This window comes from Mizuhopecten yessoensis, unplaced genomic scaffold, assembly GCF_002113885.1.
Source record: "Mizuhopecten yessoensis strain PY_sf001 unplaced genomic scaffold, ASM211388v2 scaffold11173, whole genome shotgun sequence".
Taxonomy (NCBI): Eukaryota; Metazoa; Mollusca; class Bivalvia; order Pectinida; family Pectinidae; genus Mizuhopecten; species Mizuhopecten yessoensis.
The window spans coordinates 912957-968742 of NW_018408916.1; the positions used below are offsets into that span (position 1 = coordinate 912957).

The window sequence follows — 55786 nt, forward strand, 5'->3', positions numbered from 1 at the left end:
CGAACATCATATATGTACACACAAAACGAACATCATACATGTACAACATACCATTCGAACATCATATATGTACACACAAAACGAACATCATACATGTACAACATACCATTCGAACATCATATATGTACACACAAACCGAACATCATACATGGACATATATTCGGAACATCATACATGCACATACAGTCCGAACATCATACATGTACATATGTTCGGAACATCATACATGCACATACAGTCCGAACATCATACATGCACAACATACAGTCCCAACATCATACATGTACAATATACAATCCGAACATCATACATGTACAATATACAATCCGAACATCATATATGTACACACAAACCGAACATCATACATGTACATATATTCGGAACATCATACATGCACATACAGTCCGAACATCATACATGTACATTTATTCGAAACATCATACATGCACATACAGTCCGAACATCATACATGCACAACATACAGCCCCAACATCATACATGTACAACATACAATCCGAACATCATACATGTACAATATGCAATCCGAATATCATACATATACACACAATCCGAACATCATACATGTACAATATACAATCCGAACATCATACATGTACAACATACAATCCGAACATCATACATGTACATTCACTCCGAACATCATACATATACACGCAATCCGAAAATCATACATGTACAATATACAATTCGAACATCATACATGTACAACATACAATCCGAACATCATACATGTACAACATACAATCCGAACATCATACATGTACATACACTCGGAACATCATACATATACACACAATCCAAAAATCATACATGTACAATATACAATCCGAACATCATACATGTACAACATACAATCCGAACATCATATATGTACACACAAAACGAACATCATACATGTACAACATACCATTCGAACATCATATATGTACACACAAAACGAACATCATACATGTACAACATACCATTCGAACATCATATATGTACACACAAACCGAACATCATACATGGACATATATTCGGAACATCATACATGCACATACAGTCCGAACATCATACATGTACATATGTTCGGAACATCATACATGCACATACAGTCCGAACATCATACATGCACAACATACAGTCCCAACATCATACATGTACAATATACAATCCGAACATCATACATGTACAATATACAATCCGAACATCATATATGTACACACAAACCGAACATCATACATGTACATATATTCGGAACATCATACATGCACATACAGTCCGAACATCATACATGTACATATATTCGAAACATCATACATGCACATACAGTCCGAACATCATACATGCACAACATACAGCCCCAACATCATACATGTACAACATACAATCCGAACATCATACATGTACAATATACAATCCGAACATCATACATGTACACACAAACCGAACATCATACATGTACATATATTCGGAACATCATACATGCACATACAGTCCGAACATCATACATGTACATATATTCGAAACATCATACATGCACATACAGTCCGAACATCATACATGCACAACATACAGCCCCAACATCATACATGTACAACATACAATCCGAACATCATACATGTACAATATACAATCCGAACATCATACATATACACACAATCCGAACATCATACATGTACAATATACAATCCGAACATCATACATGTACAACATACAATCCGAACATCATACATGTACATACACTCCGAACATCATACATGTACATATATTCGGAACATTATACATGCACATACAGTCCGAACATCATACATGCACAACATACAGCCCCAACATCATACATGTACAACATACAATCCGAACATCATACATGTACAATATACAATCCGAACATCATACATATACACACAATCCGAACATCATACATGTACAATATACAATCCGAACATCATACATGTACAACATACAATCCGAACATCATACATGTACATACACTCCGAACATCATACATGTACATATATTCGGAACATTATACATGCACATACAGTCCGAACATCATACATGCACAACATACAGCCCCAACATCATACATGTACAACATACAATCCGAACATCATACATGTACAATATACAATCCGAACATCATACATATACACACAATCCGAACATCATACATGTACAATATACAATCCGAACATCATACATGTACAACATACAATCCGAACATCATACATGTACATACACTCCGAACATCATACATGTACATATATTCGGAACATTATACATGCACATACAGTCCGAACATCATACATGCACAACATACAGCCCCAACATCATACATGTACAACATACAATCCGAACATCATACATGTACAATATACAATCCGAACATCATACATATACACACAATCCGAACATCATACATGTACAATATACAATCCGAACATCATACATGTACAACATACAATCCGAACATCATACATGTACATACACTCCGAACATCATACATGTACATATATTCGGAACATTATACATGCACATACAGTCCGAACATCATACATGCACAACATACAGCCCCAACATCATACATGTACAACATACAATCCGAACATCATACATGTACAATATACAATCCGAACATCATACATATACACACAATCCGAACATCATACATGTACAATATACAATCCGAACATCATACATGTACAACATACAATCCGAACATCATACATGTACATACACTCCGAACATCATACATGTACATATATTCGGAACATTATACATGCACATACAGTCCGAACATCATACATGCACAACATACAGCCCCAACATCATACATGTACAACATACAATCCGAACATCATACATGTACAATATACAATCCGAACATCATACATATACACACAATCCGAACATCATACATGTACAATATACAATCCGAACATCATACATGTACAACATACAATCCGAACATCATACATGTACATACACTCCGAACATCATACATGTACATATATTCGGAACATTATACATGCACATACAGTCCGAACATCATACATGCACAACATACAGCCCCAACATCATACATGTACAACATACAATCCGAACATCATACATGTACAATATACAATCCGAACATCATACATATACACACAATCCGAACATCATACATGTACAATATACAATCCGAACATCATACATGTACAACATACAATCCGAACATCATACATGTACATACACTCCGAACATCATACATGTACATATATTCGGAACATTATACATGCACATACAGTCCGAACATCATACATGCACAACATACAGCCCCAACATCATACATGTACAACATACAATCCGAACATCATACATGTACAATATGCAATCCGAACATCATACATATACACACAATCCGAACATCATACATGTACAATATACAATCCGAACATCATACATGTACAACATACAATCCGAACATCATACATGTACAACATACAATCCGAACATCATACATGTACACACAAAACGAACATCATACATGTACAACATACCATTCGAACATCATATATGTACATACAAAACGAACATCATACATGTACAACATACAATCCGAACATCATACATGTACACACAAAACGAACATCATACATGTACAACATACCATTCGAACATCATATATGTACACACAAAACGAACATCATACATGTACAACATACAATCCGAACATCATACATGTACACACAAAACGAACATCATACATGTACAACATACCATTCGAACATCATATATGTACACTCAATCCGAACATTATACATGTACCTATAATCTGAACGTCATATATGTACACCATACATGTACAACATGCAATCCGAACATCATACATGTACAACATGCAATCCGAACATCATACATGTACAACATGCAATCCGAACATCATACATGTACAACATGCAATCCGAACATCATACATGTACAACATGCAATCCGAACATCATACATGTACAACATGCAATCCGAACATCATACATGTACAACATGCAATCCGAACATCATACATGTACAACATGCAATCCGAACATCATACATGTACAACATGCAATCCGAACATCATACATGTACAACATTCAGTCCGAACATCATACATGTACTTAAAGTCCGAACATCATACATGTACATACAGTCCAAACATCATACATGTACATGTACCTAGAATCCGAACATCATACTACATAAAATCCGTACATCATACATGTACCCACACTCCGAACATCATAGATGTACAACATACAATCCGAACATCATACATGTACAACATACAGTCCAAACATCATACATGTACACGTACAGTCCAAACATTATACATGTACTTAAAGTCCGAACATCATACATGTACATACAGTCCGAACATGTACATGTACCTAGAATCCGAACATCATACTACATACAATCCGAACTTCATACATGTACCCACACTCCGAACATCATAGATGTACAACATACAATCCGAACATCATATATGTACACTCAATCCGAACATTATACATGTACCTAGAATCTGAACGTCATATATGTACACCATACATGTACAACATACAATCTGAACATCATACATGTACAACATACAGTCCAAACATCATACATGTACAACATACAGTCCGAACATCACACATGTATTTTGCATCACACCTTGTATTACATCTCTGATAACGACTATTCCCTGCCACTAGATAAATAACGACGTGACACATGTTTACGATAGGTATAGATATCCCACTCCATATTTGATATAGTTTGATTCCGTCCGTAATACACGCTTAAGTTTGTAAACTTATCATAGATACTGTACACTTAATAGAATTAACTCCAGTTCATTTTTTAATACTCGTTCATGTTCACATGTTTCAAGCAATATCATGGTAGGCGATATTTCAGACATACAAAAAAGCTCTGCCATTTATCCATATAAAAATACATTTCTTGATCGTCTTCATTTTCTTTTTGCCGCTCTATCTTAAAAAAATAATAATCAAATATCAGCTTTTCAAACGTTGATATTTTATAAGAACTTATTGATTTGAGACGTTGGAATTTTCCGTCCGATTTTAGTCTGGTTTCGTATCACATTGATATACCAAAAGAAATTATGTTATCGATTTATATCATACATGTAGTGATTTCCGTTAGATCTAAGTACCTGTACTTACTGAAAAACTGTAAAGCATAGAGTAAATGAACAGTTTTGTATTACCTAAGTCTGAAGTTAAACGAGTATCAATTTCGTGAAATTCAATGATGATGTGTAAGTTATAAAAGCTCTAGCAAATTTCGTTGTACTGAAGGGTGCGTGTCTTAAACCGTAAATTGTCAATAAAATACAACTGTAAGAATGATGTGTTAATTTGTTCTCAATCAGATATCTTTAACTTATGAGCAGTAAACAACCCGTAAGTTATCCGGATATATCGTACCCGGCATTACAATGTACGGACGTGTTATTAGTGTATTGAGTCACATTCTAAAGGGCGCCATAACGACTGAGAGGTGTCCCACATCTACACCTCGTCAATCGTCATTAAAACCATATCTATTCATTGATGCAGCAGTAAGTACAGTCGTACATATTCCGTACTTATATTTGAATAATAGTAACATCATTTACACCAAATGAACATGCAAATAGAGTGTGTTTACTCAGAATACGGTCATTGTTATCGTAGAATATGCTGTAGCGGCTGTAGTAATGTTAGACGGACGGAAACCGAAAGAGGAAGTACATGACGTCATCAGTTTACTATGTATGCATAATAGAGTAGGAATCGCATCGTGTGTACAGTAATACCACTGTCGGATACCATAACGTGATGGCTTTAAGTATCCGATGGCGCCATTTTCTTATTACATGCAGAGCGGAAGTAAAACGGAAAGGTACATACATACAGCCCGAACATATATGTATGGTTTACATATATGACGTTCAGATTATAGGTACATGTATAATGTTCGGATTGTGAATACATATATGATGTTCGAATGGTATGTTGTTCACGTGTCTGCGTTGATACATGCGTGAGTATGGAGGGTCGTTAGGGCTTGTCTTATCCCATTCAAAACGCACTGTCACATGGCATCAATAAAATTGTTGCTGATCGGAACTAAATTGTTCGAACACAATCATGTTTATTTTAAATCAACATTGATAACAAGCAAATATAATATATATTATATATTTGCCGTCATCAGTAGCTTTCACGATGAAATTTAGTCTTTTTCACATATTCCTAATAAATGATTTGTCGGGCGGTAAATATATTGAATTCAACAAGGAAAAGGACAATTTAAAAAAATAGTTTTAAAGGGAAATTGTTAACAAAGGGAAGGGTACATTGTTACGAGTTACCTCCCGTTGTGCGATAGAGGAACCTAATTATTCAGCTATCCATAAGGGAAACATATATTTTAATAAATATCAAAGAACATGAAAACCAAGACAACTTTTTCCTAAATCAGACTTAAGGAGGACAGTAGCCTGAAAATTATGATATGAATAATATTCTAAGAATTCCTGAATGTATACATGGATGGCAAGAAAACATATCCATAAATTTCCATGACTTTCTTCGCTCGGCTTTTTATAACAACACACACATATATACATTGTACGTAAGTTTTCTCAGCAAAGTACCTTTCATGATAATCTGACTACGTTATCAACTCATTCTAATGGTGTATATGAAAGTTTGCAATGGAATATCGCATACATATTTGATATAGTTGTTATTCTTGAGACAGCTACGGATCGGACACTCGCTCTGAGAAATACAATGTATAACATATTTTGATGTAGTTTGAAATGTACGTACCAAAAGTACGATCATAATTATTTCATATCTAAAGCCAAGTTTGTTTTTGTAGAAATTGTTTTGTGAACCAATTCAAACAGAGCCAAGCATTCAGTCTGCACTGTATACGTCAAATAGCATGATTAATCACATAACGCAATAGATATAAACTACGACTGAATACCAGGCGAAGGTACTCGATAAGCATTTTAGTGACCATTTGACATGTAATCAAACGTAATCGGTCTGTGACTTTGAAGTGTTGTTCCCACTTTGATTCAGAAATTATACTTGTAACGGTTATGGTGTTTTATATGGATCAATAACACCTTCTGCCCCTGAAACACACTATACCAGGCAGATGTAATTAATAAACATTAAGTTTGTGATAATATTCAAGATACTTAATTGCAACCTCTAAGTCTTTCGCATCACTGTGAAAGTCGGGTTAATGTAAATTGTGTTTCAAACCTATTGTGATGCTCTGTTAAATTGTTAACGGGCCGTTCCATTTGTTGTCATCAGATGAATGGATTACCTGCCTAGCATTATAACTCTCCGCTATGATACAGTATATAAACTTTATTAATCAAAATATCAGGATTGGTAAACGTAACATATCTTGCATCTCCACAGGTGTCTACAACCAAATCTTAGATGTAGTAACATGAAAAGTGTCTTATTTTCCTCTTATTTATGAGAGAAACAAACTTTACGTTCCATAAAAGTCATACCGATAATGTTTCGTTATTCTCATACTTGCAGATACAATGGCGGAAGGTGGTCCCCATGCAGACCCTCCAGATACAATGGCGGAAGGTGGTCCCCATGCAGACCCTCAATCTGAAGACAACACACTACGCAACCTGTCGGATTCCCACCTTCTCAAATGTCCGATCTGTCTGGAGCAGTTACGACAGCCGAAGTCTCTGCCGTGTCGTCATTCTCTGTGTGAGGAATGTTTGAGTAGCTACATCGTCAGTGAGATGTCAGGGACGAGTGATACGGCGACTTCCTTTATCTGTCCGGTATGTAGGACCCTAACTCACCCCGTGGACAAATCAGAGGCAAAGGAGAAATGGGCCCAGCAGTTCCCGACCGACAACGTTGCCATAGAGATAATACAACTGAGAAACAGGACGACAGAGCCACGTTACTGCGCGCCCTGTCAGAGAAAGGGAAGCATGACCTCCGCACGATTCTGGTGTAAAATTACTCAGTCATTGTTCTGTGAGTCTTGTAAAGTGGATTTCCATGATGTGGTCCATGTGAGCTGTGATATTGTAGATATGAGAGGTTCCGGAAATTTCTTGCTGAAACATGATACATCTGACAAAAGATGCGACAAACACAAGGATGAGATTGCTTATTATTGTGAGGATCACAAGTCCCTGGGTTGCAGTAAATGTATAACTGTTGGTCACAGGAAATGTGACAATGTGTCCACAACAGAGGATTACTGTGAGAAACTGAATAGTAGCTCCCAACTAGAGGAAAGAAAGACATTTCTACAGCAAGGAGCAGACGACATGGAATCTATGATAAAGGACTTTTATCGACGACAACAGAACATTGCAGACGACAAAGATGCGGTACTGAAAAGAATCGACGACCTGCAGGAACGTATGGATAAACGTATCAGAGAGATGAAGAGGGAAATCACAGATGACGTAATCACGGCGTACAAACAAGAAAGAGAAAATCTGAAGGTGTCGACTCAGAAGTGTGAACGACTGATGGTCGCTATACAGAATACATTAGAATCGTCCACTACAGCTCTACAGAGGAACGACCATATGGACACGATCCGGCTTTACCAGAAAGGTCAGACGGAGCTCGAGGCTTGTAAGGATCTAGTGAAAGAAATGCAGATGTCGATTTCAACTGTCAGTATTGAACATGAAATTGATTCGGACGTGACAAGTCTGAACTTTGGTAAAATCTTTGTTCGAAAGCAACAAAAACATTTACCAGGTGTCCAAACTCTCGTCAAACCTTTATCCCAATGTAAAGTAAAGGAAATAAGAAAGATGAACATACAATGTCCGTCTGATCAATTTGAATGTGTTGCCCGTGGTGTTGTTTACTTTCCTGACGGCAGAATTGTGGTGGGAGATGAAAGCAATGAGAAGATCAAGTTAATAAACGACGCTGGGGATGTTGTGGACGAGTTGAAATTGGATGGAAATCCTTGGGATCTGTGTATGGTGGATAACACCACTGTGGCGGCCGCTATAGAGAGGCCTGGAGGTATACGTGTAGTGACTGTCACACCCTCCAAACTTATACTGTCGTCTGTAATAAACACAAATACACGATATTACGGCATAACGTACAGAGATGATGAGTTTATCGTGACTACAGGATCCGAAGTCTGTAGTGTTAAGAAAGACGGGACGACCAAGACGTTATATCGATATACTGACAGAGTATACGCGTTGTCACATGATTCCAAGGACGGACAGCTCTTTATCGCCCATAATACCTACAGAACTGGTAGTACAGCGATTGGTAGGTTGTCTACTGACAACAAGTACACGGACGTGTTGAAGTTTGGTGTAGTTAAGTGTCCGTATGGAGTGGACGTCGACGTGAAAGGTAACGTCTATGTCTGTGGTTGTACCTCCAACAACGTGGTACAGATGTCCGGGGACGGTACTAACGTCCGGGAACTGATAACGGCAGCGGACGGTATCACACTTCCACTAGCAATATCTGTTTGTGGTGATAAACTGGTGGTGACAAACAACTTGCATGGTCAGAGTAATTTCATCCAAGTGTTTCAACTTGTATGATTGTAGACTCAGTTGTACACCAGATAGACAATTGTCATGACTTAATAGTCTATTCCTGATTTATTATTAACAAAACTTATTTAACGAACAGAAAATATCCTTTCTATCATAAATGAGAATGATGGGTAAATGTTTTTTGGAATAAGGAGAATATCTAACGATTATATTACAAATAACAGGTAAGGAAAAATATGTTCTAGTTAACGTTCTAAATGAATTGTCAATTTCACATTTTAGTTTATGTTAACATTGTCGGACTAACAAGCGAAGCGGATTTTTTATCTTTTATACATACATGTATGTACTGTAATATATATATATATAATTATGTGATAAAGTCGCTAGCATTGATCTTGTTAGCACACCAAATGTCAACTTCTTTGTGAATTTAGGATCGTAGAGATGATTGCTAATTTACAACGTACAACTGAAGTGGAGACTTTTACTTTATCAAAGCAATGAGTCCCTTATGGGGAAATGAAGGAAAGGAAACCTTTGTTGAGATTGTTTCGAAAAAAATGGTTTTCTAAGTGGCAATCGTTTTGGAATCGAAATCGAATCGGAAAAAAAAAAAATACGTTTTAGCTCACCTGTCCAAGAGGCAAGTGAGCTTATGCCATGGCACAGCGTCCGTCGTCCGTCCGTACGTCAACTTCCCCCCCCCCCCTCCCCCGACTCCGCGGAGGTGCGTGGCCCAATAAGGGATATAGAAGAATGGCTTCAATATTCTTTTTTTAATTTTTAAATAAATGGTGGTTTTGAGCCCCCAGGGGCCGAGGGGTGGGGCTTAATAAGGAAAATAGAAAAATTAACTTTAAAATTCTTCTTCTTCTGTAGGAATGACAAGATTATGTCCATATTTGGTCTAAAGCATCCTTGGATGAAGGGGATCTTATTTTGTATCAACGGTGGGTCTAACCCTCCTGGGGCAGAGGGGCGGGACCCAATAGAGGAAACATAGTAAATTCTTGAAATCCTCCTTTTCTTGTAGGTTGACAGGGTTTTGTCCAATTGCATATAAATATAATCCCTGACTAACCATGTAATGCATACAGTAACATCTGGCTATTCTTACTTCAATTTTGATAACATTTCCAGGTGAGCGATACAGGCCCTCTGAACCTCTTGTTAAAGTCCACATGGTAGATTTTAGTTTTAACATCAAATTGTGACTTCTTTATGCCCGACGGATGTTGACGGAAGAAGACGTATCGACATAGGCAATAAAATATTAAGATTAGCCACCAAGAACCTTGAATATTGTTTACCTAGCTGTAGCTGTTTTTGGTGATGAACTATTTATTCAGATATTAGAGTAATGCGACTACGAGAAAGTGGTGTTTTACTGTATAACATCAAAGCATATTAACTTTTTTATACTGGGCAGAATTCGCCAAGTCAAACTTTCGCCCTTCGCCGTGAATAATTAATGTGCATCCTATCTTGTTTACTAATGTTCGATGTAATGATAAATTCGCCCTCGTTATGGAAAGCGATAATTTAACTGCAGCGAAATTTTGTTGGTAAACAGTTTTATATCCGATTGGATTCCGAAATATAATATAGATACAGATATAGAACGCAGCCTAAGAGATGAGCGGAAGTCAATCTTGGTGTCCAGTGTAAACTGCCTCGATTTTTAAATATATAATTTGAGCTGGAAACACTCGATTCTCAGACATGATAGACAACTCAAATCGACTTTTACATCTGCTTTCTTGAAAAGAAAATTATAAGACTTTTTCATGCCCAGCGGTGTAGAATAGGGAAATTCCACCATAAGGGTTTTCAAATTTGATGAAAAGCCGAGGGTTTTGCCAGATTTAAAAATCCCGAGGGTACAATTTCCCTATCCTACACCCCTGGGCATGGAAGAGTATTTTACTGACATTCAAACTATCAGAATAAGCTCAGAAATCATGAAAATGCGTTTGGACTGCCCACCATTTTGAAAATATCAATCCTCCAACCCCCATTAGCTTTGTAAAGCGGTAAAAGTGTGGATACACTTGTTCAGGGTAAAAGAAAGCTCTATTTTACACACACAGAAATGATAGAAATGTATTAACATAGAACATGCTATTTTCAAACTAAACATGCGTCCCGTTTCACTGCCTAAACTGAAAGTGAAATATGTGGTGATGTCACGTTCCTTGACCCCAACTGGAAGCGAAAGACACTTATGGTTTTCAAAACCGTGGCTCAAACCGGAAGTGGGTTCAAAGGTGATGTTCCTATATATGTTGTTCTTAAATTGGACTCCGACTGAAATGGAATAAAAGGGTATGTTCATGACACGGTTCAAGTCGTAATTTAAATTAATGGTGATGTCCTTACCTTCATTCCAGCCAGATCTGAATTTAATACTGCTTATGATGACATTAAGTCAGGCAGAAAATAATTTGAAGTAGTTTATCTAACACTATTTTAGTTTGGTTAGAGTGGACGATGTGCTTCTTGATTTGTTTCTAAAATTCATTCGCCGGCCACATTACCGGCTGTCAAACCAATCGAGCGCACTTGCTGATGTCAAATATAACTGCCACTTGGGGTACATTATCTTTGAATGCATCAATTAAAGCTACTTTTACAACTAATCAGTCTCATATCAACAGTTTTATCTCACACTGGGGGAATCTTATCATTCATCCGCCATGTTTGCTGCTGTCTGCGCCAGTTACAGCAAGGCGGGCGATCCAGGGTCCACCGGGTGGCCCGCCCGAACAATATCTAAACCAATCGAGATAAATACCCGATAAGCCGGTACTGTCGGCTTACTCGCCGGTGGACGAATCGAGCAGCACCCCTGGCAGTGGTCTAAGTTGGATGTGAATTAAATCTTCCGGATGTTTCAGCTAAAGGCTTATTGAATTGTCTCTTACCTGTCATCCAACTGAAAGAGAATTAAAAGTGGTTTGCGAACATCCCTTAAGTATACTTTCTACAGCCAGTAGCAAAGTAAATGGACGCATGTCTGAACTTTGTTACGTCCAAGAGCGAAACGAAAATTAGTGTTCATGACCTCGGTGCCAGCCGGAAGTGAGTTGGAACGTGGTATCTTTGACCGTGAACCTAAAATGAAATGAACTGAAGGTTAACATCTCTGACCATACTTTCATCCGGAAATGAACTCAAAAACAGTAACACTGACTTTGATGCTAGTGGGAAGTAGACAGAATGGTGGTATTCCAGATCTTGCCACATGTATCAGCTGAACATTAACTGACGAGTGATATATTTTACCTTGTTGTTTATCGGCATTTAATGAACTGTGATGTATATGACTTTGTTGACAATCAGAATTGACCTGCAGACTTGTATCTGTTTCACAAAGGGGATGTATAAACAATATGACAAAAATTTGGGTGATTTTGAAATAACTTCTTATCGATACACTGCTGCTCCAATATCAACACAATTTGGAACTAACCTTAATTTCTTTCTGAGATAAAATAAGTTGTATCAACTCTTTTATCTCATAGAAGGTTCCCCTGTTTGCAATTGTGTATGTTATGTTTAATTTTGCCTTGTACAGAACGTACCTATTTACATGTACATAGCTAACCTCCGAGACACATCCTGTTAAAGTGACAATACAGTTCCAGATGTTGTTATTCACTGACTTTACGATATACTTCCTTTTCATATTACTTATATATGCCCACCGGAAATTACATCATGTTGATATTAAATACCTGTTATCCTGGATACATTCTGTAGATATTAATTTAATCAATTGACCTTTTTTTATTTATATCCACACATATTTAAAGCTCTGGGTTTATCTTTTGCAAAGCCGTTTCTTTGTTCATATCTCAATTCAAGTATATAATATTCAATATATTCACGTTAAATAATTTCGCTTTTAAGCCGGTCATTTTCCATTAAATATATGTTTTCAATGTTAGTTTAATACATGTGTAACGTTATTATTTGCAATTACAATACTGAAGTAAACGGATGAAGGTTTAGGGCCCGTATTCATTTAACCGTTCCCAAACACAGAATTTGTGCTTACGCCCATTTTCTTGTTCCAGTGATGAATTAATAATAATGTCACAATTTGTCAATAATAGAGGATGATTTTGGCAAGACAAAACGCAAGTACCGTTTTCAACATTTACATGTTACATGATTAAAACGTATTACAAGAAATTTGGCTTGAGCACATATCTCATCCCTGAGTATGAGAACGATTTCATGAATACGGGCCTAGGTCTTTCTGCATGGTATTTTGATTTACATTTGTACAAAAGTAAGTCGTCAATCGAACTCATCGATTTCTATTATATAGATAGCATAAATAGTTTATTGTAAAGCTTTTTTTATTTGTTCCAAGCTTGATTGATATCAATCTTACAACATTCAGCGTTATTAAACATCAGTGATATGCGCAAAACACTTGAGTCCGGGCTGATGTAGTTTAAGCACAGCCTGGGTCTGTTTTTTTGTTTTGTTTTTGTTTTTTTGTTTTAAATTTAAATAACATTAATTTTAATTATACAATGAAGTACCTAGAAATAACCTATTCATGGTATTTCACATCTCAAACAATGCATAGCATGTGTACTTATATAAAACTCGAGTTATCCGGATACATCATACCCGGTATTACGTCCTTGTTGTTAGTGGACCGGTCAACAACTTGGGAACATATTCCTACGACACTACATGTTTTACCTGTAAATACTTGTCCACATTATATATTAACTGTTGTTTTAAGTTTATTTGAAATGTTTACTTTGTCATTAATATTTCCATTGCATTGAAACCTGTTTATGATTAAAAAAAAATGTGGAACTACTTTGCACTGCGCCGAACGACAATACTACGATCGGAGTACTTTGGTTTTGACCTATATATAATCGATTTTCGTCGCATTCGAATACGCGTTCTTGTGAGATAAAAAAAAAATAGTGCCGGAGGTAAAAGCTAGGTTCGGTTGGGGTACCTGAAACAAATCTTTTTCGTTTTGTGTCCTATATAGAAGTCGTACAACCACCATATCAGCGATAAACAGTTCTTCATAATGACTGTCAACGTGTCGTTATCACTTAAACATTTAGTAGTCATACTATATCATTTATCTACTAAACACCCGATCACAGGCATTTATATCATCAAATAAACAAACCTAAACAGAACCTAAATCACAATGGTTATAATGTAGCGTGTATCTGTAAGAGTAGGCCGATCAAAAAACACCAACGCGGATTCGAGCTCGGAACCTTATGCGCTACGTAGGCCTACATCCAAACTCGCGATTTGCGTTACATTGTTATATATATATGATGATAGTTAAATGTTCAGATAAACCTTCGTCCGTGGTCCGTTGCCCGCCAGTCAATACGTGTGTCACTTCGTCCGTCGTCCGGCTGTCCGTCCTTAAATAATTCTTGTAAGCGCTATTTCTCAGACCGTATTGTATGGATCCTTCTCAAATGTCACCTAAAGGTTCCCCGTTGCTCTTAGTTACGTCGATCGCATTTCTGGCGGCCATCTAGAATTATGAAAGTTACAGATTGTTAGCGCTATTGGTGGGAATGTACAAGGCTCTTTCTCGAATTTCACTTGAATGTTCCCCATGGTCTGTCCCGATTTTGGCATATCGAATTTTGGGAATAATCGGAAAACCAAGATAGCTGGCAAGTGGCCATCTTGAACTATGAAAGAAGAATTTTGTAAGCACTATTTCCCAGAGAGTGATATATTTTTTACAAATTTCATATGTAGGTTCCTCATTGTCTCTAAAGAAATTACATTGTTAACAGATGTAATATCTAACGTAGCATATTTCTGCTATCGCGTTCTTTTAAATCAGATTACGTGGACACGTTTCGATATTTATTGCGAAAAATTATTGTTAGTTTATTTGATTTACGAGGAATTTTTTTTAATATATAGCGATACGTGCCTTTAATGTACTGCTCGTTTTAAATAATAAATAATACAATTTTCCTACAATCGTATCTAACAAAATAAGTTAGTATCGGTAATATGAAGAAATTGCTCGACTTAGGCTGTCAGCTCACAAATTAAACATTAAATCTGGGCGTTATGTTGGCACTGTTAGAATTAATAGAGTATGTACAAAGTGTAATCTTAATGACATAGAAGACGAGTTTCATTTTGTTTTAGTTTGCACAAGATATACCGATTTAAGACGGAAGTATTAAACATGTTACTATAGAAATAACCCTAGTGTATATAAGCTTGTTCAATTACTTGATACACAGAATATTAAAGAAATATGTAATCTTGGAAAGTATCTGATAATGTAAAATAAGCGCCCTTCAGATATATGACAGTTTAATTTTGTTTATGTGTGTTGTTCAGTCCTGTTTATTATATGTTTACACTGCTAAGTCGTAACATATCAAGTTAATAACGAACATGAACGTAAACTTGAATCGTTTATAAATATGTGTCGGTGCCGGTGTGTCCAGTCGCCGCTGCCGCTACTTTTATCAGTTGCCAGTTCGATAAGATAGACCAGTGTGATTAGCGGGTATAAATATAGGGACGTTAGATGTACCACACCCCTACGTTTACCTCACAGGGGAGAGTGGTAATAAGCATACCCTCCCCTCCCTCCCGGCAGTGTCAAGCTAAGGTTCTAAGTCACCCGTGCTGCAGCCGAGTCCACCAAAAGACTGCTACTGTCCAAATGTTTTTGTTTCAGCGTATACACATCAAATACACGTACTTCGGTCACATGAAGTATGCTTCAAACACAAGACAGACAACTCCTACGAAAAAACAATGCTTTCATCAATTTTCTGCAAGCTTGGTAATTTTCTTTAAATTTCGCAGAAAAAGTTTACCAAACAAATATAAAATTAAATTAGGTTGTTTGTTTCGGAAATTAAAATGTTTATATTAATTTCTTAAACACGTCGATAAAGAATGTCAATTTGATCATTAACCAGAAAAATCACTACTGAAGTTTAAAATAATATATATGATCCATACGCCGTGTGACATTGAGTAGCCCTTTTCATTAAGACCCGAATGATATCATATTGGTCAGAACTGATTCGAGGTAAAGAAAGTAAAATAAGTAATATTTTGTATAGATTATCAATTATTATCAACGAAGAAAAAAAAAGGTTCCTTCGCATGGATAGAAAGCATAAAGAGTACTCTGAGCAATTGCGGACTCTCTAATATCTGATTATACCAAAACCCAATTAATCCAAAGTGGCTTGTTACAAAAATAAAACTTAACTTGTCTGATCAGTTCAAACAAAACTGGGGAGAAATATGCAGAGACTCTCCAAAATCCTCCATATTTAGAGTTTTTAAGGAAGAATTTATGTTCGAAAACTACTTAAATATTCTCTCTAAAAAGATGCTAATACTCTTTGTAGGTTTAGAACCAGAAATAGTAACTTACCTGTAGAAGCCGGAATTAGGAGTAATAAACCAAGACATGAACGTATTGGTCAATTGTGTAATGTAAGAGATATCGGTGATGAATTGCATTATATATTTGAATGTCCGGCATTAGATAATGAAAGAAAAATCATTCTATCCTCTACGTTAATTAGACGTCATAGTGTATTATCGCTTAAGGGTTATAATGTCATCGAAAAGAAAAGCACTCCAAAAAAAATTATGTTCTTTTATCAAAAAAAGTATTATCATATGTAACTGCAGTACATCTCCGTTTCTATTATACTATATCCCTCTATATAACCACGCATTCTAATTACTGTACATGAAATCTTTGTATTTACATATCTCTGTATACCATTGTAATTCAAAGGTGTTGAGATAAATAAAAAGATTTAAAAGTTTGAACATCAAAACAATAAGTTGATGACTAAACCTCGCTGATATAATTACGCTATGTCTATACAACATTGTTTTTATGAAATATTTGACAACATTAAAATAATCATACCATTACTGAACATACTCAAGTACCATTAAGATAAAACTATTTTTTTATACAATTACTTAACTACATGACAACATTAATTTATTTTGTACTGGACATCATTTATATATTAACGTAACATCTGAACAACATTGATATCATTATTTAGTTACTGGACATCATTGAAATAGTTACGTTATAACTTACCAACATCGATTTAATTACGTTATATCTTTTAAAAGTGTCAAAAATACTTAGTTACTTAACAAAATTGATAAACTAATCCCAACCAAATTAATTATTTAATCGTAGAATGTGTGTTGTAGTGATGTTTTCTGTGGTAAGGGAGGTAAGCGATTCTTGATTTACATAATTTAGATCGCTGGTATATCTCAAAGGTAAAGGAACAATGTAACAGGAAAGAGTTAAAAAGCGCTTTGTCAATATTCGAATACTGCTCTTCATGTTGACACGTGATCGCTTGTCTCGGAATTCTCAACAACGATCCAGCCCTCATCCAAGCTGGTTTATTTTGTAGTGTTCTCAAACATTGTTGCATTTGTGTATTAATGTTATATTCGGGAGTTGATATCAGTTTCTTTAGAAACTTTTTGATCGGATCAGACGTTCTCCATATTTCGTCTGACCAGACTGACTACTTTTGGATTAATTCACAAAACAGTTTTTTCAAAATCTAAACTGGGTTTTAGCTTAGATACAAAAAATAAGTATGATCGTACAATTAGGTACGTACATCGCAAAATAACAGCTGACTGCATGTCATCATTCATGTACATACAGTCCGAACACCATACATGTACATACAATCCGAACTTCATACATGTACATACAATCCGAACATCATACATGTACATACGATCCGAACATCATATATGTACATACTGCCCGAACATCATACATGTACCTAAACAGTCCGAACATCATACATGTACATACAGTGCGAACACCATACATGTACATACAGTCCGAACATCATACATGTACATACAGTCCGATCATCATACATGTACATACAATACGAACATCATACATGTACATAAAGTCCGATCATTATATATATATAAACAATCCAATCATACATGTACATACAGTGCGAGCACCATACATGTACATACAGTCCGATCATCATACATGTACATACAATACGAACATCATACATGTACATAGAATGCGAATATGATACATGTACATACAGTCCGAACATCATACATGTACAATATACAATCCGAACATCATACATGTACAAACCGTCCGAACATCATACATGTACATACAATTCGAACATCATACATGTACATACAGTCTGAACATCATACACGTATATACAGTCCAAACATCATACATGTACATACAGTCCGAACATCATACATGTACATACAATCCGAACATCATACATGTATCTCACATCACACCTGATGTATTACATCTCTGATAACGACTATTAGCTGCCACTAAAAAAATTATAACGTGACAATTTTTTACGATATTTATACGATATCACACTCCATATTTGATATAGTTAGATTCCGTAAAACACGCTTAAGTTTGAAAAATATTTACATTTAAAAGAATTGACTCCAGTTGAAAGATAACATGATTTTTACACTGTGAACCATATAATTTGCGTTATCTTTTTTTTTGTCACAAATATTTATTTTTTGATTGCTCGTTAATGTTCACATGTTTTGAGCAATATCATAGATACAGTAGGTGATAAACAAGAAAACTCTGCCATTTATCTCTATAAAAATGTTTTTTCTTTTTTTCTTTTCTTTTCTTTTAATCGCTCTATCGTTAAAAGATATTTCGAATGTCAGCTTTTCAAACGTGAATATTTTATATGAATTTTTCGATTTGAGAGGTTGGAATTTTCCGTCTGATTTTCTCTGATTTCGTATCACAATATTATACCAATCTAAGTATCGATTTCTATTATAATGATTTACGTTAGATCCCAGTTCCTGTGTATACTGATAAACTGTAAAGTTGAAGTTCAATGTTGTGTCAGTGATAAAAGCTCTAGACGATTTCGTTGTATTATCTTCAATAACGTAAATTGTCAATAAAACACACCTGTTTGGATGATGTCTTTAACGAAGCAAGCCATGTGTCGTAAACAATCCGTAAGTTATCCGGATATACCGTACCCGGCATTACAATGTACGGACGTGTTATTAGTGTATTGAGTCGCATTCCAAAGGGCGCCGAGATAACAACGGGGACGTGTCCCACATCTACACCTCGTCACTTCAAAGACTACAACCATATTCATACATTGATGGAGCGGTAAGTACATGTAAGTATCTCCCGTACTGAGGTTTTATAACAGTACCACCTTTTACATCAAATGAACATGTAAATACAGTGTTTTTACTAAGAACGCGTTCATTTTAATCGTTGAATATGTTGTAGCGGCTGTAGTAATGTTAGACGTACGGAAACCGAAAGAGGAAGTACATGGCGTCACCAATTTACTATCTATGAACAATAGAGTAGGAATCGCATTGTTTGTACAGTAATGCCACCGTCGGTTACCATAATTTGAAGACTTGACGTATCCAACGGCGTCATTTTCTAATTACATACAGAGCGGAAGTAAGAGGAAAATTGGGCAAATCCTCGTTCTATAAATAAATTGTTTTGGTATGGTTGACCGAAAAACGTGTGTATATGCATGTGCCTGCGTGGATACGTGCATGAGTATGAAGGGTTGTCAGGGCTTGTCTTCCATTTAAAACGCATTGTCACAGGGTATCACTTAAATATAAACTTTATTTATTTAACAACAATTATGAAACACGTTATTTCAACTTATATCAATCACTCTTGCTTTGTTGCCCGGATGGGTTGCGTGGGGGTCTTGGTGTGGGAGGAAACCGGAGTACCCGGAGAAAACCTACGTGGTCGGGCAGGTGACCGCAATCTTTTTTACGTCCGATCGGGGAGTCGAAAAGCAACTGCGCTATCCACTGCACCACCCGACCACCCATATCACTTATAATGGCAAAAAGGAACTCAATTGTCCGACTACAATCATCATTGATTATATACTATATCTCTGGCAGTATAAGTAGCTTTAACGTTGACATTTACTCTTTTTCTCATGTTCGTTATATACGATTTGTCAGGCAGTAAATTTATATAATTAAAGAGGCAAACTAGACATACAAAAAAGGTGAAACATACATTTTAAGACATTTGAAGCAACATAAAAAAAAACCAACACAACTTTGTCCTAAATAAGACTGAAGGAGGACAGGAGTCCTAGTAAAACAATGACTAGTATTCTTAGGATTACTTAACATGTTTACTTTGATGAAAAGAAGTCTGAACAATTAGGCACCTATATCGTACAACGGGAGGTAACTCGTTACACATTACCCTTCCATATTGGAAATGTAACATACGTGTGCACATGTGTACACAATTATTGAGTCGCCTATACATATTTTATATTGCTGTTATTATTGGGACAGCTACCGATCGGACACTCGCTCTGAGAAATACAATGCATATAACATTTTGATGTAGTTTTAGACGTTCCAAAAGTACGATCGTAATTCTTTCATATCTAAATTCAAGTTTGTTTTTGTAGAAACTGTTTTGTGAACCAATCTAAACAGAGCCAAGTATTTGGTCCACACTGTATAAGTCAAATGACGAAATGAATCACAAAACGCAATAGATGTAAACTACGAATGCGTGTACTTTATAAGGCGAATGTACTGCATGTATTTATTACATGTATTTAAAAAGTTTGTGCCATTTTGATTCAGAAAGATGGTGTATAGATCAATAACATTTTGGCGGAAATTCACTATACCAGGCAAATGTAACTGATAAACATCGAGTTTATAAAAATATTCAAGATACTTGTAACCAATATACATTTTGCATCACTTAACATTTGTTTCAAACCTATATTAATGCTATGTTAAACTGTTCACGGAGCATTATTTATTTTTATTTATCTGCCAGGCAACAGTATATACACGTTAACTAATCAAATTGTCAGGATTGGTTCACATGACATGTCGTACTTGTGTCTACAAACACATTTTCGGATGTAGTAACATGCACAATATCTTGTTTCTATCTTACTTATGGGGAAAAAATGAGTTGCAAGTACGCAAACTTTTCTTTATGTACCAGCAAAGTCATGCCGATAATATTTCGTTATTCTCATACTTGCAGATACGGAACTAGCGTTTGAGTACGTATAAAATGGCGGACGGTGGTCCCCATGCAGACCCTCATTCTGAAGACAGCACACTACGAAACCTCTCGGACGCCAACATTCTCGAATGTCCGATCTGTCTTGAGCAGTTACGACAGCCGAAGTCTCTGCCGTGTCGTCATTCTCTTTGTGAGGAATGTTTGAGTAGCTACATCGTCAGTGAGGTGTTAGGGACGAGTGATACGGCGACTTCCTTTATCTGTCCGGTATGTAGGACCCTAACTCACCCCGTGGACAAATCAGAGGACAAAGAGAAATGGGCCCAGCAGTTTCCGACCGACAACGTTGCCATAGAGATGATACAACTGAGAAACAGGACGACAGAGCCACGTTACTGCGCGCCCTGTCAGAGAAAGGGAAGCATGACCTCTGCACAATTCTAGTGTAAAACTACTCAGTCATTGTTCTGTGAGTCTTGTAAAGTGGATTTCCATGATGTGGTCCATGTGAGCTGTGATATCGTAGATATGAGAGGTTCCGGGAATTTCCTACTGAAACAGGATACATCTGACAAACGATGCGACAAACACAAGAAGAAGATTTCTTATTATTGCGAGGATCACAAGTCCCTGGGTTGCAGTAAATGTATAACTGTTGGTCACAGGAAATGTGACAACGTGTCCACCACAGAGGATTACTGTGAGAAACTGAATAATAGCTCCCGGCTGGAAGAAAGAAGGAAATTTCTACAGCAAGGAGCAGACGCCATGGAATCCATGATAAAAGACTTTTATCTACAACAACAGAACATAGCAGACGACAAAGATGCGATATTGAAAAACATCGACGATCTGCAGGAACGTATGGATAAACGTATCAGAGAGATGAAGAAGGAAATCACAGATGACGTAATCACGGCGTACAAACAGGAAAGAGAAAATCTGAAGGTGTCCACACAGAAGTGTGAACGACTGAAGGTCGCTATAAAGAATACATTAGAATCGTCCTCTACAGCTCTACAGAGGAACGGCCATATGGACACGATCCAGCTTTACCAGAAAGGTCAGACGGAGCTCGAGGCTTGTAATGATCTAGTGAAAGAAATGCAGATGTCGATTTCATCTGTCAGTATTGAACATGAAATCGATTCGGACGTGACAAGTCTGAACTTTGGTAAAGTCGTTGTTCGAAAGCAGCGAAGAGATTTCCCAGGTGTCCCAACTCTCGTCAAACCCTCATCCAAATGTGAAGTAAAGGAAATAAGAAAGGTGAACATAGAATGTCCGTCTGATCAATTATATTGTTTTGCCCGTGGTGTTGTATACTTTCCTGATGGCAGAATTGTGGTGGGAGATGGAAACAATAATAAGATCAAGTTAATCAACGACGCGGGGGATGTTGTGGACGAGTTGAAAATGGATGGAAATCCGTGGGATCTGTGTATGGTGAATAACACCACTGTGGCGGCCGCTATGGAGAGCCCTGGAGGTATACGTGTAGTGACTGTCACACCCTCCAAACTTACATTGTCGTCTGTAATAAACAAAAACAAACAATGTTACGGTATAACGTACAGAGATGATGAGTTTATCGTGAGTACAGGATCCGAAGTCTGCAGTGTTAGGAACGACGGGACGACCAAGACGTTATATCGATATACTGGCAGAGTATTGGCGTTGTCACATGATCCCAAGGACGGACAGCTCTTTGTCTCACATCACACCGTTACTACTGGCAGTACGGCGATTGGTAGGTTGTCTACTGACAACAAGTACACGGACGTGTTGAAGGTTGGTGTAGTTCAGTATGCGTGTGGAGTGGACGTCGACGTGGAAGGTAACGTCTATGTATGTGGTTTTATCTCCAACAACGTGGTACAGATGTCCGGGGACGGGACTAACGTCCGGGAACTGTTAACGGCAGCGGACGGTATCACAACACCGAGAGCAATATCTGTTTGTGGTGATAAACTGGTGGTGACAAACCAGTCAGGTCAGAGCATCCAAGTGTTTCAACTTGTATGACTTGCAGAGCCAATCGTACACAAGATCGACATTTGACATAATAGTGTATTTTTGATATATATATATATCATTAACAGAACTGTTCTTGTTTATTTAACAAAGTACATATTATCAACATATAAATCGGTAATTTGCTGCTTTTTGTTATAGTTTTTTCTTTTCTTTTATTATTACCCATTATAATAATTGCATTACATGAAATAAATATTTTAAGTTATATCCTTATAAAACGGTAAAATATGTAGATAACTATGTGTAGATCACTGATATTTGTGCTGTTGCTTGTTTAATTATATAGCATGTTCAATCGCACGAAACATATTTTTATTTAAGTTACATGTACTGCATGTCAGTTGGCTGTTATGACAATAACATAGCTGTACAAATGTATAGGCAGTATTGATTTTACCACGCTTTTGTCCTGTTTGATAAAACTTTTGATGATTCTGTACCTAATGTTTTGGTTCATTCCAAAAAAACACACAAAAAAACACTGTACGTCGCAAAAGTGACACTGGATATCAGCTATGTATTGTTTTCGGCTACGAATCGGGAGAGAAACAGGTCGTGACTGATTTAAATGTTAACATTTCCCCAACAGTTTGGCAATTATTAAGGTTGAGGTTTTTCTCCTATAAATATTATGTGTTTTATATTTTTCGACCGGAACAAACAATGCATATGCATAGCCGTTATAAAAGGCATTACACATTACCTGGTCGTTTTATGAATATGTTATGAGTTCTGTTGTACGATTCAGGACTCGTATACTCGTACTGTATTATATTTATATGCTTTATCAATGTCGTCTAATAACAAACACCGGTCGCTAGTTTACATGTTATCGACGGTAGAGCGCAGTTGTGCATTGTATATGCAGGTCTTACCTGTAATCGAGTAATGTATGCAGTGAGGCATTGTATAGTGCGTTAATTCACTGACAGTTAGGTGCCACGGGCGGTTTCATAATACACAGACCCAATACATTCCTGGCTAGTAGACACGTATAACAATAGACAATGATACGTAATTAGTCCTACCTGGAGCAATTTGAAATACAAACATGACAAAAACTAGCGTAGGAACATTTTGTATTTGAATTTATTTGTTTTCATCTGTTCAGTATAACAGGGTGCTCACAAAATTAAGCCGGGCGGTGAGCCCGTCTGTAATGACCTACGGCGAACAATGGCTTTTACGCTTATGCCATTTTCTGTGTTTATTACCGTGAATAATTTAATAATGTTAATTGTTCAAGTCGTTTAAGCACAGGTGTGTTTTTTTTTGTTTTTTTTTTGTTGTTTTTTTTTAAATTTAAATGACATTTATTTTAATTATACAATTAAGTACCTAGAAATAACCTATTCATGGTATTTCACATCTTAAACAATGCATAGCATGTGTACTAAATAAACCTCGAGTTATCCGGATACATTATACCCGGTATTACGTCCTTGTTGTTAGTGGACCGGTCAAAATCATTGGAACATATTCCTACGACACTACAGGTTTTTCTTTTAAATATTTGTCCACATGATATATTTACTGTTGTTTTAAACTTATTTGAAATGTTAACTTTGTCATTAATATTTTCATTGCATTGAAACATGTTTATTATTAAAGAAAAAGGGTGGAACTACTTTGCACTGTGCCGATCGACAATACTAGTCTGGTTTTGACCTATATAGAGCTCGAGTCAGCTCACATGTTTTGTTTTTTTTTGGGTTTTTTTACAATTTATGAATGTTATGTGATCAATAGAATAATATATTCTTGTCCATTTCATATTGAATTTCAAAATCGATTTTCGTCTCATTCGATTGAGCGTTCGAGTGAGATAAAATTGTTAGTGTCGGAGGTAAAAACTAAGGTCGGTAGGGGTACCTGAAACAAATCTTTACCGTTTTGTGGCCTATATAGAATTCGTACAACGACCATATCAGTGATGAACAGTTCTACATATTGACTGTCCGCCTGTCGTTATCATATAAACATTTAGTAGTCATACTTTATCATTTATCTACTAAACACCCGATCACAGGCATTTATATCATAAAATAAACAAATCTAAACAGAACCTAAAAGATAATAGTTCTAATGTAGCGTGTACATCTGTAAGAGTAGGCGGATCAAAATACATACAATCGCGGATTCGAGCTCGGAACCTTATGCGCTATGTAGGCCTACATCCAAACTCGCGATTTGCGTTACACTGTTATATATATATCTGATGATGGTTTGCTGTTCAGATAAACCTTCGTCCGTGGTCCGTTGTCCGCCTGTCAATACATGTGTCACTTCGTCCGTCGTCTGGATGTCTGTCCTTAAATAATTCTTGTTAGCGCTATTTCTCAGACCGTATTTTATGGATCCTTCTAAAATATCACCTTAAGGTTCCCCGTTGCTCTTAGTAACGCCGTTCGCATTTCTGGCGGCCATCTAGAATTATGAGAGTTAAAGATTGTTAGCGCTATTGCTCGGAACGTACAAGAAGGCTCTTTCTCGAATTTCACTTGAAGGTTCCCCATGGTCTGTCCCGATTTTGGCATATCGAATATTGGGACAAATCGGAAAACCAAGATAGCTGGCAAATGGCCATCTAAAACTATGAAAGTAGAATTTTGTAAGCACTGTTTCTCAGAAAGTAATATTTTTTTTCAAATTTTATTTGAAGGTTCCCCATTGTCTCTAGTTATGCAAATTGATTGGAAATTAAGGACTTCCACTGGACAGCCATCTTGAATTTCGACAGTTCAATTTTGTTATCACTATTACTAAAGAAGTGCTTGACAGATCTTTATCAAATTTCATATGTTGATTCCCATACAGTACGATGATGGGCGCCAACATCCCTATGAGATCTGTTGTTATACATTTTTAGGAAAAGTATCTCTCATGAATTACATTGTTAACAGATGTAATATCTAACGTAACATATTTCTGCTATCGGGTTCTTTTAAATCAGATTACGTGGACACGTTTTGATATTTATTGCGAAAAGTATTGTTAGTTGATTTGATTTACGAGACATTTTATTAAATATATAGCGATACGTGCCTTAATGTACTGCTCATTTTCGTTTATATGTGTCGGTGCCGGTGTGTTCAGTCGCCGCTGTTTCTACTGTTATCAGCTGCCAGTTCGATTAGATAGACCAGTGTGATTAGCGGGACGTTAGATGAGCCTGATTCACAGGTGATTGTATGTACCACGGCCCTACGCTTACCTCACAGGGGAGACGTTTACCTCACAGGGCAGACGTTTACCTCACAGGGGAGACGTTTACCTCAAAGGGCAGACGTTTACCTCACAGGGGAGACGTTTACCTCACAGGAAAGACGTTTACCTCACAGGGTAGACGTTTACCTCACAGGGGAGACGTTTACCTCACAGGGGAGACGTTTACCTCACAGGCAGGGGAGACGTTTACCTCACAGGGGAGACGTTTACCTCACATGGGAGAGTGGTACGAGCATACCCTTCACTCCCGGCAGTGTCAAGCTAAGGTTCTAAGTCACTCGTGCTGCAGCCGAGTCCACCTACAAACTGCCACTGTCCAAATGATTTCGTTTCAGCGTAAACACATTACATGTAGATACATGAACTTCGGTCACGTTATCATTATCATATTGTAGTTTTAATTAAATGATACCTGAAGTATGCTACATATAAAATGGAGACAACTCCTACGAAAAAACAATGCTTTCATCAATTTTCTTCAAGCTTGGTTATTTTAATTTCTTAAACACGTCGAAAAAGAATGTTAATGTGTTCATTAACCAGAAAAATCACTTCTAAAGTTTAAAAAAAAAAATATGATCCATACGCCGTGAGACATTGATTAGTCCTTTTCATTAAGACCCGAATGATAGCATATTGGTCAGAACTGATTCGAGGTAAAGAAAGTAAAATAAACAATATTTTGTATAGATTATCAATTATTATCAACGAAGAAAAACAAATGGTTCCTTCGCATGGATAGAAAGTTTAAAGAGTACTCTGAACAATTGCGAACTATCTAATATCTGATTATACCAAAACCCAATTAATTCAAAGTTGCTTGTTTCAAACATAAAAGAGTTTTGTCATCTACAGCACACATACACACAAGCACACACACAAGCACACATATACATTACACACGTAGAGGCACGTCCGTGTATGATCTGCAGTCAATAGGATGTTACACAGTAAACAAAATTAAGACCAACCAAACCAGTTGTATAATCGTAGAATGTGTGTTGTAGTGATGATGTCTGCGGTAAGGGAGGTAAGCGATTCTTGATTATCGGACATCGTTTTTCAATGTTATTACATGATTTAGATCGCTGGTAAATCTCATAGGTAAAGGAACAATGTAACAGGGAAGAGTTAAAACACGCTTTGTCAATATTCGAATACTGCTCTTCATGTTGTCACGTGATCTCTTGTCTCGGAATTCTCAACTACGATCCAGCCCTCAACTCATACTGGTTTATTGTGTACTGTTTTAAACAATGTTGCATCTGTGTATTAATGTTATATTCGGGCGCTGATATCAGTTTTTTAAGAAACTTTTTGATCGGATCAGACGTTCTACATATTTCGTCTGACCTGACTGACTGCTTATCTATTTCTGGATTATTTCACAAAACTGTTTCTTCAAAATCGAAACTGGGTTTTAGCTTAGATACAAAAATTAAGTATGATCGTACAATTAGGTACGTACATCGCAAAATAGCAGCTGGCTGCATGTCATCATACATATACATACAGTCCTAACAGCATACATGTACAACATACAGTCCGAACATCATACATGTACATACAATCCGAATATCATCCATGTACAAACAGTCTAAACATCATACATGTACATACAGTCCGAACATCAAACATATACATACAATCCGAACATCATATACATGTATCTCGCATAACGACTATTAGCTGCCACTAGAAAAATAACGACGTGATTTACGATATGAATACGATATCCCACTCCATATTTGATATTGTTTAATTCCGTAATACACGCTAAAGTTTGAAAAACTTTACTCCAGTTGAAAGATTACATAATTTTTACACATATTTTATATGAATTTATTGATTGGAGAGGTTGAAATTTTCCGTCTGATTTTACTTTGATTTTGTATCACAATAGTGTACCAAAGTAAGTTATCTCACTATTGATTGCATTATAATGATTTCCGTTAGATCTCAGAACCTATACTAACTGATGAACTGTAAAACATAAAGTAAAAAAACGGTTTCTGATTTCCTAGTGTAAAGTTAGACGGATATTTATTTCATAAAATTCAATGCGATGTTGTGTCAGTGATAAAAGCTCTAAAAATGTCATTGTACCGGGGTGTTTACATGTATGTCTTCAGTAACGTAAATTGTCAATAATAGTCACCTGTAAGGATGCTGTGTTAATTTGTTCTCTAGTAAATATCTTAAATGAAACAAGGTATGTGTAGTAAACAATCGGTAAATTATCCGGATATATCGTACCCGACATTACAATGTACGGACGTGCTATTAGTGTATTGAGTCGCATTCCAAAGTGCGCCGAGCTACCAACGGGGACGTGTCCCACATCTACACCTCCTCATTTCAAAGACTACAACCATATTCATACATTGATGGAGCGGTAAGTACAAATAAGTATCTCCCGTACTGAGGTTTTATAACAGTACCACCTTTTACATCAAATGAACATGTAAATAGCGTGTTTTTACTAAGAACACGTTCATTTTAATCGTTGAATATGTTGAAGCGGCTGTAGTAATGTTAGACGTACGGAAACCGAAAGAGGAAGTACAGGACGTCACCGATTTATTATCTATGCACAATAGAGTAGGAATCGCATTGGTTGTACAGTCAAAACACCGTCGGATACCATAATTTGAAGAATTTACGTATCCAACGGCGTCATTTTCTAATTACATACAGAGCGGAAGTAATAGTAAAATTGGGCAAACCCTCGTTCTATAAATAAATTGTTTTGGTATGGTTGACCGAGAAACGTGTTCATATACATGTGTATGCGTGGATACATGCGTGAGTATGAAGGGTCGTCAGGGCTTGCTTTTCCAATTCAAAATGCATTGTCAAAGGATTAAAAGTATTTAAATGATATGACCTGATCGGAACTCAATTGTTCGAACACACTCATGTTTATACGGCGTTTACACAGGTAAAAAGCAAATGTAATGAATATTATATCTCTGCCAGTATTAATAGCTTTCACTTTGAAATTGACTCGTTTTCACATGTTCGTATTAAACGATTTGTCGGGCGGTAAATTCATATAATTTAAGAGGCAAATTAGACATACAAAAAGTTTGAAACATACATTTTAAGACATTTGAGGAACATAAAAACCAACACAACTTTGTCCTAAATAAGACTGAGGACAGGAGTCCTGGTAAAACTATGTGTAGTAATCTTAGGGTTACTTAACATGTTTACTTTGTTGAAAAGAAAAAAAAATCCATGAATTTCCGTGGCTTTCTTAGCTCGTCTTTTTATAATAACACACCTACATATATACATTGAATATAAATTTTCTAGCAAATTTGTCGCTAATCTAAATAAGCTATCCACTCCCTCTATTGGGGAATATGTAAGTTTGCACAGATTCGTTTGAACGCATTACGATTGAAAGAAGATTACTTCGGAAATATGTCCAAGTACTGATGACAAATATTAGGAGTAACAAGAAACACAGTTTTCATGTATACGTGTCTAAGTTGCACCTATATCGTACAACGGGAGGTAACTCATTACACATTATCCTTTCCTATTCGAAATGTAACATTCGTGTACATGTGTACACACTTATTACGTCGCCTATACAAATATCGAGTAAAAATATCGGATACAAATTTGATATTGTTGTTATTATTGAGCTACCGATCAGACACTCGCTCTGGGAAATACAATGCATACAATATTTTGATGTAGTTTGAGGCGTACCAAAAGTACGATCATAATTCTTTCATATCTAAAGGCAAGTTTGTTTGTTGCAGACACTGTTTTGTGAACCAATCTAAACAGAGCCAAGCATTTAGTCTACACTGTATAGGTCATATGCCGCAATGAATCACAAAACGCAATAGATGTAAACTACGAATGCGTGTACTATATGAGGCGAATGTACTGCATGTATTTATTATACGTATTTGAAGAGTTTGTGCAATTTTGATTTAGAAAGATGGTGTATAGATCAGTAACATTTCGGTTGAAATTCACTATACCAGGCCAATGTAACTGATAAACTCGATGTTTATCATAATATTCAAGATGCTTGTAACCAATAAGCATTTTGCATCACTTAAAATTTGTTTCAAACCTATATTAATGCTATGTTAAACTGTTCACGGAGCATTACGTCTTTCGGCATCAGGAAAATGGATTGCATGCCTAAGTTTTATTTCTCTACCAGGAAACAGTATATAAACGTTCACTAATCAAATTGTCTGGATTGGTTCACATGACATGTCGTAATTGTGTCTACAAAAAATTTCCTATGTAGTAACATGTACAATACCTTATTTCTATCTTACTTATGAAAAAAAATGAGTTGCAAGTACGCAAACTTTTCTTTATATACCAGCAAAGTCATGCCGATAATATTTCGTTATTCTCATACTTGCAGATACGGAACTAGCGTTTGAGTACGTATACCATGGCAGAAGGTGGTCCCCATGCAGACCCTCACTCTGAAGACGGCACACTACGAAACATCTCGGACTCCCAACTTCTCGAATGTCCAATCTGTCTTGAGCAGTTACGACAGCCGAAGTCTCTGCCGTGTCGTCATTCTCTTTGTGAGGAATGTTTGAGTAGCTACATCGTCAGTGAGGTGTTAGGGACGAGTGATACGGCGACTTCCTTTATCTGTCCGGTATGTAGAACGTTAACTCACCCCGTGGACAAAACAGAGGACAAAGAGAAATGGGCCCGGCAGTTTCCGACCGACACCGTTGCCATAGAGATGATACAACTGAGAAACAGGGCGACAGAGCCACGTTACTGCGCGCCCTGTCAGAGAAAGGGAAAGATGACCTCTGCACAATTCTGGTGTAAAATGAATCAGTCATTGTTCTGTGAGTCTTGTAAAGTGAATCACCATGATGTGGTCCATGTGAGCTGTGATATCGTAGATATAAGAGGTTCCGGGAATTTCCTGTTGAGACGGGAAACATCTGATAAAAGATGCGACAAACACAAGGATGAGATTGCTTATTATTGTGAGGATCACAAGTCATTGGGTTGCAGTAAATGTATCATTATTGGTCACAGGGAATGTGACAACGTTTCAACAACAGAGGGTTACTGTGAGAAACTTAATAGTAGCTCCCAACTAGAGGAAAGAAAGACATTTCTACAGAAAGGAGCAGACGACATGGAATCCATGATAAAGGACTTTTATCTACGACAACAGAATATTGCAGACGACAAAGATGCGGTACTGAAAAGCATCGACGACCTGCAGGAACGTATGGAGAAGCGTATCAGAGAGATGAAGAAGGAAATCACAGATGACGTAATCACGGCGTACAAACAGGAAAGAGAAAATCTGAAGGTGTCCACACAGAAGTGTGAACGACTGAAGGTCGCTATACAGAATACATTAGAATCGTCCGCTACAGCTCTACAGAGGAACGACCATATGGACACGATCCGGCTTTACCAGAAAGGTCAGACGGAGCTCGAGGCTTGTAAAGATCTAGTGAAAGAAATGCAGATGTCGATTTCAACTGTCAGTATTAAACATGAAATCGATTTGGACGTGGCAGGTCTGAACTTTGGTAAAGTCGTTGTCAGGAAGCAACGAAGAGATTTACCAGGTGTCCCAACTGTCGTCAAACCCTTATTCAAATGTGAAGTAAAGGAAATAAGAAAGGTGAACATAAAATGTCCGTCTGATCAATCTGCTTGTAATTCTCGTGGTGTTGTTTACTTTCCTGACGGCGGAATTGTAGTGGGAGATAACAACAATCAGAAGATCAAGTTAATAAACGATGAGGGGGATGTTGTGGACGAGTTAAACTTGGATGGACGTCCTTGGGATCTGTGTATGGTGGATAACACCACTGTGGCGGCCGCTATAGAGAGCCCTGGAGGTATACATGTAGTGACTGTCACACCCTCCAAACTTACACTGTCGTCTGTTATAAACAAAAATAAACAGTATTACGGGATAACGTACAGAGATGGTGAGTTTATCGTGAGTACGGGATCCGAAGTCTGTAGCGTAAAGAAAGACGGGACGACCAAGGCGTTATATCGATATACTGGCGAAGTACTCATGTTGTCACATGATTCCAAGGACGGACAGCTCTTTGTCTCACATTTCAACTCCAGGACTGATAGTACGGTGATTGGTAAGTTGTCTACTGACAACAAGTACACGGACGTGTTGAAGGTTGGTGTAGTTAAGAGTACGTATGGAGTGGACGTCGACATGGAAGGTAACGTCTATGTCTGTGGTTTTTTCTCCAACAACGTGGTACAGATGTCCGGGGATGGGACTAACGTCCGGGAACTGTTAACGGCAGAGGACGGTATCATACGCCCACTAGCAATATCTGTTTGTGGTGATAAACTGGTGGTGACAAATTGCGCATCAGGACTGAGGAATTCCATCAAAGTCTTTCAACTCTTTTGACTTATCATTAACAACTTATTTTTTTATTGACTTAACGAACACATAAAACCTTTCTGTCATAAATAATAATGATGGGTAAAATCAGCAGTGCGTTCATGAGTAAAGATAATATCTTTAAAATCTTACGATCACATTATCAACAGCAGTAATGAAAAACAAACTTTGTTCTGAATGAAGCGTCAATTACGCATTTAATGTTTGTTTGCATTGTCCTCACTACCGACCTTAGCCTTGTTTTTTTTTAATCTGATACACATATTTACGGTACATTAATGTTGTAAAGCCGCTATAACTGATCGTGTTGAAATACAAAATGTCGATTTCTTCGTGAATTAAGGGTTGTAGATAATTGCTGTTTTAAAGTGTATATCAACTCAAGACAGTTTCTTTAAATATTTTAGCAATGCTTTCGTTATGAGAAATGAAATCAAGGAAAATAATTTTGAAGATGTTTCGTGAAACCAAAACATGGGTCTGATTCAACGAACGTGAGAGAGCTGAAGTTTAGAATAATCTGAAAGAGTTTGCATAAGCAATGCTACTACCTAGGAAGAAAACATGTGACGGTAAACTGTTTTTTATGGGGTATTTGGAACTGAAACTTCGTATCTTGGGGAACCAACCTGTACGTTTTAATTTGGTTCCGTTGTTTATCGAATTACTTCATCTGTACACCAATCGAAGTTTCTGGTTGTGTTTTTATTAGTCCAAATAAAGAGGTTTCTATGATACGGTATTATAGCGTATCGATTTTTCTTCGATTCCTGATCGATCCGCAATCAAAATCATTGTGATCATCCAATGATAACAAATACTACCGATGAACATGTGTGATAACATAGACCTTGTCCTTCCACTGTTATTGTGCCCATGTAACGGTTCTGAACGGGCAGTAAGGGATTACTTTTTTTGTGTCTGTCATTTCTTCCGTAAATTCGTAAGACATTTGTGTATTACTTGTGTTGTATGTGTTCTAGAGAAGCTAATGGGTTTGCATGCCGTGCCGTTTATATGTTATTGTTGACACATGCGTTAGGGTATCGCTCATACTACGAAGTTTGCTTAACGTGGAATTGCAGAAACGAAAGTAGTGACAACTATGACCTTATATGGCACGTCATTCATAACTTTTCATTCATATGCAAATATTTGCAGTGACACCTATCGGTAGATGATACAGTTGTGTGACCGCACAACGCACCAAAAATAGCGTGTACACACCGTGTATACATCGTGCACACACGCGCCGCACATCAACACATGGTGCGCACATTTGTGCGATAAAACGATCATTCGGGGCGTTGTGCGCTTCTCTCCGCACAAATGTGCGATTTGGTACAATTGGTTGATCATTATTACGGAATGAAAAAATATCCGGAACCGAACCTTGTGTGGAATAAGGAACACTGTATATATCAATTTCTCATCATATTAATTAGGATTATTTTAATTTTACAATGCGTGTTACACAGCATTACAGTGACAGTTAGCTATAAATATAAGCTGTCAAGATAAGGTTTGGCTCCCAGGTAACAGAACAGGTAAATAACACTTTGATGATTGACCGGAGTTTTACCTGGCCTGTCACTGATAAAGAAAGCTAATATGTGATACCGTATGACCGTTATGAAAACAAAACTGGACGTTAAGTATTTATTGTTTTAGATATATAACTCCCCTTCACCTGGATGTTCACACCTTGACGAGTAAAGTTAGTGCCCCGGTAGGGGAAAATCACGGTTCAGGTACATGCACAAAGTAGCTATGTTTACCTGTATAGGAGAACGTGTCCATATACGTTGTATGCTATTTTCTATGTGTCGATTGTGGTCGTTTAAAAACACTGAAAACGCTATTTACAACGTTAGCATTACCCTTATCGTTATGTGTCATATGCATATCTCCATCGTAAATGGATTTTTGTATTGTCTTTTTGTCAAGATCGACGATTTGAAAAAGACGATCATCAATATTTGAAATGATTCTGTACTTTTCTTCTTCTTATAATTAAACCTATAAACATGCATCTGTATGCATACACTGTGAGTATCGTAAGGTGAAAGTAATTAAGGCCCTGATTATATAAATTCTTTCTACTTCACGTTTCGTATAGAGATTGTGTGTTTACCAGGTGTTTTTTAATTCAAACGCAGATTCACTCAACACTGAAGGTCATGTGATAAAGTGCATTTCATATTACAAACATCAGTGCGTAGCATGCGAGTCGGACATTTTGTTCATGATCACAAATAACAACCGAAGTAAGATTAAATTTAACAAACAATATTGTAATGTAAAGTAATTGAGTTTTGAGCAGTGAAATGTATTTAGAAAGTATCTATAAATGGTATACACGTATCGTCAAATATTCGTATTGTAATGAAATGTAGAATACAGAATACAGTTATTTGTATGCTAAGTGTTATTGATACAGCAGTAGATATTTAAGTCGGTAGCTATAAGCCGTTATCTGAGACGGTGATTTAAGAACAACTATAAAGTTAAAGGACGATTATTCCGCATGCAATGATAATTTGGAATATACTGATCGCTTGACAGTCGGAACTTCTCTTGAAATTCAGAAATGGAGAGTTGAGCATTATGCGTTTGCGTCAAGTAAGTTAAAGGTGAAGTGGACAAAACATTTAAAGTATTTCCCTGAAAATACAGTTAGTGTAAAACGAACAGGTTTGGTCACAAACTAGTAACTTGGTATATATAAACCAGGTTTTTTTTCGCACAAATAGCAATCTTGGTTCGGAATGTAGAATACAATCAATCGAACAACACACATGATTTCAAATAATTCTGAATTATTTTCACAGGTCTTTCATACGAATGATTACCATGTCAAATTATTAATAAAATGCTCATATCTACCATTATACAATACGGACCCAGTACATCCAAGTCTATAATATTGATACCTTTAAAATCTATTCCTTATTTTGAGGTTTAACGGATATGAGCAAGAGCAAGAAACAAATTCAGACCTCATAACTTATCACTGTAAGAAAAGAAAAAACATGTAATGGTAATATGAAAAGGCAAAGCCTTAAAAGAGCGTAGCTTTTGTTGATCTCTGATATTTACTGATTCAGAATACTGCTTTCAGAATGAGATCAATAGAACCTCTCACCCCTTGGGGGCGAGATAAGGGAATCACAACCCTAGGGGGGAGATTCTTATGTTTGGCAAATTACGAATCTTTCCCCGAGGGTTAAGATCCCCTGCTATCTTACCCACAAGGGGGTGAATGATTCTTTTTCTCTTACCCTGTTTTCCCAATGTGTATCATATACACAATATAATGATAACGTTACATGCTAAATTCAGGGTTGACATAACTTTGATGGATTGTTGACGTGACGTCATTGTATTTTTGAAGTGACTTCATACCATTGTTATGAATAGGGGAATCCCCCCGTCTTAACCCTAGGGTGAGACTAATAGAATCCATCCCTGATGTGAGGTATGGATAAGGTTATTCAAACCCAAGTGATAAAATATTGAGCAGGAGACCCGAGGTTTTGCCGAGGGTCTTTTGCTCAATATTTCATCCCGACGATTTGAATACCCTTATCCTTACCTCACATCAGGGATGGATTCTATTTCTTGCTTATTATCTAAAACCCATAAAAACATATGCTTTTCTTGTAAAGTTGTAAACTGTCCGAACATTTCTCATTTGCATATGGAGCCCGGCTGGCAATTGCTTGTGAAGTCAATGACCCTGACTGACCCAAAACGTCATAATATGACGTCACGAACAATAGCGTGACCCCGAAAGGTCACTATAATTCCCCTGACAGTCTGCGCGTGTAAGCGATCTAGACCGTTGGGTCAGATAGAATCTTCCAGCACCGCCGGAAATGCGGATATATCGGTCTAGTATGCAAGAATAATAAAATCTATCATCTGTAACTGAGCGAGATCGGGTTATCTCAGTCTAGGGTTAAGATTCTGTAACAAAATCCTAACCGTGGCGTAAGCCGAGGTTGGGATGTTACAAAATCTTAGCCCGAGACTGAGATATCCCGATCTTGCTCAGTTACAGGTATTTTTTTTTTTTTTCTCGCAACTTTTAGTTCCGAAATTTTCTTTTCTATTTTTTTAAAAAAAACTACATGTATCCCGCCTTGGGCCTCAAGTGATAATGACCTCTTCACTACTAAAGCTACATTTGAATGCTTCCGCGTAAAAGCGTAGTCCGTCCTTACATAGATTACAACGTATTTCACAGTGTTGATTATATTTTATCTACAACATCAAATATCTTACAACGTCGAAACTATACATATAACTACAAAACAGAACATGTATCAGGCAAATTATCTATTTCAAGCAGTTAACGCGTGGATAAATACCTCGCAGTGTATGACGTGGGATATCACTGTCTGAGGTGCGAGAAAAGGAAATTTCACACCGGTAAAAGTGCGGATACACCTGTCCAGGGTAAGAGAAAAGCTAAACTTTATTTAAAGTTGGCTAGTCGACGAATAAGAATAAAACAAAAGCTCTAATGAGAGTAAGACCGACATAATAATAGGAGAACATTTTTGAACATTATTTAATTTTCCCTGTCGGAAGATCGGATGGCCGAACGAGCCCCGCCACGGGATAAGTCGGACAGGCATTCGGGTAAGTCCGGCCCACGTCGGAATCAGCTTAATTATGACGTCATAAAGTAGGCAACGTCAGATTTGACCGCCAATTTTACGACTTTTTATGTGATACATGGGCCGAACTTGCCACAGTATTATTAGCCGAACCTGTCCGGGCCCAAATTGATACAGCAATATGGTAGTGAGTGCTGGGCTTGGCTTTTATCTATATCATTTGAAGCTGTCAGTGTGTTGCACGTTTGACCTTAAAAAGGAACAATTCCGTCTACAGAAAATTTGCATAAGTAGAAGCGATATCATGATTTTCTTTCTATCCTCTGTAAAGCAATTTTCTCCAGTTTAGTAATTTTACATTAGAGTTTTCCTCATCATTTTTTTTTGTGTGAATGCCCAGCCAACTTAACTGCTAAAATCCTTAAAGTTGAAAATATTAGCTCAAAACAAAAATATCAGGGGTGGCCGAACTTGCCCTGGTCTCCCGTTTGTAGTTTTTTTTTTGTATTATTGATGATTGGTAAAAATGTATTCACAATATAAATTTGTTGCATCAATGATGCCATTTTCTTCCAGTTAAAGCTTAAGTAGATACTTGGTCGGGTGGCGCAGTGGATAGCGCGCCCGTCTTCACCAAGATGGCGGGATTCAATACCGGTTACCTGCCCGACCATGCAGGTTTTCTCAGGATCCGCTGTCATCCTCCCACATAAAGAATTAAATCCTCTGCGTGCTTCCGTCAGGTCACAAAAAGAATGATTGAGATAAGTTGGGGAAAAAACTGTTTGGTAATTGCTATAGAAAAAAGTGCATAAGACATATTTGACGATAAGTCTAATTACATACTGTGGTCAAACGGCACTGTATAGGTTCCGGAAATAGCGATCGCTTAAACGAGGCAGATTATTGAAGATCACAGCATGCTTGTGATCATAGACATGTTTATGGTATACTATCATCATTACGAAGGTGGGTACAAATCAATTAGTGTATTATAGATCAACCTTGTTATAAACTTGAAATATCCCAGAAATGAAACTTAAAAGCACATTAAAATATAACGAATCAGTGAGTTTATCACGGCCCGAAGTCGACAATCTCACAGATTATGTCAATAATTAACTCACAGATCTCCTTTGACACATGGTTTATGTATTTTTTCATTATTCAATGATTTATAAATTCAAAACACACATTAACGAAAATATTTGTGTTTTTAAACATAATATAAACAATGATTGTAAATAACACCTATGGACATGCTACTGTATGGATAATAGCGACCAGACTGTAGGTTAATAGCGATTACGGCTTTATATTACTGTATGGTTTATTGGATTATTACATTTTGTCTGTTGGTGGGAAAAACACTTTCTCTCACACAGATGGATAATTTCGAGTTCAGTTACTGCCAAAAGAGCTTTACAGAGTTTAGTGAAATAATTGAACATTGTAATGCAAGACCACGGAACTTAGGAAGAACGGTTAAATAAACGAAGAATTTTCTTAAACGTTGTAGTATCCCCGCGGTTCAGAGTAATAGCGGGGATTATTTGTCTCGTGCGGCACTCGTTTGCTAGTTGGAGCACGAGCGGCGAGTGCTGTCACGCGTCCACGGGACAGGTGAGCACGGGGCCTATAGTATAGGGTCATTTCTAGTCGCCTATTCGGGACGCGCGGTTCACATCAAACTTTGACTACGAGCATGAATATGGAGGGGGAAGCTATCAACCCCGATATTAATGAGGCTATAGCAGAGAAGGTGAAAGATGCGGTTGCCAATACGCAGAACCAAGTCCTTTCCCATTTGGACCGGCTTATATCTAGCAAGCTAGACGCTTTTGAATTAAAAAATTCCAGTAATTCTGAGGCACAGATATCGAAACTACAGCAAAATATCGCGAGTGTGGATTCACATAAATTCAGCAAGAAGAGTTGTGAGGACCAGTATAAGTTCAACACGAAGCTTAAAGCTAAATTCATGGAAGTTGGGCATGCTACGAAGTCGGGTCCAGGGGCAGTGGAGGCCATAGTTTCGGAGGGCGTGGACATGATAGACTATAGGCAAAAGTTGGTCAAGCTGGCCGACACGTCGGAGGCAGGATGGAGGGCTGTCGACGAGTATATCGTTAATCCCATTGCGGAGGATTCTGAGGACGAAAAGAGGATGGACCGGGCCACTAATAGGGCCAACAGGAAAATGAAGGCGGTATCAAAGTCTAAATCAGCGAGGGGAGGTCGCAGATTTAATACCCCTTATCAACGATTCGGCGGACCTACGGCTACTATTACTTCTAATACGACGGACAGCAGCAGGTCCGGGCCGGCATGGAGGGCACAGCGACCGGGTCTATGCTATAGTTGTGGTAAGCCTGGCCACTGGAGGTTGGAGTGTCCCGGGGTGTCCGGAGGGATGGCAGCCACGAACGGCAGTAAGATAAGTAAATTTTGCTATTTTAAGCATGTTCTCCCTGATGGTACGCCTTTGTGTAATTCAGATGAGGCACGAAAGGGCGACGTAAAGCATTCTGATGTTTTAAATGTTAATTTGTCTAGCATGAAAGGTAAGGTCAGCGAGTCGCCGATGGGTAGGTTGAGGCAGAGAGTGGATTTCTGGCGAGAGAAAGGTACATGCGATGCCGTATTATCCATTGTGTCGGACGGGTATAAGATCCCGTTTCGGGTAATCCCGACTGGCGTTTATTTGCACAATAACAAGTCTGCACGAAACGATCCAGTTTTTGTTGGGTCTGAGATAGGAAAGTTGCTAGGGCTGGGTTTAGTTTCCGAAGTAGTGACACAGCCGTGCATCGTAAACCCACTTACTGTTGCTTACAACAGGGCAGGTAAGCCACGCCTTGTTTTGGATTGTCGGCATATCAATCCTCATTTGCATAAATTCAAGTTTAAGTACGAGGATGCCAGGACGGCACGTGATTTGTTCACGGAAGGTGAGTTTTTGTTTACATTCGACCTCAAGTCTGCTTACCATCATGTGGAGATTTTTCCTAGTCATCGGACCTTTTTGGGTTTTAGTTGGGAAGATCAAGGTATAACAAGATATTACATTTTCAACGTGTTGCCTTTCGGCATAGCCACAGCAGGGTACGTATTTACAAAAGTATTACGTGAGGTAGTCAAACACGTGCGCTCAGAAGGGCACAAGCTGATCATGTATTTGGACGACGGTATCGGTGGTCATGAGAATCAAGGCGGGGCCAATGAGGCCAGCAGGTATGTACAGCGAGTGTTGTTTGGATACGGTTTTTTGATAGCCGATGACAAGTGTCAATGGCAAGCTTCGCAGTGCGTTACGTGGCTGGGGTACACGTGGTCGATGGCAGAAGGCGTGGTTAGGGTGACCGAGGTACGGTTGGAAGGACTACTCGGGCTATTACGTCATACAATGAGCCTTGTCAATCAGCGAGGTCAGATGTGGTTCACTGCACGATACGTGGCTAGTATCATAGGTAAGATTATATCGATGCAAAGTGTAGTTGGCAGTCTGGCCAGACTACGTACACGTGAGTTGTACGCATGTGTGATGTTGAGAGCAGGTGGGAATGCTCGGGTGTTACTCACACATAGTGCTTTGGCTGAAATAAAGCACTGGTTGTTGAATATGCATGATTTAAATGCCAAGGGTTCCAGGTTGAAGGACACCCGGGTGTGTACAAACTTAGTTTGCACAGACGCGTCTGGCGTTGGGTATGGCGGGTTTGTGACCCAATGCGCATGTTTACATAACGAGGCGTGTGAGTTTGTGAATGACATGCAGGTCATCGAGTCTCTGTGTGACGCATCAGGTACACAGGTACCTGTGGCGGTTCCATTGGAGGAATCGGTAGGATCAGGCGCTGATGGCTTTACCTCCATGGGGGGTAGTACGGTGAGTATTCCGAGTGTAGCGGAATCGGGGGGTATGTCGCATGTAATAGGTGCATAGAGTGATGTCGAAAGGTCATTCAGTTCTACATGGAGAGAACTAGAGGCAGCAAAACGGGTGTTATACAGTGTGGCCGACGAGATGAGAGGTAAGAACATCAAACTGGTGATGGATAATAAAATTGCATGCTCTATAGTGAATATAGGGAGCAGAAAGGCCGCGCTGCAGGGCATTGCATGCGAGTTGTATTGTTTCTGTTCCGACAATGGGGTAAGTTTGAGTACGCAGTGGATACCTAGGTCAGCTAACGGTACCGCTGATCACCTGAGCAGGTGTATGGATTGTGACGATTGGTGCATTCAATACTGGGTTGTTGTATTGTGTGAGAAAGCATGGGGTGTGCATGAGGTTGAGTTCGCCTCGGGATACAACGCTAAATGTAAGCGTTTTAATTCTAGATGGTGGTGTGAAGGCACGGAGGCTATAGATGCTTTTACAGTTTCGTGGGAGGGGGTAAATAATTGGTTAGTGCCGCCTCCAAGCTTAGTGTGCGAGACCATTTAAAAAATGAAGGTGGAAAGATCACACGACACTTTGATTGTTCCAGAATGGAAATCGGCATCTTTTTGGCCGATTATATGTATAACTGGGAATACGTTTGTTAGCTTTGTCAGTGATTATCGTGTACTGGGTAGCCAACACGTTACTTCCATGGGTAGAGGAAATAACGGCTGTTTTGGGAAGCCGCTGTTGGCTTTTAACATGCTGGCACTGTGTGTCGATTTCAGAGTATAATTAATACGGAGAGTTTTCCTTTTCTGTCTTTTCAACAGGCGTAGGATTGGAGAGGACTCTGAAGGACGCTATTAATGCGTCAGGGGTCACGGAGGGGTCATATCTGTACTGCTGTTCAGAGGGCATGGCAGTTAGGTTGCTGTCCAGCAAGAGCGAAAATACTAACAAAAAATACAGTGGAAGTTTCCGGAGATGGCAGTCGTTTATTACTTCGCATGGTTTTCCTGATTTCCCTGCGAGCCCTATTCACGTGGCGCTATATTTGAACCATCTGTTGGACATTGCAGTCCAATGTATAGGTTTATAGGTCGCATGTAGTAAATGCGGGGAGTTTGTGGGGTTTTATTATTTTTAGGCGTTTTTCATGCTTGTATTTGTGGTTTATAAATATTTTGTTTGGAAATAACGTACAGAGTATGACATTGGTTTCCGGGTGTCACCCTTGAGAGATATCCCGCAGGGAAATAATAGTTGTCCCGCCTCTGGACGCAGATTTCCGGGGGTTATCTCCGGTTTTTTCTGAGCGAGCGGGTTGATCTCGATGAAGGGGAATCTCTGAGACATGTACGGTTTTCAAAAGGGGGTCTGTATTTTTGGCAGAGTACTGAAAAGTTTGTGATGTTTATGTTATGAATGTCCATTGCTTGGTATATATGTATATGCTGTCGTATTGTTTAATGTCTGATTAAACGCCTACCGCCTACGTCCTCACGGCGAGCTAGCGGCAAATTGAATATTTGAGTTGTGTCGGTTTTTCAAGTAGCGGAGTGAAGCGAGACGAGATATGTCTCATATATATATGTAAATGTATTGTATAAAGACTTGATCCACTTTTATGTTCCCCGTTTAGAAAAATACCAAAAAAGTTATCAACCCAACAGTGACCTGAGAGTGTGTTGCAGCTATATTTGGACCTAAACTAAGGTGGTCATAGTAATTTGATATGTTTCGGGGGTTCAGATTTACTGTCGGTAAATATGCCGTCCGTATTTGACTGTTCTATTTCAGTTGAAAATGGTGGTATGCTTAGCTTTAGACTTTTCCCATGTAAATATCTAAGGTTGGTGAGGTAATTTGTGGAAAAACTTCAAATCTAGCTGTTTCAATTTAGTGATTGTTTTTCTCACAAAATTGTTAAACATTAATTTCAGAAAATAAAACAGGCATTTTTGTTCAGGCACAGAATATGTTATTCCTATTTTAATACTATTTTTATTTTATTTTTGTAGATAATAAACAACAAGTTCTGTTTTGATCATTTCCAATCATTTTATTAGCCAAGGAAAATGTTAATACTCATTTTAGCCTCACTTTCTACATCCAGTAAACACTTTGACATGATGAAAAAAAACTATACAACTTGTACAGCCACAGAAAGACAGTCCTTACGCCAGTACAGATGGACTGAATAGAATAGTCACTGAAATGCACTACATGTATTAACATAAGAAGTAGATTTCAAACACAGTATGTCATCATTCTTTTGTTTGGATAGATCACCATTATGAGATTAATTACATCTAGAAGTAGGCAGGGAAGGTACTTGCAAGTATTTTTGTGGAGGTAGCAGACATGTTGCCAACTTGGTGACAATCCTTTAGCATCTAACCCCACTGGAAGACATTCAGGAATGACTGTCCCTCTCATTACTAGTCTCACATTAGTCTCCTCCCCGTCAAGTGCATGCGTCACCTTTAGCACCCCTGAAATGAAATTAAATTACATGTAGTGTATATATATCAACAGAAAGTATATGCATTAAATAGCAGTTGATATATACCTGGTACATTGGTACATACAAGTGATGGTGATCATCTATGCCACACAATATACAAAAATTGTCCAGTTTTTTTGCGAAGTAAAAAAGTTTTATAAAAATAATGCATTCTTTACACTTTCATTGGACGTAAAAAAACAACATTTAACAATCAAAAACGATGGAGTTCAGGGGGAAGATGACCCAATCTCAATCTATGCAACTCAGTTTCAGGAGATTAAAGTCAGAAATGTTTTTAAAGCAGAGACATATATTTCGAGCACCTAAATAGTGTATTTATGAGGAATATATCTCCCTGCTTTAAAGAAAGATACAGTATTGATCATTGGCAAAGCTTGCTAGGTCTTCTGTTTGCAAATTTAGTGGATTAAATTCACCTGCTTATAAGTCTTATCAGGCACAGTGCATCAAATAAATAGGGCATCTATTTGGCAAGACCCATACATAATTTCAGAATTTCACAAATAAAATATTTCAAATTGAATTAATTCCAATATTTGAATATTTTTTATCCATCGAAAAAAAATTATATTATAATATTTATAACTCAATTGTATTACATGTGAATTTAAATTTTATATGATAATCATCATACTGTTGTATTTTTTTCCTGATATGAGTGGTTAAGCCAGCAACTTAAGCAATATTATGAATGCATTAAGTTCATAGGTTTAAATTCCATACTGTTTTATTATTATTATTATTGAATGAGAAAAAATATGATTGTTTTTGCTAATGGTTCTGCCCATTACACAATTTCTATTCATTGTTTGATTTGTAAAGCATTTGGTCATTAATCTCATTATAATTTATATAATAAAAATAATACCAATTGTTCTTAATGTTTACATACCTTGAAATCTTTGCTGTACATGCTCATATTTTACAGCATGTTTTTCTTTCTTCCGAATGTTCCCATAGAACTGCATCATACCAAAGGCCCCTGTGATCATGCTTAAGAAAATGTGTCATAACATTCTTAAGATAATGCACGTTGATATTATTGAAGTGCAGAAAACACAATCCTATTAAAATCATCTGTTACATGGCTCTGCCTGAACAGAGCCATGTGATAGATGATTTTAATCAGATTGCAGAAAACACGAATTGCCGATTGAATTAGATCTTTTGTGTTTTGAAACTGGAAGTGTACACGTGAAAGTTAGTCTGCAACACTTGTGACCTAGGGCTAGGCTTCTCCCACACGCCTGAACCTGGCCAACATTTAGCACGATGACAAGCCAAAGAAACGGGAAAGAAGTGACTGAACTAATCGTCTATTACTTCAGATAGCACATTATAACATCCATATATTTTAAATCACTACATACTACATGTCACAAATTTTAACGCAGACACCGTGTCTGTCATCTTCCTTAGGAAATGTAAACAATCTACCGGATGCGTGCGCACCAGAAATCGGAGAAATCCCTGGCGCCTCGATATTTAAGTCGATTTGATTAATTACTGATATCTAAAGTGTCGAATATTGTTTGAATAATTAACGAGATAGTCTTCTAGTTGCAGAAGGTATATAAGTTGTATATGTTTCGGGAATAAAAGAAGTAATATTTTACATTCTTGTGTAGCAAGTGATATTTCCGCGCGAAACAGAAATAGAATACAGAATTATGACGTCAATCGGAATTCCTGTTTTTCTCCCTTTTCATTGGCTAGAAGTCACGTCCTGTTTCCCCACTGGAGGACTACTTCCGGACGAAAAAAACTCAAGGACAAGGTGTAGAAAGGGGAAACAACTCTGTTTAGGCACGCATGTCTTACCATTAAAGAGTTTTTTGTTACAAATGGCGGATTGGGTCAAGAATTCCAAATATTTAAACTTGTTTGATTTTAAGAATCAATGGCACTCAAGGTCAACAAGTAATTAAGGATAAGGTTATAAACAGGTCAAACTGTATAATTGTCACTGCCACTATTGTGAAATATATATGAAGTCCTTTTCATTAGAAGAATTATTCTATAAAAAATCACACGTTGCGATGAATTTTCAGAATTCAAGTTGTTTGAAAGTATTTTAAAAAATATGTAGAAATGTAAACGGATAGTGACTCACTTCACATTTAGCAGTTTGAAGATATGGAATGATCAACACGAGGACACCAGTGATATATATTTCGGTAATATCTCGTTTGTTTGCCTGTCGACAAATGTCTCCCGCTCTGTAAGGTAACTTGATTCATTAAGGTGCTTTCTTCTAAAAAATATCGGTTTATACATCGGGAAATCATTTTGGTAATGTTTAAAAGGTGGTTCCTATCTATATATTTGTTCACACTTCTTCGTTATGAGGCCAAGCCATTCAATATAACTACTTTAAATACTATTGCCTGATTGTGTCCACTCCACAACTGCACTTTTGCTTTTGTCGTATATAACCTCAGACTTCAAAAAGGAAATATGATATGATCAGTTTCCTAAAATCCTTTTTAAAGGTCCTGATATGATCCGACTTTTATATGTTGGTAATAATACACAACACATATATACATTTAATTATCATGCGTTGATTGTCAAATAAATTATGAGTATTTAAATAATAATAAAATGCTGGACATGTGTCAGATTTCCAATGAGAATTCCAAACAAATTGTTTGAGATAGGACCCCGAGCGCTGGCGCTTAGTGTCTCAATTTTGTGTTCACAGTTGTTGTGAAACTGGGATTTGTTGACATTCGTTATAATAATAGTAATTCTTTATATAGCTTGCTAAAATCGTATTTATCATTACTAGTGTATCTCTATGTCAATGTGATATCAACAATACCTTTATAATCGTTAAGAGAGTCAGTTTTTTTGTTTTCAAAATGTCGGACGTCAAACTTTCCCGCAATCTATTGACAGTTTATGTCGTTGTATACGTGACGTAACTTCCGGGTTATTTCGTCAGCTATTAATAGTATCATACGTTAAAGATAACGGACTCTTTGTAATTCGTACTGAATTTGTCCATAAGAAAGAAATACATATGTAATTGTAAAATTATACTTCAAGAATGTTCTGTTGTTTTGCGTTACCATTGTGGCACGCGCTATTCGATATAAAAGCGGATTGCGGTCTGTTTTGAAGGAGTCGAGCTGGTAGAGATCCTGAGTGTACCAAGCGAGGTAACTCTTGTGAAAGGTAGGGCATTTTTATAGGAACTTAAATTATACTCTATCTAGTTTAATGGAGTATTTATATATTTCCAATTCATATTTATAACCTTCGGTGAACCGTGAAGTCGGGCTCGGAGGAAAATAAGTTACAAATACTAATTTAAGGGGTATTTGAATACATTTCGATAACTTGTGTGAGCCACGTAATGCGGAGTCACAAGAAAGTAATTGTGTTTAAGGTTTAGATAACTCTATATGTTATAACCTGTGTTGAACCGTGAAGTCGGTCTCACGGGAAACTAAAGAAACTTGTAAGGCATAGATAAATCTATCAATCATAACCTGTGGTGAGTCGTGAATTCGAACTCACAGGAAAACAATGTACATGTAAGGCTTATTTTAACTAACCGTTAAGCTCCCCGAGCGTATATTTCTTGATTGATAAGTAATTCCTAGTGTTTATGATAGCTATATTGTTCAAGTAGGATTTTTCATGATAGCATAGTACGACTCGACTCATATGCTTTGGTGACGGGATTATGTAAATGTATTTTGTATACGAATATGTAAATTGTATGTAATGGAATTCTGTATACTGATATGTATATGGTAGTAACTGAATAAACACCATCCTCGTACTTGATATCAACGTATCGAACTCTTAATTTCTGGTACCGAATAACGGCTTTCCATACAAGAAGGCACAATTTTATTACACTGGTGGCAGCGGAAACTTTTCTTTTTTCCTGAATATTTGGCCTGTACATTTTGGATTTTTCAAAAGATAGTGACAGGAGAACAATTGAACTCGGGAGTAATTTGAATATTTGGTAACGTCTATATTTTTATTGTTTTGGTGAAATTTTTGAGGTACCAGAGTTTTAATAGTAATAGATTTTAGTAAAGGATGGATTTAAGGAGTAGAAAATTGACTTCGCCGAATTTTGTAAGGGGGGAAATTGTGGGCAGTGAACATATCGATTCTCAAAATAGCCGTGTTGGGTCGCCAATGCCAAGCGTCATGGGAGTGAACATTCCACAATGTCAATTGGATAAATCACTGGATAGGAGCAGACCAACACCAAGTTTTGGAGAAGACAACAGTTATAGTCCACAGGATGTCGATAAAGCAAATCAGGATTCTATGACCTTAGGCGATAACCTTGGAAACCAAGCAGGTCAACCTTCTTACAGACATACAGAGAACGATGTCTGTGATAGTGCAACCTTACCTCCTATGAGATATGGAGTCCAACAAGATTTATGTAGCAGTACAGTTCCAGTCCACACAACTCAGGGAGCTTCTACAAATCTGTTTCAAAACCCCCAAAGCACAACTATATCTCAGGAGTTCCGTAATGGAAACCGGGATAGTTCTTCCAATATGTATGACAATCGGGCGTCCCACGATTTATATAGAGGAAACCAATGCGATGTCACTGTTGGACCATCTCATGAGTTCCGTAATGGAAACAGAGACATGTTCCGTAATGGAAATAATTCACAGTGTCCCTCCGCAAACTACTCAGAGTTCCGTAATGGAAACTGGGGAGATGTCGCTGTTGCGGAATCCCATGAATTCCGTAATGGAAACAGGGATAAGTTCCGTGATGGAAATACCTCACAGTGCCAACAAAACGATTTCTCAGAGTTCCGTAATGGAAACAATGGAAATCATCGCAGACAGCAGAACTATGGAGCGGAAGTGGAGTTCCGGCGCAGAAACAACGACCAAATTTCTACGGAACCCTACCACAACGCAAGATCTGGTTACAATCAGAATTGTATGCCGTATTCGGGATCACTTTCTTACTCATCAAGTCGGACGGGTAGAGAACCTGAGACTAGATTACCTACATTCAACGGACGTGGAGACTGGCAAGCGTTCATAACAACTTTCAACATGATTGCTGGTAGATTTTGCTGGAACGAGGCGAGACGGTGTGAGGAGATATTGTTTTGTCTGAGAGAGGACACCTTATCCTTTGCGACTAGACTGCCAATTCAGAGCAGACTGGACTACTATCAGTTATGTACAGACATGCAACGGCGGTTTGGGGATATCTCATTACCAGAGACATACAGACGGAAGTTGACAAACGTTAAGAAATCAAGTGAAGAATCCATGCAAACCTTTTCTTCTAGAGTGGAACAAATGGTTCGAAAGGCCTATCCGGGCATCAACCACATACTCTACAATAACCTATGTGTGGAGCATATGTTAAATGGTATCCAAGACCAGAGTATAGCATACGATGTCCTGACTAAAAGACCACAGACAGTGGAAGAAGCTATTAATCTCCTAACATGGCATTATACTTGCAAGAACAGTGTGAAGCAAGTTAAGAACAACGTGCGAGAGGTCACGGTAATAGAGAAAGACCATGATGATCCGGAAGTACGGCGAACCAGTCAAGGACGTTACGTGACTGAAGAACGGTTACAACAGTTTGGCAGGGATATGGTGAAAGACCTTAAGGAGAGCATTTCGAAGGAAATCAAGGAAGCAATAAGTAACCTAGACAGGTCAAAATCAAATGGCTACAAGAAGGGTAATTTTGCCCGGAATCACCAAGATGTGGAATGCTACCAATGCCATAAGAAAGGTCACTATCGAAGTGAATGTCCAGAGCTAAATGAAGGCAACAAAGGACACAGAGCGAACAATACGACGCAGACAGAACTTAAAAATGGAGTGACAAAGAATTTAAACTAGTTAGGACTGTGCCTGTCGGCCAAGACACAGTCCGTATAGATATAACAGAAAAGACAGATAGATGCGAGGTCCATGTAGTTAAGGAGACTGACACATCAGTGGAATTAGAGTCTGATAACGGAGCGTATTTGAGGGAGCTGTTTGATGAGACTTCATGTGATACTGCTGGTCGGTGCCAGGCAGTAGAGATCGATGTTTGTCCAGCCAAAATGGAGCGATCGGAGGACGAGGACAATATGACAAAACCATTGAGGGAAGTAGTCATAGATAGGGTCCGGGCAGTCACGATTACGGCGTCCATGATGGTGGAAGGAAAAATTATCAGGGCGGTAGTGGACACAGGTGCTGAAGTCACTGTGATGAGCGAGAAGAAGTTTATGCAGTTTCCGGAAGATATGACACCGTTGGTGAGAGATGCCGATGTAGGTTTAGCTGTAGCCGAGGCCGGCAAGAAACTAACGACATACGGCTTAGCTGATGTACAGATGACTTTGGGCGACAAAGTATTTCCTTGGAGTATTTATATTGCTCCTATCAAAGACGACTTGTTGTTGGGTTGTGACGTCATCGATGCATTTGACATTACAGTTAACACCAAACGTGGATTGGAGATTGATGGGAAATGGATGGAGTGTGAAGTGAGAAGGGCTCAGGACCAGATCGCAAGATTAGTAGTACAGGAGACAGTTCTTATACCTGCTATGTCTGAAGTCATAGTGGCGGGAGAGGCGCAAAATGCCGAAGTATTGGATACACGGTATTCTGCTGTGGAGCCTACAGTTGAAGACGAAAGAACTTTCATAGTTGCACGGACGTTGGTTGATCCATACAAGCACACAGTGCCGATCAGGATTGTAAACACCAGTAAAACGCCAGTCAAGTTAAGGAAAAGACACATGATAGCCGCGTTACACCCTGTGGAGAGTTTTGAAGAAATATTTAAAGAAAATGGAGATACATGGGACAGATTTATCATGATGGAACAAGCTAAACAAAGAACTAAAAATCTTCGTCAGGTGGAAGTTATTTTGGAGGACACAGCTACTCAGGCACCAATCATTCCAAAAGAGTGGAATACGGACACAGAGGGAAAGGCCGATTCTCCAGTTGTACCGGAATTTCTCAGGGAATTGTTTGACAGAAGCTGTGAAAACGTCACAGATAAAAAACACAGAGATAGATTGGCAGACATTCTTATCAGAAATCAGGACAGCTTTGCTAAAAACAAGTTGGAGCTAGGATCCTGCTCAGTTATTGAACACAAAATAGAGACAGGTACAGCTGCACCTGTTCGTCAACCTTTGAGGAGGACACCTCGTGGTTTCGAGGTGGAGGAAGAAATATATCTAAAGGATCAAATAGACAACGGGACTATTCATGAATCCAAGTCAAGTTGGGCTTCAAATATTGTCTTAATCCGGAAAAAAGATGGCACGGTTTGCTGGTGCTGTGATTATCGCCGTTTGAATGATTGTACTATCAATGATGCATATCCACTACCTCGCATCGATACTTGCTTGGATTGCCTATCGTCAGCATCTATATTTTCAACTATGGATCTTCAAAGCGGATACTGGCAACTAAAACTAGCTGAGGAGGATCGAGCGAAGACAGCATTTATCACAAAATATGGATTGTATGAGTACATAAAGATGCCTTTTGGTCTTTGCAACGCTCCTAGCACATTTCAAAGATGTATGGAACTCATTTTCCGAGGAATGCAGTGGAAAACCATATTAATCTACTTGGATGACGTCATTCTATTCAGCTCAGATATGGAGGAACATTTGGAGAAACTGGAAGAAATTCTGAAACGCTTCAAGTCTGCAGGTTTAAATTTGAAACCATCAAAGTGCGAGTTTGTGAAAAAGGAAGTCCTATATCTCGGACACATCGTCGGAGCAGAGGGGATAAATGCTAACTCTAAGATAGTAGAAGCTGTAAGAAACTGGAAGCAGCCTACTACAGTCAAAGAAGTCCAACAGTTCATCGGGCTCTGCAATTATTACAGGCGCTTTATTGAGCACTTTAGTGAACTATCTGCACCTTTAACAGAGTTGACCAAAAAGGATGTAAAATTCATTTGGACTGAAGAATGCGAGAACACATTTCACCTTTTGAAAGAAAAAATGTGTCATTCACCAATTTTGGCTATACCAAACAACGAGGACCCAATAATCTTGGACAGATGCCTCAAATATTGGAGTTGGAGCAGTGCTTTCACAAGTACAAAACGGAAGAGAGCGTCCAGTAGCTTACGCGTCTAAAAAGCTAGACCGTCATCAACAAAGATACAGTGTGACCCGGAGGGAGCTTTTGGCTGTCGTGACATTTATCACACAGTTTAAGCACTATCTCCTGGGAAGGCGATTCCTGTTGCGGACAGATCATGGATCACTACGCTGGCTGTTTGGATTCAAAGATCCACAGGGACAAGTCGCCAGATGGTTGGAATGTCTTGGGGAATTCGATTTTGAAATACAGCATCGTGCAGGAAAACGTCATCAGAACGCGGATGCCCTATCACGTTGTGATGTTGATGATTTGTGCACACATCAAAAGGAGGGAACCGTGGATAAGCAATGTATTACTTGTATCCAGCTGAAGCAGAATTGGAAGCAGTTCAAGGAAGACGTTGACAATGTGCAACCATTAGGAGGTCAAAACATTGAGAAAGATGTTCGAGCCGTTAAGACAAACGTGGTCAAGGCAAAAGAAAGTAACTGGATGGACGGATATTCTTATAAGGAACTGTCAGTTTTCCAGGAAGAAGACGACGATTTGAAACATCTACATGAGTGGGTTAAGGTCGATAAGATACCCACAAGAGACAATGTGGCTAAACATAGCCCTGCTGTAAGGAAGTTATGGCTAAATTGGAATAACATTGTATGCCAACATGGACTGTTGTATCAGCGTTGGAGAACGGCATCACCTGAAACAGAGAAACTGCAACTGTTAGTACCAAAAATACTTAAACCAGAGATTATGAAGCGTTGTCACAACTCTACGTATGCTGCTCATCCGGGTGTTCAACGTACAATGGAGAAACTACGGGAAATTTTTTATTGGTACAAGATGATCAATGATGTCAAGACCCATGTGCATTTATGCGAAAACTGTAATCGATGGAAATCGACAGTACCAACATCCAAAGCTACGCCCAGTGACCACAGAGTGGGATATCCTTTGGATAGAGTTGGCATCGACGTGATCGGACCACTCCCTCGGACAAAGAATCAGAATCAATATATCCTAGTAATTGGAGATCATTTCACAAGATGGATGGAAGCGTATCCTCTTCCTAACCAATCAGCTGAAAAAGTCGCGGAGAAGTTGGTAAAAGAATTCATAGCCAGATTCGAGATTCCTTTAGAAATTCATTCGGACCAAGGTACCAATTTTGAAAGTCAGATCTTTCAGGAAGTGTGCAAACTCCTTCAAATTACAAAGACCAGGACCACCCCCTATCATCCTGAATCAAACGGATTGATCGAACGGTTTAATAAAACGTTGGGAACTATGATCAAGTGCTTCCTGAAAGAGAATCCTAAGGAATGGGACCGTCACTTGGAAATACTTATGGCAGCATATAGAAGTACAAAGCATTCTGCAACTGGATTCAGCCCCAACGTTATGATGTTTGGACGTGAAGTGAATACACCAATAAACATTTTGTTTCCGACAGAGGGATCAACGGAATTCACATCTACCGAATACGTGGGAAGATTACGCGAGACCTTGGAGACCATGTACAACACGGCTAGAAATAAATTAGGGGAAAAAGCGAGTTACACAAAAAGAAACAGTGATACCCGTATTCATGATAAACCATACAATATAGGGGAATTTGTGTATAAATTAAAGCCGAAACATAGAAAACTGGAGTCACCATGGTCAGGACCGTACATCGTCACCAAAGTATTGAGTGATGTCGTTTACGAGATCACCCATAGTAAACATAAAGAGATTGTACATTTTAATAAATTAAAGACCTGTACAATGTTAGAAAGTCCAAAATGGGCCAAAACCTATATGCTATGATCTTTTGTTTTTACAGGTTAACGATGAGCTTTCAATGTAGTATTTGTGAAGGCAAATATAAAGGAAAGAAGAGTGCCATAGTACATTTCTTGTCACAGCACAAACCTATTGAGAGTGCCCCATTTAGTTGTACCCTTTGTGGGTATAGATCCCTAACCTCTGCTTCTTTGAAAGCTCACACCAAAGGATATCGACCACATTGGGAAAAAAGACAGATAACCAGTTTAAATGATCTGGATTGCTTTCAAAGAAGCCTAAGACCGTATTCAGTGACTTTTGGAGTCGGAAATGAAGATATGTGTTATATAAAGGAAGATCTGGAAGTGAGGAAGGAAGAAAGATTGACAGAGATTAAGGAAAATATGGAAGCGAAGAATGAAGAAAGAGCGACAGAGATCAAGGAAGATATGGAAGTGAGGAAGGAAGAAAGAGCGACAGAGACCAAGGAAGACCTGGATGGACTGTTACATGATGTCCTGGAATTGTGTGAGGACGAGACAGAGAGGTTCAAGAAGGAAAAGGAAGCGGAAGCGGAAGTGGACAGGATCCGGAAAGAGATAGTTTAGTGCGAAAAGAAAAGAGCGACAGAGAGTGCGAAGTTTGGAAAGTATGTAGAGAGATTAGAGAAGAAGTTAGATGAGTGTAGAGGGCGTAAGAGAGATTATGGAAGTTCATACGGTTTTGAGGAGATGTGGGAGGAATATGGGAATGAAAGTAAGAGACTTAAGAGTGTGGTGTGAGTGGTAAAGAAATAAACATGTTGTCATATCTATTGTTAAAATTAAAGAGCTGGAAATGTAATTTAAATAATATTTGGCTGGATGTACATATCTTTGTAAAGAAAGATTTGATTTTGAATTCTACTGTGTAGATTCTTGAAATATTTCTCAAAGTGTTCTGTTTTAAAATTGTTCTTTCTACATTTTGGGGACAAAATGGTCTAAAAGGGGAAAAGTGTTGTGAAACTGGGATTTGTTGACATTCGTTATAATAATAGTAATTCTTTATATAGCTTACTAAAATCGTATTTATCATTACTAGTGTATCTCTATGTCAATGTGATATCAACAATACCTTTATAATCGTTAAGAGAGTCAGTTTTTATGTTTTCAAAAAGTCGGACGTCAAACTTTCCCGCAATCTATTGACAGTTTATGTCGTTGTATACGTGACGTAACTTCCGGGTTATTTCGTCAGCTATTAATAGTATCATACGTTAAAGATAACGGAGTCTTTGTAATTCGTACTGAATTTGTCCATAAGAAAGAAATACATATGTAATTGTAAAATTATACTTCAAGAATGTTCTGTTGTTTTGCGTTACCATTGTGGCACGCGCTATTCGATATAAAAGCGGATTGCGGTCTGTTTTGAAGGAGTCGAGCTGGTAGAGATCCTGAGTGTACCAAGCGAGGTAACTCTTGTGAAAGGTAGGGCATT

At 37.9% G+C, this 55786-nt stretch overlaps 5 protein-coding genes across 10 annotated transcripts; all 5 read left to right on the forward strand.

Moving 5' to 3' along the window:
- Positions 1-5489: 5489 nt before the first annotated feature.
- Positions 5490-9997, forward strand: LOC110467472 (probable E3 ubiquitin-protein ligase MID2). 3 transcript variants are annotated; one of them, XM_021524662.1, is made up of 2 exons: positions 5490-5596; positions 7599-9997. In XM_021524662.1, exon 2 carries the CDS (start codon positions 7604-7606, stop codon positions 9626-9628), a length of 2025 nt encoding a protein of 674 aa, XP_021380337.1. In that variant the 5' UTR covers positions 5490-5596; positions 7599-7603; the 3' UTR covers positions 9629-9997. The 3 variants fall into 3 exon arrangements, with proteins under 3 accessions (XP_021380337.1, XP_021380338.1, XP_021380336.1); XM_021524663.1 differs by having other exon boundaries at positions 5496-5596; positions 7638-9997; XM_021524661.1 differs by lacking the exon at positions 5490-5596 and adding an exon at positions 5767-5919.
- A 9688-nt stretch (positions 9998-19685) lies between these two features.
- Positions 19686-27086, forward strand: LOC110467398. 2 transcript variants are annotated; one of them, XM_021524537.1, is made up of 2 exons: positions 19686-19827; positions 21726-27086. In XM_021524537.1, exon 2 carries the CDS (start codon positions 22236-22238, stop codon positions 23730-23732), a length of 1497 nt encoding a protein of 498 aa, XP_021380212.1. In that variant the 5' UTR covers positions 19686-19827; positions 21726-22235; the 3' UTR covers positions 23733-27086. The 2 variants fall into 2 exon arrangements, with proteins under 2 accessions (XP_021380212.1, XP_021380211.1); XM_021524536.1 differs by having other exon boundaries at positions 19686-19817.
- LOC110467420 (E3 ubiquitin-protein ligase TRIM68-like) lies at positions 21756-22151 on the forward strand. Its single transcript, XM_021524576.1, has one exon. It carries the CDS (start codon positions 21756-21758, stop codon positions 22149-22151), a length of 396 nt encoding a protein of 131 aa, XP_021380251.1.
- Positions 27087-29003: 1917 nt separating the features above from the next.
- LOC110467395 (tripartite motif-containing protein 42-like) lies at positions 29004-34308 on the forward strand. Its single transcript, XM_021524531.1, has 2 exons — positions 29004-29367; positions 31378-34308. The coding sequence occupies exon 2, from the start codon at positions 31408-31410 to the stop codon at positions 33391-33393; it is 1986 nt and encodes a 661-aa protein (XP_021380206.1). The 5' UTR covers positions 29004-29367; positions 31378-31407; the 3' UTR covers positions 33394-34308.
- A 5660-nt stretch (positions 34309-39968) lies between these two features.
- LOC110467397 lies at positions 39969-43412 on the forward strand. Of its 3 annotated transcripts, none has more exons than XR_002464859.1 (2): positions 39969-42046; positions 42732-42897. XR_002464859.1 is itself a non-coding variant. In XM_021524535.1 (2 exons), the coding sequence occupies exons 1-2, from the start codon at positions 39994-39996 to the stop codon at positions 42998-43000; spliced, it is 1758 nt and encodes a 585-aa protein (XP_021380210.1). In that variant the 5' UTR covers positions 39969-39993; the 3' UTR covers positions 43001-43412. The 3 variants fall into 3 exon arrangements, 2 of the variants coding, with proteins under 2 accessions (XP_021380210.1, XP_021380209.1); XM_021524535.1 differs by having other exon boundaries at positions 39969-41482; positions 42732-43412; XM_021524534.1 differs by having other exon boundaries at positions 39969-41901.
- Positions 43413-55786: the final 12374 nt, after the last annotated feature.

What these genes read in the sequence shown, in the direction of transcription:
- LOC110467472 (XM_021524661.1), top strand. Translation starts at nt 5,856, where the DNA reads ATGGCTTTAAGTATCCGATGGCGCCATTTTCTTATTACATGCAGAGCG. An exon ending in AGCGGAAGTAAAACGGAAAG is followed by an intron (nt 5,920 to 7,598) that starts GTACATACATAC and finishes TCATACTTGCAG; the next exon opens with ATACAATGGCGGAAGGTGGT.
- LOC110467420 (XM_021524576.1), top strand. Translation starts at nt 21,756, where the DNA reads ATGGCGGACGGTGGTCCCCATGCAGACCCTCATTCTGAAGACAGCACA.
- LOC110467398 (XM_021524537.1), top strand. Translation starts at nt 22,236, where the DNA reads ATGAGAGGTTCCGGGAATTTCCTACTGAAACAGGATACATCTGACAAA.
- LOC110467395 (XM_021524531.1), top strand. Translation starts at nt 31,408, where the DNA reads ATGGCAGAAGGTGGTCCCCATGCAGACCCTCACTCTGAAGACGGCACA.
- LOC110467397 (XM_021524534.1), top strand. Translation starts at nt 39,994, where the DNA reads ATGGAAGTTGGGCATGCTACGAAGTCGGGTCCAGGGGCAGTGGAGGCC.